Source organism: Lolium rigidum, chromosome 2, assembly GCF_022539505.1.
Source record: "Lolium rigidum isolate FL_2022 chromosome 2, APGP_CSIRO_Lrig_0.1, whole genome shotgun sequence".
NCBI lineage: Eukaryota > Viridiplantae > Streptophyta > Magnoliopsida > Poales > Poaceae > Lolium > Lolium rigidum.
In genome coordinates, this window is record NC_061509.1 from 97,869,042 (window position 1) to 97,941,130 (window position 72,089).

The following is a 72,089-nucleotide window of genomic DNA, read 5'->3' on the forward strand; positions in this document are numbered from 1 at the left end:
GCATCAAGTACATAAGGTAGAAAACAATTAGCAGCTGCAATATATTGCCCCATATAATCTCTCACCACCACCCCTGTAGCTCCTCTTCCTGAGTCGATCTGGAAAGCAACATCAATGTTGATCATTAGTCTCCGTTCATAAGGTTTTTCCCACCCATCTCTTTACCTGGCTTGTGCACTACAAGAAATGTGTTGACATGCGACCCTTCATTTTCGTCACTGGATCATCATAGTGGTTCGTATATGACGATCTTATGACGAAAATGCGATCATCAAACGTTAATTGTCAGTAATGTACTATAGGGACGTTCTGTGTGAAATCATCGTACCCAATCATGGCAAAAAAAAATACAATTTTGTAGAATAGTTCAGTTTTTAAAACCACAATATTCTTTGGATCGAAACACCTTGAGGTATTTAATACGTCAGTACTTAAAATTAAAGTAGTCTCTAAATACTTCAAAAAATACTTTGATGCCAAAGGGGGCTAAGAGCTGAAAGCCAAAACACTTGCAATCGTGGGATGCTCCACTACCAATTTTTTTTTTAATCAATCTTGGCCAGGATAAAGAATAGTTGAACCAAAATATTGGCTAGCCAAAATTTTGGTAGGGCAATCTTGGACACAAACCAACACACCCCTAATTCGGGACACAGAGGGGAGTGTGTAGCATCGTGTCCACCTTTTTCTTTATATTTTCCAAAGCATGAAACTTTATTCAGATAATATCAACAATAATTTTATTTTGGCATCAGATCAAATATAGAGGAACAAATCAATATGACAAGAAAATGGAAAATCAAAATATCTAATGACTGGACGCTCTAGAAATTAAAGTGTAACTCCCGACCACCAGAATAGCAAAAGTTGTTATTTGGTACAAAATTCTGGTGAACAAAATCTGATGCTCCCTTAGCTTTAGCTTTTTTTTTTTTTTTGAGGGAAATCCCGTTTGCTTTAGCTTAGATGCTGGCCAAGACGCCAGGCCCTCCTTTCCCACTGCTGTTTTTTGGGGGCAACTGGGTTGAATACTGCTAAATGGGCCTGGTCCAGGATCTATCGGCCTTCATCAGTCTGCCTTCAGCTTATGTGTGAACTTTTTTTTTTGTTTCTTTCTGTTTTTTCTCCACTTTTATGGGGGTTCTAGGTTCTTGCATTTCAATATTAATGTGCAGCATTTTCAGAAATTTTACAGAAAAATGATCAAACAAACTTGTTCACTTGTTAAAATAAAACATATAGTGTGAGCAAATGTGTATAAAGTTTGGTCAAAATTCAAACTATGTAAAGTTTGACTAATATTTTAGAAAAAAAACTACCAACCATTATAATACTTTACAATAAAGTATTAAATATATTTAATGATGTATCTAATAAGATCGAGTAGATATTGTAGAGATTGTAAAATTTGGTTAAATTTTGTATGTTATAACTTTTGACCAAACTTATACCCCTTATTTTACAAAACAGAGGGAGTAAGTTTTAGGCATTGCCTTGTCTCGAGGCCCACCGCTCCTACCTTCACCCATATATATTTCTGGGCTCCGATCACACCAAGAATAGAGGGGGTGGTGAGCTGCTTTGTGTTCAAGAGAAGACATACCGTTGCTTTTATGACATCTCCAGCGGGTCGACGAAAAGTGTCCATTTTGGTCTGTTTGGGCCGGGCCATGAACAGGAAAATTGCTGCCCGGCCTCGTTTGTTCGCTTGGGTCGGGGTAGCCCCAATGGCCCGACGAAAATCTGTTTTTGTAGTAATATTTCTATTGATACAGAATATATTACATAATGTGAAAAAAGAAAAATAGCTAAAAATTAAAACCCTAGGCTAACTATGGTTGCCGCCGCCATTTATCCCTACTCATCGTTGTCCTCCATGATTTCCACGGCCACAGCCAGTACAAGGTGCCTTGTGTGGGTGGAGGCATCGACGCTAGAGGGGGGTGAAAGGATCGTATGCCGCACCTAGAGGGGGGTGAATAGGTGCTACCCAATTTTTAGTTCTTTTTCAATTTAGGCTTGACACAAAGGTAAATTCTCTAGATATGCAACTAAGTGAATTTACCTATATGACAAGGTTATCAACTAAGCAAGATATAGCTACGCAATATATAGGAGATAGAATGGGATAGAGGTAACCGAGAGTGGAGCACGCGATGACACGGAGATGATTCCCGTAGTTCCCTTCCTTTGCAAGAAGGAACGTCTACGTTTGGAGGAGTGTGGTTGCTACGCAAGCCAAACCAACAGCCACGAAGGCTTCACTCGGATCTCCCGTGAGCAACGCCACGAAGGCCTAGCCCACTTCCACTAAGGGATTTCCTCGAGGCGGAAACCGGGCCTTTACAAGGTTCTTGGGGCACACATCCACAACCGAATTGGAGGCTCCCAAATCTGTAACAATACAACAATCAACAACAACACATCAACAACAAATCAACTAGGGAACCAAATAGGAACACTAGCATGAGATCCCTCAAACAAATGAGGGGGAAATGAAAAACGCTTCGGTGAGGATGTAGATCGGTGGCTTCTCCTTCGAATCTCCAAAGATCAAGAGATTTGGTTGGGGGAGGAAGGAGATCTTGCAAATCTTGTGTTTCTTGAGGTGGCTCTAATGGAGGTGAAGCTTGGTAGATTTCTTGTGCAATGATTGAGCAAAGGGGTAAGGAAGAAGAAGAGGGGTATAAATACCCCTCCCCAAAATCCAGCCGTTGTGCATTTCGGGGGGCCGGATAATGCGCCCTAAGTAAGGGCCGGATAATCCGCCCCCCTCGGATAATCCGGCCTCCAGGAACAAAACCATGACAATGTCCGGGCAAATGTCCGGCCCCTAGTCAGAGAAGCAAATCTTCAGGTCCTTAGCCATTTTCGAGGGGCCCGGATATTCTTGAAATATCCGGCCGGATAATCCGGCCCCCTCGGATAATCCGGCCTCCAGGTACAAAACCGGGACAATATCCGGGCAAATGTCCGGCCCCTATACTGAGCTGCATCTCCTCAAGTCCTTAGCCGAAATTCTGGGGGCCGGATATTTTGGAAATATCCGGCCCGGATTATCCGGCCTGGTGAGTTTTCTGCTGATGCTTTTTGACAGCACTGACCACATCCAACACACATACAAATGTATCTATGTAATCCCTGTACCACTTAAACAAACATTAGTGTATCACATACATTGACATCAAACACACACAACATAATATGAGAAATGTTCTTTCAATCTCCCCCTTTTTGGTGTTTGATGACAATATACGGATTTGCAAGAGAATTACTATAGAGGCAAGCATGATGGCAAAAACATAGAGGCACTCCCCCTACATGTGTGCATATAAGTAATTTGCATTTGAATACAAATACACAACACATAGGATTGAGGTGCCTCAACACTAGAGGTATCCATCATGGGCTCTAACAAGAGACATATACATATATGAAGTTGAGATAGGATGCTAGAAGTCATAGCCATGTGTAGATATATGATACGGAGATATAGCATCACACATGATATAATAGTCTTGATCTCAACATATAGAAATCCGAAAACCATAACAATGTCTCACACCACATAGCACATAGTTTTAAACGGAACACAACCAAAGCAAATAGTTCAAATAAGAGGGAACACAAGCAATAAAGGAATGATAAACGCATATGCTTGTGCCCAAACCATGCAAATCCCCGAGAGAGTTCCTAATAGAACGCTTCTCCCCGTTTGGCATCGAGACGCCAAAAAGGGGACAAGCGCGATGCTACTCGCCCCATGGGGATCACTCGGAGGCATCATCATCATCGGAATCTTGCGCCTCTTCTTCTTCTTCTTCTTCTTCTTCATCAGTGTCAGGTGCATCTGGAGAGCGGCGAGTGAGGCTGGACCTTTGAATGCAACTATCAAGATCACTCCACGGAACTCCGTGCGAGTAATGCCACCCACCGTAACCCGGGTGAACTGGAGGCCGAGGAGGGGGTCCTTGCTCACCACCGAGCTTGTGCGAATAACCGCCCGAGTATGCTTAATCTCGGAACGCTCCCGTTGGCCGCATAGTTCTCCTTATGGATCTCAATGTTCATGCAAAGGATGTAACGCTGAAACCAACCGAGCCTCGTTCACTTGTTTCTTCATAGCAGTGGAGGTCGAATGGCGAGCAGGAGCAAAACCACTAGAACGAGCATCACCCATGAAGGAGTCGGTGGAGGTACAACGAAGAGACAGGACTTAAGCTTGTAGGCCTTCTTGACAGAGTGCTTCAAATAAGAGTACCTGCTCAAGTCTTCACCACGCACGCCCGCAGTGTTGTTGATGAGGAGCCGGATGTAAGGCGCATAAGGTATGGTGGTCCGGAGATCATGGCATCACGAATCTCATGGAAGATGTAGTCCATGATATCAATAGTGAAGTTCCGTTCCTCATTCTCATCACGAGCACACCGAAAGCCGAGGTACATGAGGTCCACAAGAGTTCCCCGGAGAGCATCATTGTTACCACCACTAGGAGCGATGGTGGCCCGAAAGAACCTAAGCAATCGACCATAGATGGTAAGCAGCCCCTTGGACTCTCCCACTTTTCCAGCAGATGTATAGAGATCATGCAGACTGATTCTTATCTGTCCTCTCGAGGTCCATGGAGACGACGGCCACCTTCTGCAGGAATTCCAAGAATAGCAGCAAAACGGTGCAAGGGGGCACTACAGTGAGTGGAGCCAGACATCCATTCCATAGTACGGTCCTCATCTTTCTTGATGGCCAACGTAGCAAAGAACTGCTTCAACAACTCTGGACTATAGTCACATTGAATCTTCATCAAGTCCTTCAAGCCCAACCTTCCAGCCCACCCAAATGGCATCCTCAAAGTGATTGTTGACTGCCGTAACGTCCACATCGATAGCTTGCATGGGACGTACATTCCTCATGGGCTCATAGATATCTTTATAGATGAATTCCTGCTCCATGCACCAAGTATCTTTCGCCCTCTCGTCTCTTCATCCCTTGAGAGGTCTTCATACCAGTTCTTCATACGGATTGCTTGATAAGAGATAATGTCCATAGACTTGTAATTTTCCCTTGAAGCCTTGTTCTTGTGCCTAGTTGAGGTTGACTTGCGAGGAGCGTTGGACACGAACTCATCACTTGAACGATCAGCTCTTGCGCGTCTCCGAGAGGTACCCCGAGAAGAACGACCCGTGAATAGCAAAGATGGATAGCAAAGAGAAGATAATGCTCATAAGTCATGTATGATACAAGTAATGCACTCTAGAAACATACTATAAGCTGGTACAAGTCTAAAACAAGATAGATTGAATCAAAACTGCAGATGGCGATGAAGCTCCAGGCCGGATAATCCGGTGCCCCAAGGGGCCGGATAATCCGGCCGGACCGGATAATCCGGTCCTCGCGGGGGCCGGATAATCCGGCCCTGCGAAACTAGCAGATTTTGCAATCAACAACTTGTCTTGGAACAGATCGGCCTTATAGCATGCAAGAGGAGTACACTACAAGCGATTTTGAACAACTAGACACCAAATCCACCAAGAAAATAGCACATATAAAATACAACACCTAGGGTTAGGGATTGTGAATCATACCCGCATCCATTGCGAAAGCCGCTTGGAGGAGATGGTAGCTAGGAGGGAGGAGCACCCGATCCACCCAAAAACTCCGGGAGGGAGTGGACGGGGCAACTCCGGCGAGGAGGAGAGTCTCCGGCGACCTTGAGAGGAGAGAGAGGAGAGAGAGGCGCGTGGGGGGTGGAATAAACCGTTCCCCCCCCCGTGGCCTCGTCCTCAGCCCTTTCAAGATCCGCCCAGGCCGGATAATCCGGCCCTAGTTTAGGGCGGATAATCCGGCCGGGCCGGATTTTCCGGGTCGCCAGGGGGCGGATTATCCGGTGTTCTGGAGAATTTCAGAACACCGTCAATCCCGCCTATCTTTAGTTGGTTATTTGCGTACCCATATGTGGTGCAATAAACTATCACCTCACATATAAGATGCATATTTACCAATAAGATGGGGCAACCTAGATCATCCGACCGAAAAACCTCAAACTCCAAGTTTTTACCAAACATGACAAATGAGCAAGATGGAAATGGCTTATAGATGAGTGTAGGCTTGGGTTTAGAAGACTCAAACTGTTAATGGTACATGATCACTCAAGTTTGCAAGATATGAGCAAATAAGGCCAAACTAGAGTGATTTCCCATAAGAACAAGGAGTTGTCAAATAAAAAGCAATAAGATCCAAATAACTCCAACTCTTCACAAAGAAGAGTGTGGTGGCCCAGGCCACCATATATGAGTGTTCTGGCATGGCACCGTGAAGATATATCTTGGGTCCAAGCCACTACTCATCATTGATGCTCACATATCAACATATGATATAAAGAGAATGATTTCTTAATGTTGGCATTATGGGGGGAGGGATAGCTCAATAATTTAAACCACACTCCCCCTATTTCCATGCCCACATCTAAACCAAATAAAGTTTTGAGACAAAGGTGTGTTTGCAAGATGGTCAAGCTATACTCCTTGAATCAATGATATTTAGCTCATTCCTCAAGTAAGTGAACCTTGCTTCATCAAGAGGCTTCGTGAATATATCGGCAACTTGATCTTTGGTTGGAACATAGATAAGCTCAATATCACCACGGGCAACATGATCCCTAATGAAATGATTCCGGATCTCAATATGCTTCGTTCTTGAATGTTGCACCGGATTATAGGCAATCTTGATGGCACTTTCATTGTCACATAATAGAGGCACTTTGTCACAAATGACACCGTATTCCTTTAAAGTTTGCCTCATCCATAACAATTGAGTGCATCCACTTGCGGCGACAACATATTCGGCTTCGGCGGTGGAGAGAGATATACAATTTTGCTTCTTAGAAGACCAACACACTAAGGACCTACCAAGGAATTGGCAAGCCCCGGAAGTTGATTTCCTATCATCCTTGTCACCCGCCCAATCCGCATCGGTATAACCATTGAGAATAAAACCTGAGCCTTTGGGGTACCAAATACCATATCTTGGGGTATCAACCAAATATCGAAAGATTCTTTTGAGAGCCATCATGTGGTTCTCCTTAGGAGAAGCTTGATACCTTGCACACACACCAACACTCAACACTATGTCCGGTCTAGATGCACAAAGGTAAAGCAAGGATCCAATCATGGAGCGATATACCTTTTGATCCACCTCTTTACCATTGTGATCTAGTGCAAGATGACATTTGGTAACCATAGGAGTGGCCACACCCTTCATCTCGGTCATCTTGAACCTCTTGAGCATGTCTTGGAGATATTTTGCTTGGTTGATGAAGGTTCCTTCCCTCAATTGCTTGATCTCGAAACCAAGGAAGAACTTCATCTCTCCCATCATAGACATCTCAAACCTATCGGTCATAAGCTTTGAGAATTCATCATTGAAAGCTTTGTTAGTAGAGCCAAATATAATATCATCAACATATAATTGGCAAACGAAAAGCTCTCCATTGACCCTCTTAGTAAAAGAGTGGGGTCGATTAGCCCAACATCAAACCCACGGTCTACCAACAATTCCTTAAGGTGCTCGTACCAAGCTCTAGGAGCTTGTTTGAGACCATAAAGTGCTTTATCAAGCTTGTAGACATGGTTAGGAAAGTTGAGATCCTCGAACCCCGGGGGTTGCTTAACATAAACCTCTTCAACCATTAAGAAAAGCACTTTTCACATCCATTTGTTGTAACTTAAAGTTATGATGCGAAGCATAAGCATGAAGAATACAGATGGACTCAAGGCGAGCCACGGGAGCATAGGTTTCTCCAAAGTCAATTCCCTCAACTTGAGAGAACCCTTGAGCCACCAATCTTGCCTTGTTCCTCACAACATTTCCAAACTCATCTTGCTTGTTCTTGAAAATCCATTTAGTGCCTATAACATTGCGGCACTCCTTTGGCTTCTTTACTAAAGTCCACACTTTGTTGCGCTTGAAGTTGTTGAGTTCTTCATGCATAGCTTCCAACCAATCCGAATCTTCAAGGGCTTCAAATACTTTCTTGGGTTCCACTAAGGAGATATAAGCATGATGATGGCTAAAGTTCGCCAATTGCCTTCTTGTGGAAACCTTTGCCCTTACATCACCAAGAACCTTGTCATGAGTGTGTCCACGAAGTTCGAGGTTCCTTTCTCTTCTTGCTAGACGACGGGCCTCGATCTCCTCCTTGGTATTTCTAGGCCTTGGAGGTGTCACTTGATCAACTTGATCATTTGGGTCCCCGTCTTGACCTTGAACTTGAGCTTCCTCAATTGCTTGGGGTTGCTCAATCTCATGTGCTTGATCTTGAACAATATTCGGAGAAGGGCAAGGGTTGATTGGATCCTCATTGGAGCCATTATGAATTCTTGGTTGATCTTGACCTTGATCTTGTCCTTGATCTTGCACACAAGAGGGAGGGTCTTGTTCTTGTTCTTGGGTTGGTGCATCATTTGCTTCACTAGGTAGGGTTTGTTGATGTTGAGAAGATGAGGGCTCCACCGTGGTAGAGCATAGTTCTTCCCGAGACGCCACACCGTGTCCCTCAATGGGGCGGAAAAACCCACACCCATTCTTACTATGGCATCTTGAGGTATTTCATCACCTGCACAAACATCAACTTGCCCCACTTGGGAGCCATCATTTTCTTCGAACTTCACACTACAATATTCAATGATAATCCCGGAGGATACATCAAAGATTCTATAAGTGTGAGATTCGGCACCGTAACCAACAAATATACCCTCCAAAGCTTTAGGAGCAAATTTAGACAAACGAACACCTTTGATTTTGTAGAAACACTTACACCCGAACACCTTGAAGTATGAGATATTAGGCTTGTTCCCGGTGAGTATTTCATATGGAGTCTTGTTCAAGCCCTTGCGGAGATAGAGCCGGTTAGAGGAGTGGCAAGCGGTGGAGATGGCTTCCGCCCAAAAGTTATAGCGGGATTTATACTCCGCCATCATAGATCTTGCCATATCCATAAGAGTCCGGTTCTTCCTCTCTGCAACACCATTTTGTTGAGGGGTGTAAGCAGCGGAATATTGATGTCGAATCCCCTCATCACTAAGAAAATCATTGAGTGTATAGTTCTTGAACTCGGAGCCGTTGTCACTTCTTATTGCCATAATGAGGAGGTTGTGTTGGCGTTGCACCTCGGTAGCAAAGTCAATGAATATTTGTTGAGTCTCATCTTTCGTCTTGAGAAAGTAGACCCAAGTGTATCTTGAGTAATCATCAACAATCACCAAGCAATGTTTCTTCGCACCAAGACTTGCATGAGTAACGGGACCAAAGAGATCCACATGAAGGAGCTCCAAGATCCTCTTGGAAGAGATGATAGTTTTGCTTGGATGCGGAGAGTCATGCATTTTGCCTTCAACACAAGCCCTACAAACACGATCTTTGGCAAAAGAAACATTTTCCATTAGTCCCACAATATGGTTCCCCTTGTGAAGACTTTGCAAAGTTCTCATGTTGACATGGGCTAGGCGGCGATGCCACAACCAACCCACGTCCGCCTTTCCGAATAGGCACATCGCACTTGTCGTGGTGGTCCCCGAAAAGTCCACCACATACAAGTTGTGTTCGCGATACCCAACGAAAGCGACTTTTAGAGTCTTGCTCCACAAGAGGACCACAATATCATTATCAATAAATACGGCGAAACCCATCTTGCCAAGGGCGGAAACGGAAAGCAAATTGTAACCAAGGGTTTTGACAAGCATGACATCCACAAGAGTAATGTTGTGTGCAACCACAACCTTGCCAAAACCCAATACCTCGGATGTAGAATTATCGCCAAAGGAGACGGTGATATCATTTATGTTAGGCCTCAACTCCTTGACGAGGTTCTTGCCGCCGGTCATATGACTTGTACATCCACTATCAAGTACCCATTTTGAACCTCCAGCGGCATAGTCCTACATGAGATCAATTCTTGGATTTAGGTACCCATTTCGCAATGGGTCCTCTTTTGTTAGCAACAAGGGTCTTTGGGACCCAAATAGACCAAGCAACATAACCATCATATGGGCCGACATATTTAGCATAAACATCACCATAATAATCTTTAAATAAAACATAGTGAGGGTTAGCAATTCCCGCATCATCATCATTCATGGTTTTGCCCTTGGAGGTTTCACCATTAGTGACGGCTTTCTTCTTCTCTTGTGCGGGCTTGGCCTTTTGCTTGTTTGCCTTCTTTGCCTTGGCATTATAACCAAGGCCCTCCTTCCCATTGTTTGATCTTTGCTTACTCAAGAGATCATCCAACGAAAGTTTACTTTGGGGAGAGGAGGCCTTAGCAAGTTCATCCTTCAACCTAGCATTTTCCTCAATAACATTTGCATGATCACATGAAGGAGTAGAGGAACTAGGCACATCATATGTAGCAAGCCTAATTTGAAGTTTCTCATAAGACTTGGATAGGAGAGTGTATTCACTCTTCAAAGCTTTGTGAGCTTTGTCTAGTTCATCTAGATCATTCACAAGTTTCTCATGATCAACCTCAAATTGGGCCTTTTCCTTTTTAAGCACTTTAGTCTTAGCCCTAGCAAGATCTCTAGCTTTTGTGAGCTTGTTAATTTTATCTTGAGGCTCTTCAAGAGTTTCTACCCTCTCCTCAAGAGAAGCTATAGTTTCTTGACTTTCCTCAAGAGCATTTTTAAGAGCATGGATTTCAAGGGAGTCTTCTCTCTCTATTTGACCCTTTTTCTCAATAATATCACTTTGTTGAGCTATACGAACCATGAGATTTGAAACATGCTTTTTAGTGTTACCTTGTAGGTTGAGAATGAAATCATCAAAATCTAGCATTTCTTGTTTCACTTTTAGACTAGCATCATCAACCCCTAGATCACTAGATATGTTAGGCATAGAGGGGATAGGAGATGATACCTCAGAGGATTTAGCCATGAGGCAACTTTTTTCCTCCACATGAAAGACCTCATTGGGGGATTCACTTGGTGATGAAGAGTTAGTGGAGAGGGAGGCAAGAGCGACCAATCCATTAGAGGTTGCATCTTCTTCATCATCAACATCATCATCTCTGGAGGTATACTCTTCTTGAGTTGATAGCACAATAGATGTGTCCAAGGAGGACCTTGCCATGAAGCAATGTGCATTCTTGATATGAGGATTCTCATTGGGAGATTCAAAGAGAGATGAAGAGGGGATGTTGGTGGTGACGATGGCGGCCAATTCCTTTGAGCTTTCTTCATCTTCATCACCACTAGAGCTTTCAACTTCATCGGATGAATATTCTTCCCTTGTTACTAGCACAACTCTTGAGGGCCTCTTTCCCTTCTTGGTCTTGTTGTTGTAGAATTTCTTGTTGGGGACTTTTGAATACTTGCCCTTTGTGTCTTTGCTCTTGTCCTTGGGAATGAGCCTCCCATTATGAAGCTCTCTATTCTCATAGGGGCATTCGGCAATGAAGTGGCGCTTGTCATCACAATTGTAGCATGATCTTGTCTTTGGACCAAAGCTAGTGAACCCACTTTTGTTGTTTCTCTTGATGTTGTCTTCCTTGGCCTTGGCGGGATCAACCCAAAAGGACTTTGCATGGAAGGCCATGTGATCATGGTAGTGGCATTGCAAATCTTCCGGATAGGACATACTCCAAGATGCCCTATAAGATTCTTGAGGGATCACTTCTTCAACGGAGTTGACCGCCAAGGCAAGGTTGGAACCTTTTGTCATCCCAAGAGCTCGATTGCGAGAATCATGAGAGGTTTCCTCAAGCACCTTGAGAGCTTGCATCTCGTGCACGACTTGTTGAGAGGTGAGAGAGGAATAGCATTCCCTCCCCACAAGAGTCTTGACATCAATGGGTACAAATGGCATCATGCATTCAATGTACTTCTCCTTGATCCAAGAGTCATTGATGTGGGTGGCACCAATAAGCCGGAAGGCATCGGCAACGGTGAGAAGTCTTCCATACATGACTTCATGATCTTCATCCGGTAGCCTCATGAACCCTTCGGCTTTATTCTTAAGAGCATTATACTTGTTCCTCGTTGTGCTCTCACTTCCCATGCAACTAGCGGCCAAACCATCCCAAGCTTCCTTGGCGGTGGTGTAGTTCCGAACACGATGCAATTCCTTTGTCCCCACACTAGTTTGAATCATGTGCAAGGCGGTGTTGTTGAGTTGACTATCAACCGCTTCTCTTCTAGTCAACTTGTCGGGGTTGAATGGCTTGAAGCCTTCCAAGATGATTCTCCAAAGTTCATTGGAGGCACCGCAAACATGAGAGCGGAACTCAAATTGCCAAGTATCGAAATTATCAATAGAAAACTTAGGTGGGTCGCCCCGAATGTTCAAATGGGGATGGGGAACCGGTATATCGGGAGATAGAAAAGGTGGAGGTACTCGATTGTAGCTCTCACCCCCACTAGTTCCCTTAGGAGATGCAATGGGAGATATGATAGTGTTTAAGTTATCACCTTCCACGGGTTTGGTAGATGAGGGTAAGACCGAAGCATCTCCCTCATCTAACGCACCCGTGTCCTTTATCTCTACACTAGGAGCCTTGGGAAGGGCCGGAGTCAAAAGCTCGGCAATCATCTTTTTCATGCTTTCCATTTGGGCTTCCATGGAGGACTTCAACGAATTAAAGTCTTCCATGGAGACCGTCTTGGCGGCCCCTTCCGAGGGCTCCTCGTTCGGCATACTCTTAGGCGGTTAAGCCCGAAATAAGAGCCGAGGCTCTGATACCAATTGAAAGGATCGTATGCCGCACCTAGAGGGGGGTGAATAGGTGCTACCCAATTTTTAGTTCTTTTTCAATTTAGGCTTGACACAAAGGTAAATTCTCTAGATATGCAACTAAGTGAATTTACCTATATGACAAGGTTATCAACTAAGCAAGATATAGCTACGCAATATATAGGAGATAGAATGGGATAGAGGTAACCGAGAGTGGAGCACGCGATGACACGGAGATGATTCCCGTAGTTCCCTTCCTTTGCAAGAAGGTACGTCTACGTTTGGAGGAGTGTGGTTGCTACGCAAGCCAAACCAACAGCCACGAAGGCTTCACTCGGATCTCCCGTGAGCAACGCCACGAAGGCCTAGCCCACTTCCACTAAGGGATTTCCTCGAGGCGGAAACCGGGCCTTTACAAGGTTCTTGGGGCACACATCCACAACTGAATTGGAGGCTCCCAAATCTGTAACAATGCAACAATCAACAACAACACATCAACAACAAATCAACTAGGGAACCAAATAGGAACACTAGCATGAGATCCCTCAAACAAATGAGGGGGAAATGAAAAACGCTTCGGTGAGGATGTAGATCGGTGGCTTCTCCTTCGAATCTCCAAAGATCAAGAGATTTGGTTGGGGGAGGAAGGAGATCTTGCAAATCTTGTGTTTCTTGAGGTGGCTCTAATGGAGGTGAAGCTTGGTAGATTTCTTGTGCAATGATTGAGCAAAGGGGTAAGGAAGAAGAAGAGGGGTATAAATACCCCTCCCCAAAATCCAGCCGTTGTGCATTTCGGGGGGCCGGATAATGCGCCCTAAGTAAGGGCCGGATAATCCGCCCCCCGATAATCCGGCCTCCGGGAACAAAACCATGACAATGTCCGGGCAAATGTCCGGCCCCTAGTCGAGAAGCAAATCTTCAGGTCCTTAGCCATTTTCGAGGGCCCGGATATTCTTGAAATATCCGGCCCGGATAATCCGGCCCCCGGATAATCCGGCCTCCGAGTACAAAACCGGGACAATATCCGGGCAAATGTCCGGCCCCTATACTCGAGCCGCATCTCCTCAAGTCCTTAGCCGAATTCGGGGCCGGATATTTTGGAAATATCCGGCCCGGATTATCCGGCCCGGTGAGTTTTCTCGCGATGCTTTTGACAAGACTCGACCACATCCAACACACATACAAATGTATCTATGTAATCCCTGTACCACTTAAACAACCATTAGTGTATCACATACATTTACATCAAACACACAAAACATAATATGAGAGATGTTCTTTCAGGGGGCCTACTGACTGCACCGGCGTTGACGCTGTCGCGGGAGGAGGTGGTGGTGCTCGCGGATGGCTCCGCACGGGGGTCACTAGAGGGTGACATGCATGCCTTGCGCCAGCGCGGACTTGCACAACTGGACAATGAGGCCATTCCACTGAGGGAGCTCCTAAGGTCGGTCTGCACGACATCTTCAACGCCTCCTCCTCGGTGAGGTCCAGCAGATGGACCTCTGGGTTGACGAGCTGAAGAAGCCAATGTCGTCGAGGTAGCATGCGCGCCGACATGGATTGAATTTCGAGGACCCGAAGGTGTCCTAGTTCGGGGAGTTCATCCCATAGACCCGTACGCCGGATCATCCCGCAGAACCGGTGGGAGGAAGGACTGGTGCGACGGATCTCGTCACGCCGCTCGCGCCCTTCGCGCGGGACAAGATGGACCGACAACATCGTTGAATTGAGGAGCCAGCCCGACGACAGGTTGATGTTTGGCCATGGCACCAGTCGCCCCTTGTCGAACAACTAGTGTGTGTAGTCTACCTGCACGTACTGGCAGCCAGGTTGCTTCTTCCGGCCGCTCGAAGAACCCGCTTCGTGGTCATTCTTCAAACACCAGAAGTCCACCCTTTTCCCATGACGGTGACCTAGGGCCCTTAAAAGGATGGGAAGATGCTCGCCTTCAATGCCCTAGCACTGAAACCCAACGGCGGCCTCGTCGACGCTGAGCACAGAAGGCAATGTACACCATTAACGCGGCGCAGAAAGACGCATCAATACCACGTGCAGAAGGCGAAGCGGGCGCGGTAGCTAGTAGGCAGGCCCGCGGGAGAATAACGTGGACGCGTGCGCTAACCACGATGTGTCCGAGGAGACGTTCTGGATGTAAATTTAGGCGGCGAATGCAAATCTTCTCTATGATCTACTTTTGGATTTGGTTCTGAACTTTTTCTTCATGGAGCCCGACCAATCATTTGTGCGATCCAAACTGCATCTTCTAGCTAGTTCTGGTCACGAGAAGAAGTACTATGCAATCTTCTTCACCCTGAGCAGCTAATGGACCACCCATCCTGCTTGGACCAAGCACATGAAAGAAACAGCCGGAAGAAAGTTCCAAGCTACAAATATTTGTATCCAACACCCATGTCCAACTTGCCAAAATGCAGAAACAAACATCTCCCACCTTGTTCAAAAAAAAAAAAAAAAAAAAAAAAAACATCTCCCACCTAAAAATCCACGGGCGCCGCTACAAGAGAAGAGTAGAAATGACAGTAACGGGAGGCCCCAGAAAATAAGAAGGAAAAAAAAAGATGATCTGGCTGCAAGGCAGCTAGCCAGCCAGGTTCAGCTCATCTTCATCCACAGGAAAAAAGGGTAGCTCACACGAGTATATAGTATGGACACGTACGTACAGCCACACATGCCCGTCCATCCACCCGATGCGTCGCCAGTTGCATATGCCTTCCCTTTCCTTATCCCCGACGCCGCCGCTGCACACCACATGTTCTAATCTGCGGACAATCCGCCTGCCTTTGTCGCGTCTCCTTCCTCTCCTCCTGTCCATGATGGGTTCGCATGGGTGCTTGCTTGCCACTTGAGCCAGGGCGTGAACAGGGCATGAAGAGACCGTCAGCTATATACCCCTTTTGAATGATTAGGGCATCTCCCACTCATCTATTTAGGACACGAACTGTGTTTTTGTTAAAAAAAAGGACATGAACTGTGTTCGTTTAATTTATTTAGGTCGATTCGCGGACATAAATATAGCGGTATCCACCTTTGGTCCATTTGGGTCGGGGTTAAACCCAATGGACAGCCTCATTTATTTTCTTTAATAATATATGTCATATTTAATCATAATTTACATAGGGCAAAGAAATAAAAAAAAGGACATTAATTTACTCCTCGTCATCGGCGCTAGGTCGATAAAAACTGGCGGCTCCCACGAGCATGGCCACTTCGCCGCAGAAGGCGCGTGAGCACGCACTAGCGCAGGCCAAGCCTACCGTTGCTACATTTGGCACGGTGGAGTCACCAACAGCACACCAGGTCGCCCGTGCGCTATCGTGGATCCCCCTAACAGCACAACGAGGCATTCCCACCGTGTTAAGTCATTCAAAAGCTTGAATCAAATTCGGTGTCATTTCCGACTCCTAGAGTACAGAGTAAAACAATTAACTTCATATGTTTTTTAGCTCAATAATGATTCAACCTAAGAGCATATCCAGCTCTGTCCCCCCAACCAGCTCTGGCGGACGCGTTGATGGACCAATGTGGGTCATCGACCCATGTTGTGGCGTTTGGAGGACGCCTCTGCCTAACCGCGTCCCCCCCCCATTCGACCTCCCCCAATAGTTATATTTATTTTTTCAGCAAATTCAATCGTGTTTTCAAATAATATATAGTAAAGTTTTTAATATATAAAGACGTCAATTTTCTGCGATAATTAAATGTAAAAATAAAATAATTCATCCAATTATACTAAAATGAAGTTCGACTTCATCAAGCGGTCTCTTCTTTGAACCTCCATAGATAGATCTTTTTGTAGTTGCACATGAATATCTACGTCATGAATTCGTGTATGCATGGCAAGCAAATCATGAAAATACATCGTCTTCTGATGATCAACAACGCCAACAGAATCCTGGTGATCATACAGATGATCATCAAGCAATGGAGACTTGCGTTCACTCTCGATGATTGTGTTGTGCATAATCACGCAAGTATTAGTCATCTTCCACATCTCATCTTGAGACCAAGTAAGAGTAAAATACCTGACAATAACAAATCAAAATTGTAGCACACAAAATTAATGACTTCTCGACATGCTTCATGGAACTCTCCTTGCAGGAAGTAAAGTTAGAACTTTTCTAACCTACAGAATAGCTGATTGTCTTCACAAATATTGATCATTTTGAATAGATGCCTTCGACTAGGTAGTACCTGTTGATATATAGGTGGTGAAGGATCTCATAGTTGCAAGGTGGAGCATGACCTTCAACAAATCTCGCAAAGACCGGTGAGCGCTGCAACATATTGATATTATTGTGAGAACTCGTCATGCCAAAAAAAGTGCCAAATTCGTAAGTCATAATCTGAGATAGCTTCAAGCACCACGTGCACTCCATGATACCATACAAAACTTGCCAAGAAAATGAGCAATTCTTTTATGATCAATACATGCAATCGATGCTTTCGAGCACCTCAAGAGACCCTCTCGCTTTATTTAGGCCATGATATGAGTGGCCTCTTCTTCATTTGGGCCTCTCAAATAGTCTGGTCTAAACTTTTCCACCACCACCCTGCAGAATATGTACATGCATGTGCCCAAGATAAGCATAAGTATTCATATTTTGCATCTCTAGGAGCTTCATATGCAAGCATCCTCATTGCAGTAGGGCATTTTTGGATTGATGAGAAACCATCCATTCAGTGAAATCTTTCTTCACCATGAAGTAGTCATCGTACTCTCTCACACCATGCACCAACATCATGAACAACTCCTTGTTCATGCTACATCGTCGGCGAAAATCCTCTAGGGGTATATGTTGGTTCTTTGGCGTACATATATAATAGCATGATCCTCCATACTCTGCCTTTCTTTCTCCCACACTTTGAACCTCCATATTTGGGAGCGGCGGTCTTCAGCTCATCCTCTTGTAATTGTAGAAAACAAATGAGAATCAGCAAGTGATCATCTTCATCGATGGCGGCATTGGCCCCCTCTTCCAAGAATTGATAGATCATCATCTAGCCGTCGCTATCCACAATTTATAAATCAAACAACGAAGCAATCAATCAGCGGAATGGCGACGAGAGAGGCAAAACCCAAAAAATGAAACCTACATAGGAAACCGACCAAACACCTTGCATGCTAGGCGGGCGTGCGAGGTTGATGCACATTCTATGAGGAGTTGACGATGGCCGAAGTGGGACGAGAGGCGAGAGGGAGGCATGGTTGGCGTAGGCGCTACGCAGTCAGTGTGTCAAAATATTCGCGGTGGTAGCATTTTCGCAGGGTGGGAGAGGCAAGAGGGAGAAGAGAGGCGATGTGGCGGTAAAATGGATTAGGTCGCTGGCATGTGATACCCGGTTGTCGGTGCTGCAGTTTGTGTCTGGCACGTTCATAGTATATCTGGATGGCTAGTGGCATCGGACATGTTACTGGGACATATTACTGGACTGTGCCGAATAGAAATCGAGGTTGGAGCACGCGGGCTAGACCCAATTTTCTGCCCGGCACGTCTAATAGTCCTTCGAGCCACGGGTACCACTAGAAAAAGACCAACCTTCACGAAGGGAAACCGCGTCCCGTGAAACGTACGAGAAGCTGACGCGTGTCGTGACTGCCGTCCCGCGCGAAGCCGCCTGCGCGAGTACGCGCGTGAGTCCGTCCCGCGCGAAGCCGCGTGCACGAGTACGCGCTTCGTACGACGCGAGTACTAGCTCCTCATGTACGCGCACTGCCGCGCCCTATACGCGCGCTCGCTCCACACGTCCCCAGCTAGCTAGTACGTGCACTGCCACGCGAGTACGCCGCGAGCTAGCCAGCCAACTCTCACCATATCAAGTACAAAACGATGCAGCTAGCTCACTACGTGTATGTTTTTGTTTTTTTTATTATCAAAACATAGGTACAGTCGCGCAAGCATGCCGCAGTACTGGCATGCGCGCGCAGCAGATACGATCACGCACAACACACGAGTACGGTTGAACACGGAGCGAGTACAAGTACGATCCACGCACAGCGAGCAGTACGATTGCGCACACGAGCGAGTACTGATCACGCTACAACACACGAGTACTGGTTGAACACGGAGCGAGTACAAGTACGGTCACGCACACGAGCGGTACAAACGCGCACACGAGCGAGTACGATCGAGAACACGAGCAAGTACATGTACGAAGTACGGTGACGCACACGAGCGGTACTGGTCGCACGTAAGTACAGTGCGGTCCGCACACGGGCGAGTACGATTAGCGAGTAAAGGGAAAAATTGCATCAAATACACTAAAAGCGAAGTGCTTATCGGTTGAAACACAGGTACGGTTAGATACACACGCAGGTACGGTCATAATATTATTGGAAGTACGAAAAAAGTATCTCCAAACCTATCAACATGGGATCTAGTTTTGAAGAACTCGAGCGAAGATCTCAAAAGTGAAAACGGTTCGCAATTTGGACTTACGGTTCTCAAGATATTTCATTTTAAAAAACGAATCTAGAAGAAAAGGGAAAAGCGAGAGAAGCCGGTCTTCTCTCTCCTCCTCATCCCGCACTTGCTTCACTTGCGACACGTGGCGAGCAGGGAGACCACTTCCCAGAGATTTTCTGGCACCACAGCGCGCCACTTGTCACGTGCGGAGCGAGTTCTGTTCCCTTCGCGAAGGTCGGCCTTTTTCTAGAGTTTTCGTTCGAGCCACCGTTTGGGAACGCGGCCGAACATTTTATTGTTATGGGCAGTTAGTTACTATTTGTTCTGTTATGAATATAGCACATTATTAGTCAGTTTCGTTGGGATGTGATCGCACTGGTCTCCCAACAGTGGATGGACGGTGGCACTTCATATCAATATTAATTGATCATCTAATTAATTCCACAGCCTAAAAATGCCGTACACTTTGGAGGGTGGTGCACCAGCGTCGATCAATCAGTTCACCCAGCTTGGATCTGCCAACATTCCTATATCCTCACCCACGAGAATCTTTCGGTCATGTTAAATGCGCAGCTCCTCAAATTATTTTGCCGATTATTTTTTCCGTTTCATGAGTATTTTCTCCATCTATAAATAAGTGTATATCTAGTTTTCAGCCTAACTTAACTTTTTAAAAATTGACCAACATTGTAGACAAATGTAAAAGCATATATGACATCAAATCAAAAATATTATAAAACTATATTTCAAAACAGATATAGTGGTACTGATTTAGTGTCATAAACATTCCTAGATTTTTTTGATAAAGTTTTTCAAATTTTATTAACTTTCACTTAGAACAAAGACTAGATTTATACTTATTTATGGATGGAGGAAGTATGTGGGATAATTTTGAAAATTGATTTAACAGTAGCTATGCCTACTCGTCAAATTATATGTCCATGTGTGCTTGGACGCTTTTCTGTTTTTCCTCACGAAGCAACTGTAGAATGAATAAACGGGTCACCAACTGGGAGGGAGAAGGTGCCGACAGTATTGCAAGTTGGCTTATAGAAGGACTTCTAGGCGGAAAAAACTTAAGGTGAAAAAAATCACATTCCAAGGTTAAATACTCAGCTCGTCTCACGTACTCATGATACCGTGACGGAATCATGCCTCAATATCATATTTACAAGTTCAATAAAAAAATTAAGATAAATCACACACGTACATATCACCTTGATACTTACTCGTGTAGATTTTCAAGAAAGAAAATTGGAACTCGCAAAGTGAAAATCTGAGTCTTTCATGTGTTCCTTTATCACTTTGTCATTTTTTCGGTTATATAAGTTATACATACTTATGTACGCAAGTTTCAAACTTGGTACGCATATATCTGCATATATGTTCTACATGCAAATTTTATTTCACTTCTCTAATGTTTACCGTGGGATCAGGTGTACTAGGTTGCAATAATTCTTCTTTGATACCAAGCAGCTTCCAGCTCACCTCCCTTATTTCTTATCACATCAGAAAACCTACCTCTGGATATTTCCCCACCGTCTCCACCCATGCCTTATATATTTGATCCAAGTTGACTAAGTAATTACAGTAAGAATGCCACTCGTATCCTTTCCGTGGAAAATGTTTCTCTCATCTCAACCTAGAGTCTCCGACCATCCTTTCCCTGCCTATCTCGCACTCCCAGTCCCATCATTTTCCTCCCCATGAATAAGTAGGGTTCCCTACCAATTACGTTATCTAACTCTGCAGCCACCACACCTCTCCTAGTGTAGGCCTTCGTCCCAACGCTATCCTCCACTCCAGGATATATAGTTTGTTACATCAGAAAAGAAGAGGAGATCGATGTAAACTCACATGTTCGTCGACTAAAAGAGGAGACAACATACAAACACATGACAAAGAAGTGCCACCAAACGGCAGTCGAAGGGTATCACAATACCAAAATCTTGCAAATGTCAGTACTCCTGCAGATAAGCGGACATCCACGGGTTGGCGGTCCAGAGCAACGCTAGTCAACGAGTAGCACATTGTTCTATGGCATTGGTCAAATAATTTGGATTGTTGGTTGGATACATATATGTTGATGTATATGACATCACTAGAGTTCTCACCTCCACTCAAATATAATTTTCCTTGAATTTGAGATGGCGAGTGTAAAGAAAAGAGTTTTTATAGTACAGTACAAGAAAAAAAGATTTAAAATGGTAGCACCGTGGCTTGCGTTCGCCTGAATGGCGTCGCGTGTGATTGTGATACCGTCGCACCCCCATCCGCAAAGACTGGTGTCTCGTGGGATTCCATTCCCATCTTGCCCCGGGCTGATTGCCAATCACCGATTGATGATTTTCTCCTTCCTAATCTGGCAGCTTCCACCATCCCTGCCGAGACTACTACTCTACCACTACGGTCTACGGCCACCCACCTCCCTCCTCCTCTCCCTTTCTCTGCTCCTCTCTTGCTTCCTCCTCTACCCGCCTCACAATCTCCCCCCCCTCTCCTCTTCCTCTCCCACGAAGGCTACAGGCTCGTGTGCTGCTGGAGATTCCCCTCTTTTGGTGTCCGTAAGTTCCAAGGCTGCTCTTCTCCTTTCTTCCAACTCCTTTGCATACTTTGGAGTGCCGAGTTCGTAGTAGTCGTGATTGCAGAATGTTCTATCTTCAGGTACCTGGCGACAATTTTTCTTTCTTTCGAGAATAGCTCTGTTTTTCTTCTGACGATGTCTTGCTCGGACACAACGGGAACTCTGGTCTCAGGATTTTCTTTTCTTTTCTTTTCTTTTCTTTTCGATTGTAGAGTTTCTGCAGTACTACCATTTTTTTTTTGTTGGGACTATACTATGAAAGATTCTCTTCTTTGGCATGGCGATAAATATGACGTCGTGGCTGGCTGTTTCTTCCAAAGAAAAAATATATGGAGATTCTCTCAGCGTCTTTCTAGCGTACCTGAACTGCGGTAGCTTTCTTGTTAATGCCACTTTTGTCAGAATCTACTTAGATTTTGAAACGATAAATAATTTCCCAACAATACTTTTCACAATCTATTTACATTTTGTATTGGTCAAGAATTTCCCAAGATTTTTTGTTGTTCAGATTGAAGTTTTAAGAATATCAAACGAACTTGTTGTGTGCATACCACTTTTATAGCGGCACCCACAAATCTTTGGTCATTACATTGCTACCACATTAAGATTGCTGCCAGCTTTTTCTCCGAGGTGAAAATATTGACATATGCCGAGTAAAGTACATGGTGCCTTTCTTCAACAAGTGCATTGCATTCTTTGTTTGTAGCCTTGTAGGCAAACTGAAATGAGAAAATTGACATGAAAACAAACAACATTCATTATTTTCCCTTTTGAAACATTATGTACCTCATATGAGTTGGATTGATTCTGTACATGTTCCACGAATGTGCAGGAATTCATTTTTTTTTCGACAAAAAAGTGCGGAAATTCATGTACTTTTATGTTTCCAATCCTCTGTGTCAAGTTTCTACATTTTTTCTTTCCAATCCTCTTTTTATGTGTTATCTTCTTCTGGTTGTAGCTGAGAACTTCAGATGACCGCATTATTAGTAGAGCTACATTTTTTTCGATAAAGAGAACATATTAATATCGAAAGATACCAATTACACCCAATTAGTAGAGCTACATATCCTCAATTTTTGTGTAAATAGTTTCCTTCTCTAGGTGAGTATCTGATTGGCCGAATCTTTGGCTAATTCATGTTCTGGTCTCAAGATGCTTCTGCGTTTTCCAGGACTCAAGAGCTATCTGATGTTTCTGATTCTTTATCTATTTTTATTGGCCAACCAATTTTGTGTATTGTTAAATGAGGGACTAGTTTTGCAGTGCTTTCATTCGGTCCAGATCACAATTAAATTCAGTTCTTCCTTCATGTTGTGTAACATGAGTGATTGTTATCTGTTCTTCTTATACACAGAAGGAGAGCTCTTACTATTAAATAACATCTCCAAATTGTTCGCTTGTAACTTACTATGGAGCTATGACTGACTTCTCTGGTCTTGTTTTCTTAAATTTTTAGGTGTACGTATGAATATCAAGTTCCAGGTTTCTAAATGTTGGGTTGAGAATGAGCATTCTGTTTCGCAAAGAAATAAGTATCATTTACAGAGTGGTTCTCTTAAAGCTTTCAGATTCTGTGTATGTTGACAGCTTCCTCAAATTGGTCTTGTCGGTCCATGTGCATACATAATTTGTAGCTGAAACAGAGACTTCTGAGTGTCCATGTTCTTTCTGCCTCTCTGCCCTTACCAAGCTGATTCTGCATTTGATGGGCTGCTCACCTTCTAAGTGTTGTTCTTGTTCACATCTTAAGGGATGTTTGCGTTCCCACGGGTGTGTCGAACAAACAGCTGACTCTCCAAGAGAGTCAAGGGGAAAATCAAGCCGGGGAAGGGGAAAGACAGATTCTAGTGCTTCAGATGGCTCTTCGGATGATCTAGAGGGTGATGATGGATTGAACCAATTGAACATTACAAGGGAATCAAATGTTGGTATCAGTCGTCTCTCGAGGGTTTCTTCGCAGTTTCTTCCTCCAGAAGGGTCCCGCAAAGTTCGAGTCCCATTGGGGAACTATGATCTGAGATACTCCTATTTGTCTCAAAGAGGTTACTATCCAGAATCATTGGACAAACCAAACCAAGATAGCTTCTGCATACATACTCCATTTGGAGCAAGCCCCGATGATCACTTCTTTGGTGTGTTTGATGGCCATGGGGAATATGGAGCTCAATGCTCACAATTCGTGAAACGAAGACTGTGTGAAAACCTGCTCAGAGATGGCCAGTTTCGTACCAATGCTGTTCAGGCCCTTCATTCTGCTTTCTTGGCAACAAACTCTCAGCTCCATGCTGATAGCTTGGACGATTCCATGAGTGGTACTACCGCGATCACTATATTGGTGAGGGGAAGAACATTGTATATTGCAAATGCCGGTGATTCACGTGCTCTTATTGCTGAGAAAAAAGGAGAAGATATGATTGCTGTTGACCTCTCCATAGATCAAACTCCTTACAGGACTGATGAGGTTGAAAGGGTCAAGGAGTGTGGTGCCAGGGTTCTGACATTGGATCAAATAGAAGGACTAAAGAACCCAGATGTGCAGTGTTGGGGTACCGAGGAAAGTGATGATGGCGATCCTCCAAGGTTGTGGGTGGAAAATGGCATGTATCCAGGAACTGCTTTTACTCGTAGTATTGGAGATTCTGTTGCTGAATCTATTGGTGTTGTTGCAAATCCGGAGATTTTTATCCTGGAGCTCAGTGCCAGCCATCCATTCTTCGTTATTGCTAGTGATGGGGTTTTTGAATTTCTTTCTAGCCAAACGGTCGTAGACATGGTAAATTCTATGTACTGCTGCTAAGTTGTGGTTGTGTGTAATTCTTAAATTTGTTTTCTTCTTGAATATTCTGGGAGCACCAAGTGCTTCGTTGGAATAGTAGAGATACATTAGAGATCAAACCTTTTGCCGTCTGTTGCTTACCTGTTTTGAATACTCTAATATATAGTGTGACAACATATTTAACTTTATAGTCATGGATTTGCAGATTGCTAAATACAAGGATCCCCGTGATGCGTGTGCTGCAATTGTTGCTGAATCATATCGTCTCTGGCTGCAGTATGAAACTCGTACGGATGACATTACAATCATACTTGTACATATTAACGGGTTAACTGATGTATGGATTTATCTTCTTAGTTTTCTTGTTTACTTCCTTAGAAGTGGTTTATTTGATTACCTGAATATATTTCATCTTTCACCAGACGGGGTCCACCCATACCGTACTGAAGGCATCTTTACAACCATCACAGCAAGTAGTAGAACTGGTGGGCTCTGAATCACCATCCGTCATTAGTTTAAACCCCAACAATCAGCGTTCCAGGCAGGATATATCACGCGCACGATTGAGAGCCCTTGAAAATTCTCTGGAAAATGGTCAAGTATGGGTCCCGCCATCTCCGTCACATCGCAAGACATGGGAAGAGCAAGTAAGGTTTACCGATTTTTCCTCATTGTGAAATTTAGTTCAGGATTTATGGTGTCCTATGCTGACAAATCCTATTTACGAAAAATTATATGAAGGCACACATTGAGAGGATACTACACGATCATTTCCTCTTCAGAAAGCTCACTGATTCGCAGTGCAATGTTTTACTTGATTGCATGCAACGGGTTGAGGCGAAACCTGGGGATATAGTGGTTCATCAGGTTCTTACCCTTCTATATTCATTAATCATTACTTCTCTGATGACATTTTGAAGTTGCTTAGAATTGTACAATAAGGACACTGTATAATGCAGGGTGGTGAAGGTGACTGCTTCTATGTAGTTGGGAATGGTGAGTTTGAAGTTTTGGCTATTCAGGTAATCATTTCAAAATACATATAGTATGTTAGAAAATGCAAATCAAATACAGTATGCAATGAAGAATAGGCGAGAATAGCTAAATCAGGAAAAAATCACCTCTGACACGAATATGATCAAATATAAATATGTGGAGAGAGGGACAACTTACAAACTTAGACTAGCGGCGCACAGATAGGCTGCGCGCGCTGCCCGTGACCGGCGTTCGAGCCCCAGCTCCACTGGCTGTGTCCCGAGTTTCTTCTTATAAAATGCAGCAGGGTTCCTCCTATGTTGGTCTCGTTTATTTTACAAGCCCTTAGGATTTCACAATGAGGCATTAACTAATCCCATGTATATAAGACGACTTACATATTGTTGCAAAACAACTTCCAAGGTTGGAAGAATGAACGAATCTGAATGTATACTACTTCATACTATGGGGGCTCTACCCCCACCTCCCAGATCGCTATAGAAGCCACAAATGCAGCAGTACTCTGAAGTTTGGCCGAGTAGGGCATGCAGTGCGCTGTTTTTGTACTGAAGTAGCTGGTGGTAGCAATCTGACCAGCTTCCTTGCCAAACAGCACAACATCGTGCCCCTCTATGCACCTGTTCCTTGTGCTGTATGAGATATCTAATTCTATTATTTTTGCTTGACGTCATTCATTATGCTTCCCTTGTTCAAGCATAAAGAGGGAAAAGCAATATGTTCCTTTCTTTATGTCAATTCTTCAAGCTCACAGCCAGCCACAAGTAAGGCTACCCCCTGTATATACAAATACACATGAGTAGATCGGGCACAGTTTAACATGCAGGCTACCTAGCTTAGTAGCTTTTCGATCTTACAATAAGACAAAATTAACAATGAAATAATATTAATGCTATTTTATGTGAGGCTTACAGCAACAGGACGTGCTCACAAGTTTCTACATTTCTTTTTATTTAAGGAAAATGACTCATCTGTAGACACATGCATGCATTTCTTCAAATGATTTGCTAGCCAAACGTTTTTCTATAACTATATTTAAATATTGATCACAAAAAAGCACCATATCTGATGTGAAACGTCAATTCCAATTTGCTAGTTTTCCTTTGGTAAGGACCAACATGCATAAACCATCTGAGTCGGACCATATTGAATGCAATAATTTTTGTAAGATAATTAACATCTTAGTGGTTAAAATGCATTTGGAATTCTGTGTATACTTCGATATAAAGAGGGAAAATAGAATCTATAGATAGTTATTTGCCTGATATTTATGTGCAGAGCATTGCTCACTGCACAATCTACGTCCATATATGTTTGCTTATATCAGATTTGATTTAACACTGTTGTTTGAAAACTAAATGAGTTCATAGAGTTTTTTTTTACATTACTCTCCGTGCTATGATTTTCAAGACTAAGCTGATGAAATGTATATATACAGGAAGAAGATGGGAAGGAAGTGAGTAAGGTTCTGCATCGGTATACTGCTGACAAACTATCTTCCTTTGGAGAGTTAGCACTAATGTGAGTTAGTTTTACTCATATGTGATTTATTATACTGTTTGTTTGATTATAAGAGAAGTTTTGTAAAAAAAATACTACCTCTGTCTATAAAAGGATGTCGCAAGTTGATCTAAATATGAATGTATCTAGACACTCTTTAGTGTATAGATACATCCGAATTTAGACAAATGTCCGACATCCTTTTATGGATGGAGGGAGTACTTGTTAAGACCTCTCATGACTCATGTGTCAACAAAAGTGGTGTCTGCTAGTTGTACTGTTCAAGAAGCACACTCGTGCGAGCTGGTCAATAATAATAGTCAGCTCTCAGTATTTTTCTCGCAAATACGTAAAAACTTTGTGTATCATTCCATTGGAGTACAAAGCAATTACAGTGAACCGCCACACTCGAAAAGTTCAACGTGAATACGCAAAAGCTCAGCTCTAAGTACCACATTGTATTTATCAGTCAGAACAAAATAAAGGGTTTCCTCTCTGCACCTAAAAAGTGGAGCTTAGACCGCTCTACTTTGGCTCTTGTAACCAATCACTCAAATCATTTCCAAAACCATACTACATGTAGTGTGAAAACTGAAAGCTAATGCATTACCACATGAAGAGTGTTCTACCATATAAGTAAGACCAAATCACCAGGATGCTTGTGCTCCATGCTATCTCTTTCCAATAATAGCTGAAAAGGCTTGAAGTTAACCTCACCTTGCATAGTCGCATATGTATCTCACTATGTTAGCTTAAACCTTGGCTGCACCATGTAGAGTCCATAGATATTTTCCTTAAAAAAATAGATGAAGTAGCAACACCTGCAAACTAATACACATAACGTAGTATTGTTTTCTATATCTGAGATGTACCATGCCATGACCTCGAAAGACTCAACCAGATAATATATGAATCTCTCCACTGCCCTTCAGGCATGGAGATGAAGCAGATGCAATAAGCCTATCAAGTTCAGATTGATATAGGTAGCACTCACTATTTAGCACATCTAATCACCATCTATTTTTGAAGCAAACAGGTATAACAAGCCACTTCAGTCTTCGGTTCGTGCTGTGACTAGTGGAACATTATGGGCTCTAAAGCGGGAGGATTTCCGAGGAATTCTCATGTCAGAGTTTTCAAATATACCATCGTTGAAGTTGCTACGGTCTGTAGAGCTGTTTACAAGATTGACAGTACTTCAGTTAAGTCAACTTGCCGAATCACTTGCTGAGGTATCCTTTGCAGACGGACAAGTAATAGTAGACAAGGTATATGGGGTGAAAATGGTTTGATTTTTTATGGAAATGGAAGCTTTTATTGATTCTTTGCACAATATCAAAGAGTTCACTCCCGGACTCTGCATCTACAATGCACAGCCAAAAGATTTATTGACATGTTCTTCTGCAAACTTATGGTATTCTTGTGTAGTTATTTTCTTTTGTGAATCCTTTTTCAGGATGACAACATCTCTTGTCTATATATTATTCAAAGGGGTCATGTGAGACTTACATTAGCAGCTGATAAGTTAAATTCAGATTCTTGGGATCTTCTTAGTGCTCACACAAAGAAGGTCCAACAAAGTCAAGAAAATGGCAATTATGTGGTTGAGATTGATGAGGGAGGACACTTTGGAGAGTGGGCTCTCATTGGAGAGAGTATCACGTTTACTGCTATCTCAGTTGGTGATGTGATCTGTTCTACAATCACAAAAGAGAAATTTGATTTAATTGTCGGGTCTTTGCCTAAACTTCCACAGGCTGATTCCAAGTACTGTACATGTAGCATCTTTTTCATAGTTAGCCTATCAGATATTTGTCAATCGGGAGCTCATCCTGTCACGATATCTATGCAGGCTTAAAGATTCTCTTATCCCAAAGGAACATAGTACAGATGAGGATTTTTCCTTTAGGAGGGTTCAGCTATCTGATTTGGTAGGGGTTAGTACTTCATTTCCTTTTCTCTAGCATGACATTTCTTTTTCTATCTGGAGAAGATTTATTGAGATTATATGCTGATACATGGTTCTATATATGTTCTCAGGAATGGAAGACGTGCATATATGCCGCTGATTGCAGTGAGATCGGACTTGTCCAAATCAGAGGCTCTGGTGCGAAAGCAATTCAGCTTGACCGTCCTTTGTTATCAGATGTATCAATTTTGTAATGGCCTTACATGTATTTTTAAGTTTTATATAATCTTGTTTTGTTTCCTCGACCAGACAAGATCAAAAGCTTCAAAAGGTTTTATATCAAGAGGGTAAAAGACCTCCGTAAGGAAGGACAGGTGTTTCAGGAGAAAGACATCATGAAAAGTTTGAGTCAATCAGTTTGTGTGCCAGAAGTTTTATGTACCTGTGCTGATCAATCGTACCTTGGAATACTGCTGAATTGTTGCCTATGTTGCTCACTGGCTTCAATACTTAATACACCACTAAGTGAGTCATCTGCGCGATTCTATGCAGCTTCAGTTGTTGTTGCTCTAGAAGAACTTCATCTGGTAAGATCTTGCTTTTCTGTATTAAGAGATTGACATGCAGTTTTTTGTGTATTATGTTTTGTATTATGTTCTTATCTACAATATGCATCTAACTCTGTAAAATATTTCAGAGGTCTATTCTTTACAGAGGTGTTTCAGCAGATATCCTAATGCTCGACCGATCAGGACATCTGCAGGTGATTATCTGACCTTAAGGCATATGATGTTAGAACTGCCGTTTACTTTTTACCTCGATGTTCATGCTACTAATAATCGCTAAACATGTCCATGTATCACTGAAACGATAGCGTACAAATACACAATCCTCCTTCGACCAGAACAAATATCGATTATTATGTAGCATTTTTTCTGATTTACTGAGTTGACATTTCACATGATACAAGTGCAGATAGCAATGTTGTTCTAACAATACATATGTTTTTATGTGTGACAGATAGTTGACTTCAGGTTTGCGAAGAAGTTGGAAGGTGAAAGGACTTACACAATATGTGGCATCGCTGACTCTCTAGCTCCAGAGATCGTTCTAGGCAAGGGGCATGGTTTTACTGCTGACTGGTAAGGGTTATAGACCCCTTTCTTGTATAAGATTCAAAGTTATGCATGCTTTCTGAATTATTACTAGTATAATAATAATTGTTATTATTAAGCAATAAGCATGCACCATTTTCCTTAATATAATGTTTTTCAATGCTGAAACACAGCAGGAGTAGACGTACATTAATTTAATCTCCCCCAAAAAGGCCATCCATCTATCTGCCTTGTCCATGATACTATTCATCACTAGCGTGGCAGACTTCACTCGTTATTCCTTATGGATATATTACTTTTCTAATTAAATATCATGAAGAAAAATCTGATGCAGATAGAAAATTACAAATTCTCTTAGGATAATAGTGCACATTAATATTACTGGCACTACAATCTTCACATATCTGTAATCCTGTAAAGATTAACATCTTATTCCCTTGCTTTTGCATGATCAGGTGGGCGCTTGGAGTATTGATTTATTTCATGCTGCAATCGGACATGCCATTTGGGTCCTGGAGGGAAAGCGAGCTGGAACCTTTCGCTAAGATTGCGAAGGGGAACCTAACTATGCCGTCGACGTTCAGCGTGGAAGTTGTTGACCTTATAACCAAGGTTGAATCCCTCATTCAATGAATGTACTTTTCATTATTTACTTATCTTTGACCTTATTTGGTCTATGTGCAACAAGGCAACTCAATTTCACATTTTTGCGGCCAGCTACTTGTGGTAGATGAGAATGCACGCCTTGGAACCACAGGCGCGGACGCAGTAAAGAAACACCCTTGGTTTGATGGCATTGACTGGAAACAAACAGCAAATGGCACTTCAGCAGTACCTCAGGAGATCTCTGACCGCATCGACACCTATGTAGAAACTCTTCAGGAGGATTTAACGGTGCCCTCTTCCATGCCAGGTGAAGATCCCGCTGATTTGACTGCTCCAGAATGGATCCAAGATTGGTGATCTCAGTAGGTGGATGAACGTTGACAGGTTAAGAAAGCTTCTTTGATTTTCGCGAGGCAGTTTCAGATCTTATGGAAACAAGATATTCATCCAGATGGTTCAACCTAGTGAAGTTTTGTCGAAATGATGAATTCCCAAGGTGCAATCATTTCTTTAGTGCCATTGGAACGAAAAATGACAAATTAGCTCCCCAGCCACTAGCATTGGATTCTTGCGGTACATATGTATTGATCCTTCTTTCATTTGTCTATTAGTTTGTAACTTTTATCTTTAAGCTATCCACCCATGTGATTTTGTGTAAAATTTTGAAGAGGAAAAACAAGAGCCATGTGCCTAAAGGTGATTTGCCCGAACTTGTGGGCATCAAAAGCTTCTTTTAGGGGTGAAGCATTGCTTTATTGGGAACTGCGAACGCGGCTGGAAAGGAACTCCATGAAGTTCTATCAACTGGTGAAGACTAGCGGACATAGCTCTTTAGAATAAAAGCAACCTTTTGAAGAAATGTTTACAAAAACCTGCATGGCCTTTGACTTTCTGCATGGCCTTTGAGTTTCTGGTTCATGGTTGTAGCTAGTGCATAAGACACCTCTTTCCTATAATGAACTTGTTGAGTACGCTCGTACTCATCCCTCTTCAAATCCCATGCTTAGATTTCCAGAACAGCATTGAGGGGAACCCGAGGAGGCAAACTACGTGGATGACGTCTACTACGAGGAACCAGATCTCTCTGCAGGCGTCAAAGGAGTGGACTACCTGATCGAGTTCGGCACCAACGAGACTGAGGAGGAGGCATAAACTAGTAGGGTCCGGTGATCGCAGTCGGGTAGCACCGAACAATATAGAATAAGCTGCTCGGGTAGTCATGGTTCTTAGTATAGTCCTACCCATAGTGCGTAGGCTTAGAGAAGTTCGACTGGAACTTCCGAGTTATCCTCTGCGGACTCAAGAGGAGCTCCCTTATGATGTTCACTTTTGGCTTGTAATAATATTAAGTGAGTAAGTTTGGACCAGCTATGTTTCTGTTGTACCACTCTGAAGGATGTGATATTTGTGGATTGGTACTTCGCATATGTTATATCCACGGCCAGCATACTACAACATGCAGTGATATGCAGGGTCACTACACTCCGTTAGCGAGCACGTGCTCAAAATGTCTAGGCACGCGAAGAAGCTCAGTGACTTGGGAATTGTGATTCGTAACCAGCTGGGTATTCATCGTGTCCTTCAATCACTGCCACCTAGTTATAAGAACTTCGTGATGAACTACAACATGCAGAACATGAACAAAGAGTTACCTGAACGCTTCTCCATGCTGAAACCTGCTGAGGTGGAGATACAGAAAGAGCACCAAGTGTTGATGGTCAAGAAGACCACTAGTTTCAAGAAGCAGGGCAAACCAAACAAGAATGACAACTTCAAGAAGGGCGACAAGAAAGCTGCTGCGCCTCCTAAGAAGCCCAAGGCTGGCCCTAAGCCTGATACTCTGTGCTATTACTGCAAGGAAGAAGGGCACTGGAAGCGTAATTTCCCCAAGTACCTGTCCGCTCTGAAGAGCGGACAAGGTATATATGATGTACATGTTATTGATGTTTATCTTACTAGTAATCATAGTAGTGTCTGGGTATTTGATACTAGTTCGGTTGCTCACATTTGTAACTCGAAACATGAGCTGCAGAATAAACGAAGACTAGCAAGGGACGAGGTGACTATGCGCGTTGGAAATGGATCCAAGGTTGATGTGATCGCTATCGGTACACTCCCTCTACATCTACCTTCGGGATTAGTTTTAAATCTAAATAATTGTTATTTGGTGCATACGTTAAGCATGAACATTATATCTGGATCTTATTTATTGCAACACGGTTACTCGTTTAAATCAGAGAATAATGGTTGTTCGATTTATATGAGTAATATCTTTTATGGTCATGCACCTGAGATGAATGGTTTATTCCTGTTAAATCTCGATAGTAGTGATACACATGTTCATAACATTGATGCTAAACGAATTAAATTGAATGATAATTCTACTTACACGTGGCACTGTCGTCTTGGTCATATTGGAGTGAAGCGCGTGAAGAAACTCCATTCCGATGGACTTCTTGAATCACTTGATTTTGAATCACTTGATAGATGCGAAGCATGTCTAATGGGTAAAATGACTAAGACTCCATTCTCTGGTATAATAGAGCGAGCTACAGACTTATTGGAAATCATACATACCGATGTGTGCGGACCAATGAGTGTAGCATCACGCGGTGGTTATCGTTATGTTCTAACCTTCACGGATGATCTGAGTAGATAGGGGTATATTTACTTTATGAAACATAAGTCCGAAACTTTCGAGAAGTTTAAGGAATTCCAAAGTGAAGTAGAGAACCACCGTAACAAGAAGATTAAATTTCTGCGTTCTGATCGCGGAGGTGAATATCTGAGTTATGAGTTTGGCATGCATTTAAAGAAATGCGGAATACTTTCGTAGTTGACACTGTCGGGAACACCACAACGCAATGGTGTATCCGAACGTCGTAATCGAACTCTCTTAGATATGGTTCGGTCTATGATGTCTCTTACCGATTTGTCGTTATCATTTTGGGGTTATGCTTTAGAGACAGCCGCATTCACTTTAAATAGGGCACCATCTAAATCCGTTGAAACGACATCGTATGAATTATGGTTTGGTAAGAAACCTAAGCTGTCGTTCCTTAAAATTTTGGGTTGTGAGGCTCATGTAAAGAAGTTACAACCTGACAAGCTTGAACCCAAAGCGGAGAAATGCATCTTCATAGGATACCCTAAGGAAACTATTGGGTATACCTTCTATCACAGATCCGAAGGCAAAGTTATCGTTGCCAAGAACGGATCCTTTCTTGAGAAGGAGTTTCTCTCGAAAGAAGTGACTGGAAGGAAAGTAGAACTCGACAAGGTTATTGAACCTTCTCTCGGAGATCAGAGTAGCGCAACGCCGGAAGATGTTCCTGTGTAGCCTGCAACGATAAGAGAGGAAGCAAATGATGATGATCATGAAACTTCGAACGAAGAAGCTACTGAACCTCGCAGATCAACGAGGGCTCGTACCACTCCTGATTGGTATGACCCCTGTCTAAATGTCATGATTGTGGATAACAATGATGAAGACCCTGCGACGTATGAGGAAGCAATGATGAGCCCAGATTCCAACAAATGGAAAGAGGCCATGAAATCCGAAATGGGATCCATGTATGATAACCAAGTATGGACTTTGGTAGACTTACCTGATAGCCGCAATGCTGTCGAGAATAAATGGATCTTCAGAATAAAAATAGATGCTGATGGTAATATTACTGTCTATAAAGCTCGGCTTGTCGCGAAGGGGTTTCGACAAATTCAAGGAGTTGACTACAATGAGACCTTCTCACCTGTAGCGAAGCTAAAGTCTGTGAGGATTTTGTTAGCAATCGCTGCATTTTTCGATTATGAGATTTGGCAGATGGATGTCAAAACATTGTTCCTTAATGTTGACATTGAGGAAGAGTTGTATATGGTACAACCCAAAGGTTTTGTCGATCCTAAAAATGCTGACAAGGTATGCAAACTTTAGCGTTCCATTTATGGACTGAAGCAAGCATCCCGGAATTGGAACCGACGCTTTGATAAGGTGATCAAAGACTTCGGATTTATACAGACTCATGGTGAGGCGTGTATTTACAAGAAAGTGAGTGGGAGCTCTGTAGCATTCCTAATACTATATGTAGATGACATATTGTTGATTGGGAATGATATAGAACTTCTAAGCAGTGTTAAAGGTTATTTTGAATAAGTGTTTTTCAATGAAAGACCTTGGAGAAGCAGCATATATTTTAGGTATCAAGATTTATAGAGATAGATCAAGACGCCTAATAGGGCTTTCACAGAGTACATACCTGGACAAGATTATAAAGAAGTTTAGAATGGATGAAAGCAAGAAAGGGTTCTTGCCCATGTTGCCAGGTAAGGTCTTGAGTAAAACTCAAGGTCCGGCTACGGCAGAAGAAAGAGAAAGGATGAACAAGATCCCCTATGCTTCGGCAGTAGGCTCTATCATGTATGCCATGTTGTGTACTAGACCGGATATCACACACGTTGTTAGTTTGACCAGCAGATATCAAAGTGATCCAGGAATGGAACACTGGACAGTGGTCAAGAATATCCTGAAGTACTTGTAAAGGACTAAGGATATGTTTCTTTGTTATGGAGGTGACCAAGAGCTCGCTGTAACCAGTTACACCGATGCTAGTTGGAACACTGATCCAGAAGACTCTAAGTCTCAATCTGGGTACGTGTTTATTTTGAATGGTGCTGCAGTAAGCTGGATGAGTGCTAAGCAGAGCGTGGTGGCGAAGTCTTCAACTGAATCTGAATACATAGCGGCTTCGGAGGCTTCATCAGAAGCGATATGGATGAAGAGGTTTTTTACTGAGCTTGGTGCGGTTCCTAGTGCATTGGACCCATTAACCATATATTGTGATAACATGGGTGCCATAGCCAATGCACAAGAGCCAAGGTCACACAAGAAGCTGAAGCATATCAAGTTGCGCTTTCATGTGATTCGCGAGTATGTCGAAGATGGTGACATAAAGATTTGCAAAGTACACACAGATCTAAATGTGGCGGATCCGTTGACTAAAGCTCTCCCTAGAGGAAAACATGACCTACACCAGAACGCCATGGGTGTTAGGTACATTACCATGTAATCTAGATTATTGACTCTAGTGTTGTCGGGGGGAAGACCCCGGGTAGGGCAAAAGACTGAGAACAGCTAGCTCAAGGCCGGCTGGCCCGCGGCAAAGGCCGGCTGGAGCCGTGGCCGGCTGCCTTGGGAGCCGGCTTATTCAAAGTCCACGCTGGTCTAGCCATAGCCGTCTGCGCTGTGGCTGGGCCGGCTTCAACTTGCCATATCCGACTTGGGTTGTCTCTCCCTGACCGGCTCGAAGCTGGCGAGCCTTGCAGGAGAAGGAACTGGAAAGGTGATCCGGCTGCTAAAGTCCACGATGATCTCACCCTCCGTAAAGTACGGGGCACTGTAGAGCAACAGTGCCTCAGCCGGACACGCCATTATGGCTCACGCCGCGCCGTACGGCTACATGCCATCGATGGCGATAGGGACACCTCCTCTCCATATCGCTGACTTCGGAAGGAGACAAGACAAGGCTTCCACGCCTAACGGCTCCTGACAGCGGCGCCTCGGGAAGGAGCGGGAAGCCGGAGCCGGCCAGCCGGCCAGTAGGTCATAGGGACTTCTTTGTATAATGCCAGCGTCTATATAAGCTGCGCTACCCCTCTCGTGCGGGGGACGATCGATCCTTTCATTCATTCTAGTCTTAGCGCTGCCCTGTGAGAGAGACCTTCGTCTACCTTAGCCTCCCAGGAGCAGCCGGATACAGCTCAAGGAGCACCATTGTACTGTGATATCACTTATACACTCATAGCAGGAGTAGAGGTGTTACCTCCACATGAGGGCCTCGAACCTGGGTACGTCGCCGTGTCGCTCGTTCCCATACCCGCATCCGGATACCACCGTAGACCATACTAGGAACCACTCTCATTAGCCACCCTATGGCATATGTCGTGACGATACCACGTCATTTGGCGCCCACCGTGGGGCCTTCAGCGTCTGCGGCCGGTGTCTTCATCCAGACGGGCCTCACCATCACCACCGGCGAGCGAGTCGCTTCAGGCTTGATTTGGAGATTCGGCTCCCTCGACTACGTCAGCGACAACGCTGGCTGCTTCGCCGACATGCCTTTCCCTGCCGGCGGCAGCGTCATCTCCTTCGGCGGACACGACGTTTACGTCGCAACCGTCGCACCGCCGCGCTACCCGCGGCAGGTGCTGCGCTGTGCAAGCCCTCCACCAGGAGCCGGCGCCAGCAACACTCTCGCCAGCCCCTGCATCGTGCAGGTCATGGCAGCCGGTGACGAGCAGGTCACCAAGTCCACGCGCGTCCGCGGCCCGGACCTGGAGCGCAACGTCGACGGCCACGCCTCCGGCTCCGGCCCCAAAGCGCCACCACCACCATCCCGGTTGGACGAAGTCCGGGCAAAGTTGAGCTCCCCGCTCACCGCAGGCGGCGACCCCACCACCATCGAGGCGGATCTAGAGGCGCACCGCCAGCTCCTCCTCAGGCAGGCTGAAGAGATAGCTGCCGCCAAGCGCCAGCTGGAAATCACCCGGCGCGAGTATGACCGCGCTCACGGCTTCACGCCAGGCGGCGACAACCCAAGCCGAGCCGGCCAGATTCGCCGGAGAGGAGGCGGCCTAGCCGCCGAAATCGACCGCGATGGTGCGGAAGCGCCGGCTCCGTCCGCGGAGCTGCCGATCTACAACACCCCGACAAGAACATGCGCGCTGCCGAAGCCGCCGCAGAAGAGCTGAGCCTCCTCGAAGGAGAGGAGCTACGCCGCCAGACGAGGCGGGTGGCTGAGTTGTGCCACGCCGCAGCCGAACAGGCGAAGAACCCCAGGTACGCCAACGCTCCCAGAGCTTCTCAAGCTCGTGGTGCCGCAGGCAACGACAGGGACGGCCCCAGAGATACGGCCGAGTCCTCCTCACCAGTGCCAAGGTGGCGTCGGGACTCCCGCGCCACACACGCAAGCTCCAGCCGGACAAGCCGGCCGGGAAGCGGCAACAGCGGCCGCAGCCGGCCACCACCAAGCCGGAACCAGGAGCAAGACTCCGAGCAGCCGGCGCCAAGACGCCAGCACCGGCCGACTCCAGAAGCAAGCGGCGCTCGCCAGCCGGCACGCTCCCGGCTGGGTCCGTGCGTCGAGCCGGTTGACGCCCGAGACCGCCTCGACCGGCTCGTGGAATCCCGCATCGCGGAAGAAGAAGGGCCAACCGGCCCAAAGTGCTTCGGGCCCCGCATCGCCAACGAGCCCATGATCGACGGCTTCGTGCTCCCCCGCGACACCCCCAAGTACGACGGCACTGCCAAGCCGGAGGACTGGCTGCTGGACTACTCCACCGCAGTCGGCATCGCCAGGGGCAACAAGCGCTGGGCGGTATGCTACTCCCCCTGATGCTGGTCGGCTCCGCCCGCACCTGGCTCAACAACCTGCCAGCCGGCAGCATCAACGGCTGGCTTGATTTCGAGGAAGCCTTCGTCAGCAACTTCACCGGCCGGGTCGCCCTCAGCAGCTGGAGATGTGCAAGCAGGGCCCGGACGAGACGGATCGCGCGTACCTAACGCGCTGGTGCGAGATGCGCAACTCTTGCGAGGGTGTGCACGAGATCCAAGCCATCAGCTTCTTCATGGGCGGCTGCCGGCCCAACACCATGCTGTGGCACAAGCTGCGCCGCAGCGAGCCCAAGACCATGGCCTCCCTCATGGCCATCGCGGACAAGTATGCGCTGGCTGAGAAAGCCGGCAAGGCTCCGGCTGAAGCTTCGCCGGCTCCGTCCAGGCGGGACAACCACAGGCCGACCGAGAACAAGCCGCCCGAGGGCGCCTCTCATGGTAGTCGGCGGGACAACTACCGCGGCAAGCAGCACAGCGACCAGCCGGACCGACGTTACGGTTCCGCCCATGTGGCAGCCGTGTCGGACCATGCGGCCGCTGGCGGCATCCGGCGCCAGAAGCAGGACCGGCCCTGGAAGCCGAAGTTCACCTTTGAGCAAATGCTTGATGTGCCGTGCAAGTACCACAGCGGCAAGAACCCCTCCAACCACACCACCCGCGAGTGCCACTTCATGAAGCGGCTGACAAGCGGAGAACCGCTACCCCCTCCACCCCCGCCTCCACCAGCCGGCGGGCCGGGTGGCCAAGCCGGCGCAGAGAACGCCAACCTCGAGAACCACAAGGCTAACCAAGTGCAGCATGGCCGATACCTGGCCGAGGATGCCACCTACATCATCTTCACCCCCGAGCCCGAGGACAAGATGAGCCAGCAGTGCCGTTCCCTCGAGGTCAACGCGGTCATACCGCCGGTCCCCCAGTACCTAAACTGGTCAGAGCAGGCCATCACTTTTTATCGCCGCGACACACCGGCTGTCCTGCCGAAGCCGGGCAGCTACGCCATGGTCCTCAACCCCACCATCGGCACGAACCGGCGCAGCGTGTGCTTCTCGCGCGTCTTCATCGACGGGGCAGCAGCATCAACATCCTCTACCGCGACACAGCCCGCAAGCTGGGCATTCAGGAGGCCGAGTTGCGCCCCACCCCTACAATCTTCCATGGCATCGTGCCAGGCCACTGCTGCCAGCCGATCGGCCGGATCACGCTCGAGGTCATGTTCGGGAAGCCGGACCACTTCCGCACCGAGAAGATTGAGTTCGAGGTGGTGGACCTCGTCAGCCCCTACCACGCGCCCCTGGGCCGGCCGGCCCTGACCAAGTTCATGGCGGTGCCCCACTACGGGTAGCTGAGGATGAAGCTGCCTGGCCCAAAGGGGGTCATCACCGTAGCCGGCGACTATCGCCGCTCCATGGAGTGCGCCACGAAGAGCTCCAAGATGGCCCAGACGCTGGTCATCGCCACCGAGAAGCAGCTCATCCACGACGCTGTCGCCCTGGCCAAGGCCGCGCAGTCGGACATGCCGGCTGTAGACAACCCGGCTGGGACGACTCACTTCCAGCCGGCCAACAACACCAAAAAGATCCTGCTGGACCCGGCGCAGCCGGACAAGTACGTCACCATCGGTGCCGGCTTGAACAGCAAATAGGAAAGCGAGCTCACCAGCTTCCTCCCTGAGAATCGGGACATCTTTGCATGGTCTCCAAGGGACATGCCGGGTGTGCCGAGGGAGTTGGCTGAGCACCACCTCCACGTCAGGCCTGAAGCCAAGCCGGTGAAGCAACCCCTCCATCGCTTCGCCGAAGAAAGAAGGAAGGCCATCGGTGAAGAAATCGCCCGGCTGCTCGCAGCCGACTTCATCATGGAAGTACTGCACCCGGACTGGTTGGCGAACCCGGTCCTGGTCCTGAAGAAGAACGGCTCCTGGCGCATGTGTATCGACTACACCAGCCTGAACAAGGCGTGCCCGAAGGACCCCTTCCCCCTGCCGCGCATAGATCAAGTCATAGATTCGACCGCCGGCTGTGAACTGTTGTCTTTTTTAGACGCCTATTCAGGCTACCACCAGATTCCTTTGAATCCGGATGATCAAATAAAGACTTCGTTCATTACCCTGTACGGGGCTTATTGCTATACGACTATGCCATTCGGCTTGAAAAATGCAGGCGCCACCTACCAAAGGTGCATGCAGAAATGCTTACAAGAGCAAATCGGCAGAAATGTTCACGCATACGTGGACGATGTCGTCGTGAAAACCAAGGAGACGCGTACCCTCCTTGACGATCTGATGAGAGACCTTCACCAATCTGAGAAGATTCCGGATGAAGCTCAACCCGGCCAAATGCACTTTCGGCGTGCCAGCCAGCCAACTCCTTTGCTACCTCGTCTCTCAGCGAGGGATCGAAGCCAACCCGGAGAAGATCAGTGCCCTAGAGAAGATGGAACTGCCGCAGTGCCTCAAGGACGTCCAGAAGTTCACCGGTTGCCTAGCCTCCTTGAGCCGCTTCGTCAGCCGGCTGGGAGAGAAGGCACTGCCCCTGTACCAGTTGCTCAAGAAGTCGGACAAATTTGTCTGGTCACCGCAGGCGGATGAAGCCTTCCGTGATTTAAAGTGTGTGCTCTCAACCGCACCCATCCTCGCATCGCCAGCTTCAATGGAGCCGATGCTGTTGTACATCGCTGCCACCAATTGTGTGGTTAGCGTTGTCCTGGTGGTGGAGCGCAAGGAAGCCAGCAAGGAGCAACCGGTTCAGCGCCCAGTCTACTACCTCAGCGAGGTGTTTTCCCAGTCGAAGCAAAACTACCCCCACTACCAGAAAGTCACCTACAGCGTGTACATGGCGGCCAAGAAGCTCAGGCACTACTTCCAAGAGCACCCCATCAAGGTGGTGGCCACAGCACCTTTGGCGGAAATCAGTGGCAGAAAAGACGCCAATGGTCGGGTTGCCAAGTGGGCCCTGGAGCTGGCCGCCCACACCATCCTCTACGAAGCACGCACGGCCATCAAGTCGCAGATCCTCGCGGACTTCTTCGTCGACTGGGCCGAGATGCAATACCTGCCGCCTGTGCCTGACTCCACACACTGGAAGTTGCACTTCGACGGCTCGAAGATGCGCAACGGCTTGGGAGCCGGCATCGTCGTCACCTCTCCCAAGGGAGACCGACTGGACTATGTCCTGCAGATTCACTTCGCCGCATCCAACAATGTGGCGGAGTACGAAGCGCTCATTCATGGGCTGAAGCTGGCCAAGGAGATTGGCGTGTGTCGCATTCTTTGCTTCGGCGACTCCGACTTGGTTATACAGCAAGCGTCTGGCGACTGGGACGCGAAGGACGCCAACATGGCCTCATACCGCTTCCACGTCCAGCAGCTATCCGGCTTGTTTGATGGTTGTGAATTCCATCATGTGCCGCAAGCAAACAACGAGGCGGCTGACGCCCTATCCAAGATAGGCTCAACTCGGCAAGCAATCCCACCAGGCGTCGCCCTCGCGCATTTGCGGAAGCCGTCCATCATACCATCACCGGACTCGGATTCCATATTCGTGCCGGCTGACCCGGGGGCTCCTCAGTCAAACCCGGGGGCTTCATCGCCCAAGTCGGGAGCTTCTCAGCCAAACCCGGAGGCTCCACAGCCGAACCCGGGGTCTTCTCAGTCCAACCCAGGGGCTTCTCAGCCAAACTCGGGGGCTTCTCAGCCGAACTCGCCGGCTTCACAGCCGAACCCGGCGACCATGCAGTCGAATCCGGAAGCTCCCACGCAGGAGGCCCTGTTGGTTAGCGTATTCGAGATAAGATGCGTACCATCATGGGCACAAGAATTCCTCTCCTACCTCGCCGATGGTGTGCTGCCCAATGACAGGGTCCAAGCCAGGCAGATTGAGAGAAGGGCCAAGGCCTATACCATCATCAACCACCAGCTGTACAAACACAGCGTAAGTGGGGTGTTCCAGCGGTGTGTCGAGCCGGCTGAAGGGATTGAACTCCTACGGAAAATCCATCAGGGAGAGTGCGGCCACCACGCCTCCTCCAGAGCCATAGTAGGCAAAGCCTTCTGGCACGGTTTTTACTGGCCGACTGCGCTCAGAGACGCAGAAGAATTGGTGAAGAAATGCAACGGCTGCCAGCGCTTCGCCAAGAAAAGGCACTCGCCGGCTTCCGCCTTGAAAACCATCCCCATCACTTGGCCATTCGCCGTATGGGGCTTGGATATGGTGGGCCCGTTCAGAACTGCCCGAGGCGGCATGACGCACCTCTTAGTAATGATTGACAAATTCACCAAGTGGATTGAGGCCAAGCCGATCAAGAAGCTGGACGGCTCCACAGCCGTAACATTCCTCAAGGAAATCATCGTGAGATATGGCTACCCCCATAGCATCATCACCGACAACGGCAGCAACTTCGCCCAAGGCATCTTCTCTCGCTATTGCGAGGAAATGGGGGTCCGAATGGACCTAGCGTCCGTAGCACATCCGGAGTCCAATGGACAAGTGGAGAAAGCCAACGGCTTGATCCTAGCCGGCATCCGGCCCCGACTAGTGGAGCCACTCGAGCGAGCAGCCGGCTGCTGGATTGAAGAGCTGCCCAATGTACTCTGGAGCCTGCGCTCCACGCCAAACCGCTCTGTCGGCTACACACCATTCTTCCTCGTATATGGGACCGAAGCCGTCCTGCCGACTGATATCGAGCACGACGCGCCAAGAATCAAGCTGTACACAGAAGCTGAAGCTAAAGAAGCTCGTGAAGATGGAGTCGACCTGGTCGAAGAGGCCCGACTGCTGGCCGTGTCCAGATCTACCATTTACCAGCAAAGCCTCCGATGCTATCACAGCCGGAAGGTCCAGCCCTTAGCATTCCGAGAAGGAGACCTAGTGCTCCGGCTGATCCAACAAACAGCCGGACAACATAAACTGTCATCCCCATGGGAGGGTCCCTTTATCGCGAGCAAGGCGGTAGGCAACGATTCCTACTATCTCATAGATGCCCAAGAGGCTAAGAAAAACAAGTCAAACAAGACTGACGAGGAGACTAAGCGTCCCTGGAATGTCAACTTGCTTCGCCCATTTTATACTTGAGAGAAGGAATGTATGTATCCCTTGTACTCCTTTTGTAAGCTATGAAAAAGCAAACGCCAAGAGCGTCGATTTCAACAAGTTTTTCGCGTACTCTATTGCTATCGCCGATTGGCTTGCACCCTCTCACGCGGCCGGCTCAGTACCGTGATTCGGTTTCCCGACAGCCGGCTCCCGATCCGGCTACAGACCGCAACCTGGCTGTCCGGCTGGCGGGGGCAGAGGTTTAAGGAACCGGCACGCGAAAGACGGCTAAGGGAAAGAGTGAAGGCGAATTGACCCTTGTACAACTTTTCATAAAAGTACCGAATTGCTGAACTCGGCTCGTTCGACTGAAATACTATCGGCCTCACCCAGCGGCACGCTCTTGATCCGGCGACGGATCGCAAGTCGGACGTACGATCGGCAAGAGCAAAGCCAAAGAGTGGGGCGGATGGGAAAAAGCGAACGAACTAAGGGAAAGCAGCCGGCACACAAATGATTAACAAAACACATTAAAGTGTGACTTAATAAAAAGATATTAATATTGTCTTACATATGCACGCGGCATTCCGGGGATTTAATAAATTGTCTTGCAAAAGCGAAAACATAAACAGGTAAAAGCTAAGCGCCGACTGGCGGAGGACCAGCCGGAGGAGCATCTGACGAGCCGGCCGCCGGATCCGTCTCGGGCGCATCTGGCGCGTCCTCCATCTCTTCATTTTCGGACTCCTCCTCCTCGCCCTCTGAAGGCGGATTCGGGTCCTCGATGAAGGTGCCCTTGTTGACGAAGTCGGCGATGGCGCAGGCACGGGCAAGCCGGGCGGTCTTAGTCTCCGCACTGAGCTTTTCCTCCAGGTCGGCCCGCCGGTTCTCCAACTGGTCAAGGCTGACTTCATCATACCAAGACATCACGAAGGACACGCCATGTCGGCCCCAGCACGCGCAGCCGAGTCCTTCCAGTCGAGGAAGCGATCGGGCGTGGTCTCGAGCCACTTGATGAGTTTGGACAGTGATACGTCTCCGACGTATCGATAATTTCTTATGTTCCATGCCACATTATTGATGATATCTACATGTTTTATGCATACTTTATGTCATATTTATGCATTTTCCGGCACTAACCTATTAGCGAGATGCCGAAGAGCCGATTCTTGTTTTCTGCTGTTTTTGGTTTCGAAATCCTAGTAAGGAAATATTCTCGGAATTGGACGAAATCAACGCCCGGGGTCCTATTTTGCCACGAAGCTTCCGGAAGACCGGAGGACTTACGAAGTGGGGCCACGAGGTGGCGACACAACAGGGCGGCGCGGCACGGGCCCCGGCCGCGCGGCCCTGGTGTGTGGGCCCTCGTGACGCCCCTTTACCTCGCCCTTCCGCCTACATATAGTCTTCGTCGCGAAACCCCCGGTATCGAGAGCCACGATACGGAAAACCTTCCGGAGACGCCGCCGCCGCCAATCCCATCTCGGGGGATTCGGGAGATCGCCTCCGGCACCCCGCCGGAGAGGGGAATCATCTCCCGGAGGATCTGTTCACCGCCATGGTCGCCTCCGGAGTGATGAGTGAGTAGTTCACCCCTGGACTATGGGTCCATAGCAGTAGCTAGATGGTCGTCTTCTCCTTATGTGCTTCATTGTCGGATCTTGTGAGCTGCCTAACATGATCAAGATCATCTATCCGTAATGCTATATGTTGTGTTTGTTGGGATCCGATGGATAGAGAATACTATGTTATGTTGATTATCAATCTATTACCTATGTGTTGTTTATGATCTTGCATGCTCTCTCGTTATTAGTAGAGGCTACGGCCAAGTTTTTACTCTTAACTCCAAGAGGGAGTATTTATGCTCGATAGTGGGTTCATGCCTCCATTAAATCCGGGACGGTGACGAGAAAGTTCTAACGTTATGGATGTGTTGTTGCCACTAGGGATAAAACATTGATGCTATGTCCGAGGATGTAGTTATTGATTACATTACGCACCATACTTAATGCAATTGTCTTTTGTTTGCAACTTAATACTCGGAAGGGGTTCGGATGATAACCTGAAGGTGGACTTTTTAGGCATAGATGCATGCTGGATAGCGGTCTATGTACTTTGTCGTAATGCCCAATTAAATCTCACAATGCTCATCATATCATGTATGTGCATGGTCATGCCCTCTCTATTTGTCAATTGCCCAACTGTAATTTGTTCACCCAACATGCTTTTTATCTTATGGGAGAGACACCTCTAGTGAACTTTGGACCCCGGTCCATTCTTTTACATCGAATACAATCTACTGCAATACTTGTTCTACTGTTTTCTGGAAACAATCATCATCCACACTATACATCTAATCCTTTGTTACAGCAAGCCGGTGAGATTGACAACCTCACTGTTTCGTTGGGGCAAAGTACTTTGGTTGTGTTGTGCAGGTTCCACGTTGGCGCCGGAATCCCTGGTGTTGCGCCGCACTACATCCCGCCGCCATCAACCTTCAACGTGCTTATTGGCTCCTACTGGTTCGATAACCTTGGTTTCTTACTGAGGGAAAACTTGCTGCTGTGCGCATCATACCTTCCTCTTGGGGTTCCCAACGGACGTGTTAATTACGCGTAATCAAGCTCTTTTTCTGGCGCCGTTGCCGGTGAGATCAAGACACGCTGCAAGGGGAGTCTCCACAATCCAATCTCTTTACTTTGTTTTTGTCTTGCTTTATTTTATTTACTTTCTTGTTTGCTGCACTTATATCAAAACACAAAAAAATTAGTTGCTAGCTTTACTTTATTTACTGTCTTGTTCTCTATATCAAAAACACAAAAAAATTAGTTACTTGCATTTACTTATTTAGTTTGCTTTATTTACTACTGCTAAAATGGGTACTGTTGAGAATACTAAGTTGTGTGATTTCACTAGTTAGGCTTAATGGAGAACAACAAAAATATGAGAGATCTTTATGAACTTTATCTTGAATTAGGACATGATGTGTTTGAAGAGAGAATTAAAAAACCCATGGAACTTTATATGCATGCTAATGGGAATGTTATTACTATGAATGCTTTGAACACCATTGTTGCTAATGCCATGGAAAATTCTAAGCTTGGGGAAGCTGGTTTTGATGAGTGTGATATTTTTAGTCCCCCAAGCATTGAGGAGAAAATTTACTTTGATGATACTTTGCCTCCTATTTATGATGATTATAATGATAGTAGTCTTTTAGTACCGCCTGTTATGGAGGATAAATTTGATTATGATTACAATATGCCTCCTATATTTGATGATGAGAATAATAATGATAGCTACTTTGTTGAATTTGCTCCCACTATTACCAATAAAATTGACTATGCTTATGTGGAGGGTAATGATACTTTTATGCATGTGAATAAAGATGTTTTATGTGATACTTATATTGTTGAGTTTGCTCATGATACTACTGGATATTATTATGAGAGAGGAAAATATGGTTGTAGAAATTTTCATGTTACTAAAACACCTCTCTATATGCTGAAATTTTTGAAGTTGCACTTGTTTTATCTTTCTATGCTTGTTGCATCATGCTTCATGAATTTGTTTATTTACAAGATTCCTTTTCATAGGAAGCATGTTAGGCTTAAATTTGTTTTGAATTTGCCTCTTGATGCTCTCTTTTGCTTCAAATACTATCTCTTGCGAGTGCATCATTAAAACTGTTGAGCCCATCTTAATGGCTATAAAGAAAGCACTTCTTGGGAGATAACCCATGTGTTTATTTTACTACAGTAATTTTGTTTTGAGTCTTGGAAGTTGTTACTACTGTAGCAACCTCTCCTTATCTTAGTTTTATTGCATTGTTGTGCCAAGTAAAGTCTTTGATAGTAAGGTTCATACTAGATTTGGATTACTGCGCAGAAACAGATTTCTTGCCGTCACGAATCTGGGCCTAATTCTCTGTAGGTAACTCAGAAAATTATGCCAATTTACGTGAGTGATCCTCAGATATGTACGCAACTTTCATTCAATTTGAGAATTTTCATTTGAGCAAGTATGGTGCCTCAATAAAATTCGTCTTTACGAACTGCTCTGTTTTGACAGATTCTGCCTTTTATTTCGCATTGCCTGTTTTGATATGCTTGATGGATTTTTCTATTCCATTGACTTTTAGTAGCTTTTTGCAATATCCAGAAGTGTTAAGAATGATTATGTCACCTCTGAACATGTAAATTTTGATTGTGCACTAACCCTCTAATGAGTTGTTTTGAGTTTGGTGTGGAGGAAGTTTTCAAGGATCAAGAGAGGGAGATGATACAATATGATCAAGGAGAGTGAAAGCTCTAAGCTTGGGGATGCCCCGGTGGTTCACCCCTGCATATTTCAAGAAGACTCAAGCGTCTAAGCTTGGGGATGCCCAAGGCATCCCCTTCTTCATCGACAACATTATCAGGTTCCTCCCCTGAAACTATATTTTTATTCCATCACATCTTATGCGCTTTACTTGGAGCGTCGGTTTGTTTTTGTTTTTGTTTTTGTTTGAATAAAATGGATCCTAGCATTGATTGTGTGGGAGAGAGACACGCTCCGCTGTTGCATATGGACAAATATGTCCTTAGGCTTTACTCATAGTATTCATGGCGAAGGTTGAATCTTCTTCGTTAAATTGTTATATGGTTGGAATCGGGAAATGCTTCATGTAGTAATTCTAAAATGTCTTGAATAATTTGATACTTGGCAATTGTTGTGCTCATGTTTAAGCTCTTTCATCATATACTTTGCACCTATTAATGAAGAAATACATAGAGCTTGCTAAAATTTGGTTTGCATAATTGGTCTCTCTAAAGTCTAGATAATTTCTAGTATTGAGTTTGAACAACAAGGAAGACGGTGTAGAGTCTTATAATGTTTACAATATGTCTTTTATGTGAGTTTTGCTGCACCGGTTCATCCTTGTGTTTGTTTCAAATAACCTTGCTAGCCTAAAACTTGTATCGAGAGGGAATACTTCTCATGCATCCAAAATCCTTGAGCCAACCACTATGCCATTTGTGTCCACCATACCTACCTACTACATGGTATTTCTCCGCCATTCCAAAGTAAATTGCTTGAGTGCTACCTTTAAAATTTCCATCCTTTACCTTTGCAATATATAGCTCATGGGACAAATAGCTTAAAAACTATTGTGGTATTGAATATGTACTTATGCACTTTATCTCTTATTAAGTTGCTTGTTGTGCGATAACCATGTTCCCGGGGACGCCATCAACTACTCTTTGTTGAATATCATGTGAGTTGCTATGCATGTTCGTCTTGTCTGAAGTAAGGGAGATTTACCACTCATTTAATGGTTAGAGCATGCATAATGTTAGAGAAGAACATTGGGCCGCTAACTAAAGCCATGATCCATGGTGGAAGTTTCAGCTTTGGACATATATCCTCAATCTCATATGAGAACATTAATTGTTGCTACATGCTTATGCATTAAAGAGGAGTCCATTATCTGTTGTCTATGTTGTCCCGGTATGGATGTCTAAGTTGAGAATAATCAAAAGCGAGAAATCCAATGCGAGCTTTCTCCTTAGACATTTGTACAGGCGGCATAGAGGTACCCCTTTGTGACACTTGGTTAAATCATATGTATTGCGATGATAATCCCGGTAATCCGAGCTAATTAGGACAAGGTGCGGGCACTATTAGTATACTATGCATGAGGCTTGCAACTTGTAGGATATAATTTACATGATACATATGCTTTATTACTACCGTTGACAAAATTGTTTCTTGTTTTCAAAACCAAAGCTCTAGCAAAAATATAGCAATCAATGCTTCCCTCTCGCGAAGGGCCTTTCTTTTACTTTTATGTTGAGTCAGTTCACCTATCTCTCTCCACCTCAAGAACCAAACACTTGTGTGAACTCGTGCATTGATTCCTACATACTTGCATATTGCACTTGTTATATTACTTTACATTGACAATATCCATGAGATATACATGTTATAAGTTGAAAGCAACCGCTGAAACTTAATCTTCCTTTGTGTTGCTTCAATACCTTTACTTTGATTTATTGCTTTATGAGTTAACTCTTATGCAAGACTTATTGATGCTTGTCTTGAAAGTACTATTCATGAAAAGTCTTTGCTTTATGATTCATTTGTTTACTCATGTCATTACCATTGTTTTGATCGCTGCATTCATTACATATGCTTACAATAGTATGATCAAGGTTATGATGGCATGTCACTCCGGAAATTATCTTTGTTATCGTTTACTCCGCTCGGGACGAGCAGAACTAAGCTTGGGGATGCTGATACGTCTCCGACGTATCGATAATTTCTTATGTTCCATGCCACATTATTGATGATATCTACATGTTTTATGCATACTTTATGTCATATTTATGCATTTTCCGGCACTAACCTATTAACGAGATGCCGAAGAGCCGCTTGTTGTTTTCTCGCTGTTTTTGGTTTCAGAAATCCTAGTAAGGAAATATTCTCGGAATTGGACGAAATTAACGCCCGTGGTCCTATTTTGCCACGAAGCTTCCGGAAGACCGGAGGACTTACGAAGTGGGGCCACGAGGTGGCGACACAACAAGGCGGCGCGGCTCGGGCCCCGGCCGCGCGGCCCCGGTGTGTGGGCCCCTCGTGATGCCCCTTTACCCGCCCTTCCGCCTACATATAGTCTTCGTCGCGAAACCCCCAGCACCGAGAGCCACGATACGGAAAACCTTCCGGAGACGCCGCCGCCGCCAATCCCATCTCGGGGATTCGAGAGATCGCCTCCGCACCCTGCCGGAGAGGGGAATCATCTCCCGGAGGACTCTTCACCGCCATGGTCGCCTCCGGAGTGATGAGTGAGTAGTTCACCCCTGGACTATGGGTCCATAGCAGTAGCTAGATGGTCGTCTTCTCCTTATGTGCTTCATTGTCGGATCTTGTGAGCTGCCTAACATGATCAAGATCATCTATCCGTAATGCTATATGTTGTGTTTGTTGGGATCCGATGGATAGAGAATACTATGTTATGTTGATTATCAATCTATTACCTATGTGTTGTTTATGATCTTGCATGCTCTCCGTTATTAGTAGAGGCTCTGGCCAAGTTTTTACTCTTAACTCCAAGAGGGAGTATTTATGCTCGATAGTGGGTTCATGCCTCCATTAAATCTAGGACAGTGACATAAAGTTCTAAGGTTGTGGATGTGCTGTTGCCACTAGGGATAAAACATTGATGCTATGTCCGAGGATGTAGTTATTGATTACATTACGCACCATACTTAATGCAATTGTCTCGTTGTTTGCAACTTAATACTGAAAGGGGTTCGGATGATAACCTGAAGGTGGACTTTTTAGGCATAGATGCATGCTGGATAGCGGTCTATGTACTTTGTCGTAATGCCCAATTAAATCTCACAATGCTCATCATATCATGTATGTGCATGGTCATGCCCTCTCTATTTGTCAATTGCCCAACTGTAATTTGTTCACCCAACATGCTATTTATCTTATGGGAGAGACACCTCTAGTGAACCGTGGACCCCGGTCCATTCTTTTACATCGAATACAATCTACTGCAATACTTGTTCTACTGTTTTCTGCAAACAATCATCATCCACACTATACATCTAATCCTTTGTTACAGCAAGCCGGTGAGATTGACAACCTCACTGTTTTCTGCAAACAATCATCATCCACACTATACATCTAATCATACCTTCCTCTTGGGGTTCTCAACGGACGTGTTAATTACGCGCAATCAGACAGCTCGCCGGGCTGCGTCTCAGTCGGCCAGAGTAGCCGGAACAATTCCTCCGCCGCCTTCCTGAGCTCGTAGCCCAGCATGGTTATCGGCACGACGCGGGCGGCCATGGACGCCAAGTAGTTGTCCATGGAGAAGTGATCAGAGCTTTCCTCGCCGGTGGCCTGCCAGCGGGCCTCCCGCGCCTTGCCGGCTGCTTCTAGCGCCGCCGCCTGCGCCTCAGGGAAGGCCGCTGCAAAGATAAAACATGTTAAAAATTTGAAGATCCGGCTGATCATAGCCGGCAGATCCTTGCCGACTATAATCAGCCGCAAGCCGGGGAAAGGACGGAAAAATAAAAAAATTCGAAGTTAAAAAAGTAGACTGGCGGCAGCCGACGAAAAATGCCGCCAGCCCCCAGCCTGAAGATGGAGATCATCGAAGTTAAAAAAGTAGACTGGCCGCAGCCGGCGAAAAACGCCGCCTGCCCCCAGCCTGAAGATGGAGATATCGAAAGCTGAAGTGGTTTCAGCCGCCGGTTGCCAACCTAAGCCGGCAGCCGACAGCCGAAAGCCGGCAAGGGGAAGGAAAAGAAATGCAAGGACTCACCCGTCAAGCCGCGGTCGAGCGCGGTAATCTCCATGACCCACCGCTTGGCGGTGGCCGACAGCTCGTTGGACTTCGAATTCACCTCGTCCCGAAGTTGCAGGCGCTGCCGGTCCACCTCATCCAGCCGCTTGCTGAGGTCCTCCACCTTCGCCTGCTCAACCCGGTTGATGGAGGCAAGCTCAGTGAGGTGGTTAGCCTCAAGCCGGCGCAGCCGCGCTAGCTCCCCCTCGGTCTTCTTCGCCTTGGCAGCTGCAGTCCGGACCGCCTGCTCGCTTTCAGCTGCGGGATCCGGGCGGCAACAGCTGCAAGCCGGCACAAGAAGCCGTCAGCCGGATGAAATCAAAGACAAAGAAACAGTAAAAAAGGAAAAAGTCTCACCCTTGGCGGCCTCCAGCTCGCGGGCCATGTCGGCTCGCTCGACCTTGGCTTTGTGGTAGCTGGCCACAAGCCGGTTGTACAGGGCGGTCCGCCTCTCCGTAACCGTCTGAGGAGAAGACGAAGATCGTTTAAGCGAAACCCGGACCGGCTCCAAGCAGCCGGCCCACGCCTCGGAGGGCTACCAGGATAATAGCAAAATTGCAAAAAATAGCACAGATATGAACTAACCTTGTCGGCCGCCTCCAGCCGCGCCAGGCGGACCTCGGTCTCGGCGGCTTTGGCCTTGGTGTAGGCGCGAAAGCCGGAGAAGAACATCTCCACGGGCGCCACGCCCGGGCGTCCATCCCGGCTGGTCACCTAGCATGCGTCCGCCTGGTGCCAGTCCTTCTCCATGGTGCCGGCTGAGCCAAGGCTGGAGTCGGAGGCGGACACCACATTCAGTAGCGAGGCGGCCTTGGAGACATGAAGACCTTGAGGCGGCTCCACTGGGCCCTTCATCGTCACCAACGCCCTGGCATCGGAGTCAGCTGAGCGCGCCGGCTCCTCCCTCGTCGGCTCCGAAGATGGAGGCGGCGCGGTCGAACCTGTTGGCCCGGTGGGGATAGCAGACCCCGGCGCAGGCGGCGCTTCATCCGAACTTGCGTCTAGGACAACAACGTCAGGTGCGGCCCCGCCGGCTCCAGCCCCGCCGGGTGCACCTTTACCAGCTCCGGCCGCAGGCTCTATAACCCGTGTGCGGCGCGAGAAGAGATCATCGAGGGTCGGCTGGCCGACGCGGCGAGCCGGCTCACTCCGAGGGCCGGAGCCGGGCGCATCCGAAGAAGGTGCAGCTGAAGAACCTGCCCCCGCGGCAGGCGGCGTGATCACAGGCGGCACAACGACGGGAGGCGTGCGCGCACGCGGCGCAGGATGCGGAGTCGGCTCCCTCTCGGCCACTGGATCGGTGATATGACGCTGGGAGTCGGGCGAGAGCCGCCGCCCTTGGAAAACTTTATAGCAGCCCTAGACGGTCGAACAAGAAAAAGATAAGCAAAAAGAAGGAAAGAAAAGGAATCAAACAACAAGAGAAAGAAACTCACCCGGCCGCTTCTGGAATCTTCTTGGGCCCCATCCGGCGCTGCTTCTTGACCTTCGCCTCCAGCGCGGCGGTGGTCCGGTCGCTGGCCCGCTTCTTCCCTTGGGCGCGGACGAAGAAGTCGCCGAGGTCGTGGGCAGCCTCATCGACACAGGCACTGCCCGGATCGGCACTGAGGCGGACGGCGCCTGCTCCTCCTCCTGTTGTTGCGGAGAAGGTGGCGGGTTGTGCTCCCCCTGGGCGGCTTGCTCAGCCGCCTCCGGACTCTCGTCGTCGCCGGCTTGGTCGGCCGGATCGATGTAATCCGGCATCCACTTCTTGTGCTCCAGGTCGCCGTCCTCAGCCGCCTGACGGGCGAAGAGCTGCAAACAAACAAGAAAACAATGAGATAAAAGCCGGCCACGCAGCCGCAAGCCGATATCCGGCCAGAAAATAAACAAAACTCACCATAGGCGCCGGCTCGTCCCGGCAGTAGGGCTCCATCCCCCAGAACCAGTTATCAGGCAGCTTCGCCTGGGAGATGAAGTTCACCCGCTTGGCGATTTGAGCCCTATTGAGCTCCATCTTGGACGTCCGGGTCGGATCGAACCGGCCGGACATGTGACATATCTTGTGGACGCGTGCCTGCAAAGGCAGCACCCGGCGAGCAGCATAGCTGCAAAGGAGGTCGGTTGCGCACAGCCGGCCTTCGGTTACACACTGCTGGAGATAATCCCAAAGCAGGTTCACCTCCGCCTCCGGGTCCGCCGACTTGGCGTTGACGCCCCAGTTGAGCCGGTCGATTGGCGGGTCCGGGTTGTACTCCGGCAAGTTGATCCGGTTGAACACCGGGTTGTCGTTCTTCACGTAGAAGAATTACATTTGCCACTTCTTCATCGAATCCACAGTCGGGATCTTCGGGAAGGGCGTGCCCGTGCGGGAGTAGATCGAGGCGGCGCCGCAGGCTCGCATCTGGCCGTCTGTGGTCTGCGTCTTCAAATAGAAGAGCCGGCTCCAGAACTCCACATCCGGCCACAAGCCGGCGTAGCCCTCCATGAAGGCCACGTAGCAGCTCAGCGCGACGAAGGCGTTGGCCGGCAGGTGGTGCGGCTGCAGGCCGAAGTAATCAAGAAAATGTCGAAGAAAGGGCGAAGCCGGCAGGCCCAACCCCCGGTCGAAGTGCGCCCCGAAGACGACGCGCTCGCCGGGCTGCGGGTCCGGCTCCGTCTCGGCCACCGGCGCTCGCGTGGTCACCTCCGAAGGGATCCGGCGGAGGCGCACGAGACGGGCGATGTCATCGTCCCTCATTTAGGAGCCCTCCCACGATCCGCTGGGAGGGTTCATGGCCGTGGAAGAAGAAGAGGAGGAAGACCAAGAGAGAGCGAACGGCAATGAAGAGCCACCAGACGGCGGCGAGCGCGGCGGCGGAAGGCGTACCGTGGATACGCGGGGACCCGTGGCGCCGGAACGGTGAAGAAACGACTGCGGACCGGCGGAGGAGCTTGGCCGCAGCGGGTCGCCGGAGTTCGCCAGGAAGATCGCCGGTGAGATCGCTTGGGCGCGAGAAGTTGGCTTGAGCAGAGAAGAGAGAGCGTGGGCGCGAGGAAGAAGTGTGCGAAGTGGCCGCCTCGGTACCGCCCCACATGCATTTATAGCCGCCCGCCACGCGTCGGTCGCGGCCAAGTGGACGGCGTGGGCCACGATCCCGGATTTACTGCGCCTTCACTCCCCCCACGACCGCTGCGGTACCGGAAATGGCCACACCACGTCGCCCACGACCACATAAGATCCGGAGGAGACAGCGATGTGACCAGACAAAACGGCAGCGGCAGTACCATCAGAAGCCATCAAGTCGGGCGCAGGGCCCGAGGCGGCGGAGACTCCGACGCGCCCAAGCCGCAGCCGGACGTCTCCCCAGTCCGGCCCAAACTCTCCGAGCAAGGCGGAACGGCCTCCAACACTTGAGAAATATAAAAATCCGCATAACAAAGCGGCGTCCGGCTCGCGAACAGCCGGATGAAGCAAGCCGAATGAGGGCGCAGCCGGCTGAACGGAAATCCTCAGCCGGCCCCTCGAGTGCTTTTCAAATACAATCTACGGGATCAAAGACTAACGGTCAGGAAAACCTGCCCAGGTCCTTCTTTACGCAGGACCTTGCCAGCTTCAGGGGCTAATGTCGGGGGGAAGACCCCGGGTAGGGAAAAAGACTGAGAACAGCTGGCTCAAGGCCGGCTGGCCCGCGGCAAAGGCCGGCTGAGGAGCAGCCGGCTAGAGCCGTGGCCGGCTGCCTTGGGAGCCAGCTGGTTCAAAGTCCACGCTGGTCTAGCCATAGCCGTCTGCGCTGTGGCTGGGCCGGCTTCAACTTGCCATATCCGACTTGGGTTGTCTCTCCCTGACCGGCTCGAAGCTGGTGAGCCTTGCAGGAGAAGGAACTGGAAAGGTGATCCGGCTGCTAAAGTCCACGATGATCTCACCCTCCCTAAAGTACGGGGCACTGTAGAGCAACAGTGCCTCCGCCGGACACGCCATCATGGCTCACGCTGCGCCGTACGGCTACAGGCCATCGATGGCAACAGGGACACCTCCTCTCCATACCGCTGACTTCGGCAGGAGACAAGACAAGGCTTCCACGCCTAACGGCTCCTGACAGCGGCGCCTCGGGAAAGAGCGGGAAGCCGGAGCCGGCCAGCCGGCCAGTAGGTCATAGGGACTTCTTTGTATAATGCCAGCGTCTATATAAGCTGCGCTACCCCTCTCGTGCGGGGGACAATCGATCCTTTCATTCATTCTAGTCTTAGCGCTGCCCTGTGAGAGAGACCTTCGTCCACCTTAGCCTCCCAGGAGCAGCCGGATACAGCTCAAGGAGCACCATTGTACTATGATATCACTTATACACTCATAGCAGGAGTAGAGGTGTTACCTCCACAGGAGGGCCTCGAACCTGGGTACGTCGCCGTGTCGCTCGTGCCCATACCCGCATCCGGATACCACCGTAGACCATACTAGGAACCACTCTCATTAGCTACCCTATGGCATATGCCGTGACGATACCACGACAAGTGCAAGTGGGATATTGTTGGAGATATGCCAAAGAGGCAATAATAAAGTGGTTATTATTAGATCTTTGTGTTTATGATAAATGTTTGCATCCCATGCTATAATTGTATTAACCGGAAACATTAATACTTGTGTTTTATGTAAACAGAAAAGAGTCCCTAGTAAGCGTCTTGTAAAACTAGCTTGTTGATTAACAGAAGACCATGGTTTCCTGATCATGAACATTGGATGTTGTTAATAACAAGGTTATGTCATTGGGTGAATGATATAATGGACACAGACCCAAATACGTGTAGCATAAGATCAATTCATTAAGTTCATCTTGCTATAAGCTTTCGATACATAGTAACCTAGTCCTTCGACCATGAGATCATGTAAATCACTTACATCAGAAGGGTACTTTGATTACATCAAATGCCACTGCGTAAATGGGTGGTTATAAAGATGGGATTGAGTATTCGGAAACTATGAGTTGAGGCATATGGATCAAGAGTGGGATTTGTCCATCCCGATGACGGATAGATATACTCTGGGCCCTCTCGGTGGAATGTCGTCTAATTAGCTTGCAAGCATGTGACAAGGTCACAAGAGATGACATACCACGGTACGAGTAAAGAGTGCTTGTCGATAACGAGGTTGAACAAAGTATGGGGATACCGATGATCGAATCTCGGACAAGTAAAGTATCGTGTGACAAAGGGAATCGGTATCGTATGTAAATGGTTCAATCGATCACTACGTTATCGCTGAATGTGTGGGAGCCATTATGTATCTCCTGGTCCCGCTATTGGTTATTGATCGGAGAGGAGTCTCGATCATGTCCGCATAGTTCACGAACCATAGGGTGACGCGCTTAAGGTTCGATGTCGTATAAATAGATTCGGAATATGAGATGGATACCGAATGTTGTTCGGAGTCTCGGATGGATCCAGGACATCACGAGGAGGTCCGGAATGGTCCGGAGAATAAGATTCATATAAGGGAAGTTAATTTCTGGGTTCGGAAAAAGTTCGGGATTTTTCGGTGAGAGACCGAGAAGTTCTATAAGGTTCCGGAAGGGACCCCTAGTAGGCCCATGTAACATCCCAAATTTAAAAACAAAGAAGAAATGCAAATTCCCTTATTCCAAATTTTGGAGCCAACCAAAACTTTAATTGATTTACTTGTGTGCATAGTGCTCATGCATGAATCTCTTGATGTTGCCATGAATGTTGGTTTGAAGTTTTGGACAATGTTTCTACACCCTAACCATGCCTATTCAGATCCAAGAGAAACAAACAAAAAGAATAGAAAAGAAAAATGGAACCACATATGAGCCTATGGCCATATTTGCAAATCTTAAACTAGGCCATGATTACTTTGTGTAAATGGTTTGAAAACATTAATGAACCCAAAACAATACCATTTGAGTCAAAGAAAAGCAAAACAAATAAAAAAATCAAAAATCAACTCACATAAGATAATGGTCACTTGTGACAATTATATCAGGGTACCTACTTTGAGCCCCTGTAGTTAACCTTTTCTAAACTAAATTTTCCCATTTCTTTGCTCCTCATCCGAGAACACATCAAGGTGATCACATTGGTGTTGACCAACCTTGCAAATTCATTTTCAATTTCTTATAATAAGCATCCAAAGTAGCAACATTGAAACAGATTTAAGATCAACCCTATTTTGGATTTCTTCAAACCAACACCATTTTGCAAACCAACACCATCAATAGGTGCCAAACATTATTTAAATCACACCCATAAAGTATTTTGGCAAAATTTGAATTTGAATTTCTTGCGGCCATTAACACAAACACCTTGTGTGCACAAATCTGACAAGTACATACACTCTTATAACCAGAGGATCTTAGCCTAAACCCTCAATCCCCTGGTCAACCTCAGCTCCCTCTTGCACCCCTTGGACCAAGCCATGCATTTGCAGCCACTGTACCTTGATGATCATGACCAAGACATGGGCATGTCACTCCCATGTCAACCACCATGCCAACCCCTCTCTCCACTCCTCTCTAGCTCACCTCAACATGTCCTGGAGGTTGACATTACTCTACTAATCACGCTCGTGCACGCCGTTGGCCGAGGAGAGACGCACACAGCCCAGAACAGGACACGCCCACGTCACCCAGAGCATGGCAGGATCGGCATGGCCATGTCCACGGGCACGCAAGTACACGGCATTGCCCCGTCGCCTCAGCGCTCGCCTTGCCTTCAGCGTCTGCACACGCCATCACCATGACCCCAGCAACCGCCCAGACATCCCCATTGGCCCTCTCGATGACTGTATCCCTCGCCATCGTCGACGACCTCCGCCGGACCCGTGACAGACCTTGACATCGCCCGCACGCTCCCGTCCACCTCCTGCTATGCAATGACGTCCACAAGGACCGCCAGGCCACGCTGAACCGTCCTAGCACCTCGCCCAAGCCTCTCCGCCATTGTAGCACCGTCGACACCATCCACCTGCCGGTGACCTCCGCTCCTCTCGCCCGCCTATAAAATGAGCCCTCCCCTGCTCGATCTCTGCACACCATCTCACTCCCCTCTCCTCCCTGAGAAAGCTAGCCAATCCCCTCCTCCCAATTTGAGCTCTATCGCCGGAATTTCGCCGGAGTTCGTCGCGGCAGTAGCCAGACGGAGGCGACGCTCCCGTCTTCCTCAACCTCTCCCCCGACCCTCGTTCACCTCGCCGTCGTCTTCCACGCTGATCGCCCGCCTCGCCGAGCCTCGCCGGAGCCCCAGGTACCCCCTAGCGACCCCCTCGCCGCCGGTAGGGTTAGCTCCTCGCCGTCCTCCTGTCGTGGATGGAGACGACCGTGCGTCGTCCAATCGTCTTTTAATCCAACGGCGCAGGTAGCGTACTGTTTCGGTGTGGGTTAACTCTCGCTGACAAGTAGGACCCGCTGTCAGGCGGTCCGCGTGCATCGTGAGCACAGTTGGGCTGGCCCAGTTAGTTTCCCGCGCGCCCATTTAATTCAAACACGATTTAATTCATTTATCTTAATTTCAAATAATGTTGCCTGTTCAAAATTCAATAGAACAAAATCTTCTTAACCAAATTTGATGATTCAAAATTCTATGGAGAGCCTGTGGCTTTATCTATCCAACCCAATTAGTCTCAACCCTTGATTCATTACAGAGCAATTGCAATAAAAATAACAAGGCAGTACTTTTTCAAACTTCAAACTTTTTTATAAAATCAACCATAATTCATTTTGAGTTGATTCCAACTCTCATAATTCACATTTCAAAAACTCCATTTGATTATGCAAAAATATGACATGGTTGCTTCATATGATCATGGGCTAGCTTCACATAATGGCTATGTGGATATTTCTAGCCCATTTAAATTATTTCAAAAATGGTATTTAAAACCTATGAGGTATAACCTCCCTTTTAAATCACTTTTCTGAGTAATTAAATGTGAGGTGATGACATTAGTCTTCATGACCCCATATGATATTACTTGAGAATATTAAATCATTTTCCAAAAGTAGTATTTAAATTGTATGAGATGTAGTATCTCATTTAAATCATTTTCCCAAATGGATAAATATGAAGTGGTGACTTTGGTAAACATGATCTCATACTTTATTATTTGAGGAAATTAAATCTTAGTAATGTTCAATGAGAATAAATTACTTTCAAAGGAAATAAATGGAAACCCTAGTAGGTATTAAATCCTTGTATCTGTTTTTTAATGAGAGCAAACTATTTTACTAACACTAAATAAGAAAACCCTAGTATGATGTTGAGTGATGATTGGGATGATGATAGATCATCATATGTGAGCCATTATGGCTAAATAGTCTCCTTAAGTATTGTTTGGTGATTGTTACCTCGTATCCGTTTATAGACGCTAGTACCGAAGGCTACGAGGAGGAGGAGGTCTTCTACGAAGAAGAAGAACACTTTGACAATTGTACCACTCAAGGCAAGCTATTACCAATACAAGACATTAATATGAGCAAGCTCTACTAATGCCATGCTACTAGTGCAAGATACCATGGCACTAGTATTGTTGTTTAAGTTTTATTCTTCCAAGTCCAAGTCTTTATTTTTGCAAACTTTTACTTTTGTTGTCAAGGCTTACTTGTTGGAGTTAATTCTTATCTAAGTATAGAGAACCGCAAGAGAGTCAAACTTAGCCTAGAAGAGCTAGAATGTAGTTAGCACCCATCATGACTAGTTGCTAGTGCTAAAACTAAAATTGCCTACTCTAGATGGGAACTTGTGAAACAAATGACTTTGAAAACCTTAGGATGATGAATCATTCTATTGAAAGTTTTGAAAGTGAATATGACCTCTGAATGACAATGTGAATTTTACAAAAACTGATGGTTGGGTTCGGATGCGATACCATTCCAATTTTAGAGTACCCCCACAATACCTGATTATGGGTAAGGCTTTAGCTGGAAATTTATGTATCTTAGTATGGGTTCCCTCTGAACAAGCGTCATAGAGGTTATGCTGAGGCTGCCTCTGTTGAAAGTGAAATGACGTGAAAAAGAGTTGAATGTCCTACCCAAGCCCTGTGCAGTTCCTAGGATGGCAGATTGCCATCACTAGGAGGCCAAGCTCATAGGGGAGGTGCCTATACTAGAGTATGTAAGTGAAAGGTTAATGGTTGATGATCCGCATACTGAGTTATGATGATTCAGGGCTATCCCTGACGGATGTAATCAAAAGTTGTGGCACAAGAGTACGACCTCTGCAGAGTGTTAAAATATTCGAATAGCCGCATCCGCGGTCATGGACAGTTGGATGGCCATACTGTTCCGTTGTCAGATGTTTTCTAAAAATGAATGGTGACTTGAAGGTGAATTTGACTTGAATCACAACAGAGTTGTGGGAATGACAATAATGTTCCCACTTGAGTAAGTCTAGGTAAATAAAGAGTCTTGACTAGTAAGTGTTTATGAAATAAAACTGGCTTTCTGCAAATGAACCTAGAGCTTAGAATCCATTAGAGAGATTAGTACTTCTATTAGTATAGTTTGCGAGTACTTTAAAAGTACTCATGGCTTTGTCCGTGGCTATTCAAATGGCCAGATCATGAAGAGGAGCACCAGTACCAGGAAGATGGACAGCAGGACGTCTATGATAACTAGGACTACCTCCCGACGTCAAGCGTAGCCTGTGGAACAGATGGACCGCTACTACGTTTCTTCCACTGTGTGTTTTGTAATTGATCCTTAGATCAAGTGTTGTGGTAAGACTTGGATCATGAGAACCTTTGTTGTAAGATTATTATGGTTTGTAATGAATGATGTTCTGTGATATCGACTGTTATGTCTCGAAAAAACAATCTTCCTTGGATTGCGATGTATGGCATAACAGGCATCTGGACTTAAAAATCCGGGTGTTGACAAGTTCGTATCAGAGCCATTGTTTGACCTTAGGAGGCCCTAGTTAGAATGGACGTCTGAAAAACTTAGTTTCAAAACAAAGGAAGTGAATATTTATGAAAACTTATTCTCACTCTTATCCTTGAGATCTTTTCAAAAAGGGAAATCAATGCTCTACTTTTCCTTGTAATTATACATAAAATTTGGCACACTTGATCACTTCATTAAATTACGCATCCTAATTGCTCACAGATGGAGTACCACTATGAGTTCTATCATCTTGGCCACGGAGGAGACCAAATGTTCGAGAAGGATTTGGAGAAACTAGTTGAATACCTAGGACGCCCGTATCCCGAGTTCTTTGGAGTGCCACTCAATAATCAGTCAGGAAGACAACCTCAGTGGGAAGTTACTGCAGATCTGAGAGGAAAGCTGGGAGCCCCAATTTGGGAAACCATGTGGTTTTCGGTAAGGAGAAACACTTGGAAGGAAGGGATAGCAAAAGCCATGCAAGAAGCACTTGCTCGTCTGTGTGGACAGAATGTGAACAAGATCAAGAACACTCACTTCTTTTACTACCCAAGACATGACCCCATGGAAAGGTCAATAACCATGCCACCGCACTCGGAGATGAACCACTATGTTGCATACCTGGACTTCATGTTGTACAAGACCCGCAAGGAGTTGGACAACGCTCGCGCATTTCGCCAAGCACATTTGCCATGAAGACGAAGAACCCACCATGAAGAGTAGTATCCCTAGATCACTTTAGTAGAACTTACACATACACAAGAAAGCACTAGTGTGAGTTTGTATCCGTCCCCTTTGTATCGTAGAACGAGGAAATGGTTCTTAAAACCATTTGTGTGTTAGTTGTAATGTGTGTTGTTTGGAATGAATGAAAAAGTGTTGTTGGTTTTTACCACCTCAACACTACTCAAGTTTTAAACTTTTTGAACTTTACCCATACAAAGCATAGAAAATTCCCTCTTATCTTGTGATCTACCTCAATGTTCAGATGGCCCCTCCAACCCGCAGCAACAACCAAGATGCAATGCTGCAGATGCTACAAATGATGATGGCAGATAGGGAAGTTGAAAGGGATGAGCGACAAGCCAACCTTGCCATACTGCAGCAGATAGCCCAGAACAACCAAGGCCATGGACCTCATGATCATCCTGGATCTAAGTTGAAGAATTTCCAGAATACTAATCCCCCAATGTTTAGCAAGACTGAAGAAACATTAGATGCAGATGACTGGCTCCAATCAATGGAGAACAACCTGGAAGTTGCAGGAGTTGAAGCTGCTGAGAAGGTGCTAATTGCCACCCATTATCTGTCAGGACCTGCCAGAGCCTGGTGGAACAGTGCCCGTGCAATGAATGTCGGACATATGATGACTTCGGAGGACTTCAAGCTCAAGTTCAGCAGATACCATGTGCCCCCGGGTTTGATCAAGAAGATGAGGGATGAGTTCAGAGAGCTCAAGCAAGGAAGGATGTCCGTGGTGGAATACCGTGACAGATTCCTTACTCTGTCTAGGTACGCCCCAGATGAGACCGACACCAATGAGAAGAAGAAAGAAAGATTTCTGAATGGACTGCATGATGAGATGCAGACAGTGCTGGTGAACATCCAGTTTACTGACCTGGAAGCCCTAGTTGACTCAGTCATTCAAATGGAAGGAAAGCTTAACCAGGCCAATGAGAACCGCAAGCGCAGAATGATGAATCAGAGTGGACCCAGCAATACGCCAAGGTATCGCCCCAACTTAAGTGGAGGATTTGCCTCAAGACCCAACAAGCCACATGTTCCGACGTTCCGTCCAAACTTCACCAACCACAATGGAGGACACCCGAAGCCCGGAGGCAACAACAACAACAACACCAACAACAACAACACCAACACTGCCCCAAGGACTGGAAGCAATGTTGTCCCCATTACCCCAAAGGACAAGTGAACAGTGACCTACTATGAATGTGGAGTTACTGGTCATTACTCCAATGAGTGCCCCAAGAAACTGGCGAAAACAGCCCCCAATACCAATGCCCCTGCCCAGCAACAGCGCCGTGTCTCAACTGGAAGGAACCCGAGCAATCTCAACGGTTGTTTCTACCGTATGAGTGCAACAGAAGCCCAGGAAGCACACAATGCCATGCGGGGTATGTTTTCCTGATAACTCAGAGCATCGCACCCGTTTATTAAGACTAAATTGCCCAATCTCTCTTATGTTCCTAACGTTTCTTAAACCTCGGGACGAGATTTTGTTTAAGGGGGGAAGGTTTGTAACATCCCAAATTTAAAAACAAAGAAGAAATGCAAATTCCCTTATTCCAAATTTTGGAGCCAACAAAAACTTTAGTTGAATTACTTGTGTGCATAGTGCTCATGCATGAATCTATTGATGCTGCCATGAATGTTGGTTTGAAGTTTTGGACAATGTTTCTAAACCCTAACCATGGCTATTTAGATCCAAGATAAACAAACAAAAAGAAAATAAAATAAAAATGGAACCACATATGAGCCTATGGCCATATTTGCAAATCTTAAACTAGGCCATGATTACTTTGTGTAAATGGTTTGAAAACATTAATGAACCCAAAACAATACCATTTGAGTCAAAGAAAAGCAAAACAAATAAAAATAAAATCAAAAATCAACTCACATAAGATAATGGTCACTTGTGATAATTATATCAGGGTACCTACTTTGAGCCCCTGTAGTTAACCTTTTCTAAACTAAATTTTCCCATTTCTTTGCTCCTCATCCAAGAACACATCAAGGTGATCACATTGGTGTTGACCAACCTTGCAAATTCATTTTCAATTGCTTATAATAAGCATCCAAAGTAGCAACATTGAAACAGATTTAAGATCAACCCTATTTTGAATTTCTTCAAACTAACTCCATTTTGCAAACCAACACCATCAATAGGTGCCAAATATTATTTGAATCACACCCATAAAGTATTTTGGCAAAATTTGAATTTGAATTTCTTGCGGCCATTAACACAAACACCTTGTGTGCACAAATCTGACAAGTACATACACTCTTATAACCAGAGGATCTTAGCCTAAACCCTCACTCCCCTGGTCAACCTCAGCTCCCTCTTGCACCCCTTGGACCAAGCCATGCATTTGCAGCCACTGTACCTTGATGATCATGACCAAGACATGGGCATGTCACTCCCATGTCAACCACCATGCCAACCCCTCTCTCCACTCCTCTCTAGCTCACCTCAGCATGTCCTGGAGGTTGACATTACTCTACTAATCACGCTCGTGCACGCCGTTGGCCGAGGAGAGACGCACACAACCCAGAACAGGACACACCCACGTCACCCAGAGCATGCCAGGATCGGCATGGCCATGTCCACGGGCACGCCAGTACACGGCATCGCCCCGTCGCCTCATCGCTCGCCTTGCCTTCTGCGCCTGCTGTTATCACCAGAATTTGACCGGATCAGAGGTGGGCCGCGATTGAAGATGGGCTTGAAGATTATACATGGGAGGAATACATGAATCGGCCTTGTATACAAAGTTTGGGCTAGTTTGCCCGTGTATCTGTACCATAGTAGGAAACGTGTCGGTTAGATGGAGTTTGGGCTCGTGCCCGGTTGGGATTATTCCCACATTAGAAAGTCTACGGACTATAAATATGTATCTAGGGTTTATGAAATAAACAACAATCACGTTCACCACAAACCAATCTAGGCGCATCGCCAACTCCCTTGTCTCGAGGGTTTCTTCCGGGTAAGCATCATGCTGCCTAGATCGCATCTTGCGATCTAGGCGATGACACGTTTATTCGTTGTTCATGCGTTGCTCGTGCTGAAGCCTTTTTGATGGCGAGCAACGTAGTTATCATAGGTGTTTTAGGGTTAGCATTGTTCATCGTATCACATGCTATCGTCGTGCGACCCTTAGACATCTAGCCGCCCTTACACCTATCTTGGGTGTAAGGGCGGCACCCGCTTGATCATTATTTAGTAGATCCGATCCGTTATGATTGCTCCTTGTTCTTCAAGGATTAGTTTAATATCTGCATAGTTAGGCCTTACAAACGGGTTGAAGGATCCAGTGGCGCGTAGGGTGTAGTTTGCTAGCCCTAGACAGGATGTTCCGAGGATCAACTTCGTGTTGGTTTTTAGGCCTTGTCTAGGGTCGGTTTACGATCACCGTACGTGGCCGCCAGGCTCAATCACGAGTAGGATGTTCCGATTATGCGGTGAAAACCCTAAATTGTAGTAGGTCGTTTTAGCTTTGTTTTGATCAAGCAGGACCACCATCTGATCGCACCTCGTACGCATCATGGGTGGATCGGCTCCTTGAGCCGATTCACAGGATAACCTAAGAGCCGATCGAGGCTCGTATTTAATGTTTACGTGTATGCCATGCAGGAAACTAAGCGAGGCACATCCAACACCTTCCTGACCAGGTATAGGTCAGGTGGCACGCCCTTGCATCAGCATCGGACGTGCGTGCCGAGGCTTTGCGGGCCGTCGCTCGGAGGGACCAGGGCCAGCCGCAGTCCCGGGAGCCTCCCGGCTCTACGATGTTGCCCGTCGCCGCTCGCCGGTGGGTTTCCGACCGCAACACATTCCGGCACGCCCGGTGGGACAATCTTTGACATCAACCGCATCGCCATCTACATCCGAGATGGCGGAAGGCACTCCGATCAAGTACGAGGATCCGACCGACGAGCTCAAGAAGAAGCATGACGAGATCAAAGCGGTCCTCGAAGCCGACCTCATCGGCTCTTTTCACGGAACCCGCTCACATGGCATCGGGTGGAAAGGGTTCTCACCTGAAGCGCGCTCGATGGAGTGGACCTGTCCACCCCGTCGGAAGAACGCACCGGGTCGCTGCGTCGGGAGATTAACTTCATGGTGGCTCATTCGCTGCACCGCCATTCTGAGAGCCTGGTGAACACTTTGGAGCGTGTCGCTCTGCGCGTGATCCAGGAAATCATGAGCCATCAGTACTCTCCGTCGGGACCAGCTCTCGGGACTCACCAAGGAGAGATGCCACTCCAGTCCCGTCCACCGCTGCCGTTTGCATTGGCAGCACCAGAAGTGCCGAGTTCATCGGCATACGTCGTCTACAAGATCGGTGGTGACCCTAGTGACTACCAGTTCTTGCATGAGGCGCCTAAGGAGATCCCTCACGGATACACATGCACATACGTGCCGAGCCGCAATGAATCGGGCACTCTCGAACCGAGGCTGCAACAGCGGGGACTTCCGGAACAGCGAGGAGGAACTTCGGGAACGGATCTTGAGAAGCGGACGTGGCTAGCTAAGTATGCCACTCCGACAAACCTCCGGAGCTCAGCTCCCGCAGCTTGGCTCGAGCTGGAAAAGCAAGCATGGCTGGCTAAGTATGCCACCCAGCGAATCTTCGAGTTCGACGCCTGCAGCCCATCACCGCGGATCAGATCTGTACAATCCTGAAAGACCGGTTCGGCATGATGCCGAAAAGGAGGACAATCGGCTATTCCAAGCCGTACCCCAACGAGTACGAGTTGATCCCGCTACCACCCAAATATCGGCTCCCCGATTTCACCAAGTTTAACGGATCAGATGGTTCCAGCTCCATCGAGCATGTGAGCCGATATTTGGCACAGCTGGGCACGATCTCAGCATCAGACGAGCTGCGCGTGAGGTTCTTCGCACAATCCCTCACAGGATCGGCTTTCGGGTGGTACACATCGCTGCCACCAGACTCAATCCGGACTTGGAAGCAGTTGGAAGAGCAGTTCCACGTGCAGTATCACTCAGAGGCTTCCGAGGCTGGCATTGCCGATCTAGCACAAGTACGACAGAAGCGCGGGGAAACAGTGTCAGAATACGTCCAGCGCTTCAGGACCGTTAGGAACCGATGCTATTCGGTTCATGTGACTGAAAAAGAAGCAAGTCGAGTTGGCGGTGGTGGGTCTCTCATCATCGATCAAGGACGTGGCCTCCCAAGCGGACTACCCTTCACCGGCGCACATGGTGCGAAGGCCGTCAGCATATGAACAGCGCCACCCGGATGTTTACCGAGGATAAATTCAAGCGTGCGGTGGTCCCGGTTGAGGCGGATGAAGATGAAGGTGCTGCGGGAGATCAAGAGGTAGCAAGTGGCTGAATGGACTCGGGGGCAAGCCCCGTGTCCCGTAAATGGGTTAAGCCACAAGGTCCTCCAAAAGGGTTTGACTTCGACGTGACCAAAGCTGAGCAGATTTTCGACCTCTTACTCAAGGAGAAGCGGCTAAAGTTACCCGAAGGCCACAAGATCCCCACGGTGCGGAGAGCTGAACGGAAAGCCATACCGCAAGTGGCATAACACGTTCACCCACGCCACCAACGACCGCAGGGTGTGGCGTCGGCAGGTCCAAATGGCGATAGAACAAGGGCGTCTAATTTTCAGCCGATACGCCATGAAGGTCGACACACACCCCTTCCCCGCCGTTAACATGGTGGAGTGCACTTACCATGGAGGGTGCCAGCCAGGATTCCCGTGCAATATCAACATGGTAGGACCTGGGCACCACTCTGGTAAGGACGGAGATGAGGGCAGCTGCTCTCATAGCAAGGACACGGAGGAAGCCGCTCCACGCGATCGGCTCCGTCACGATGGCAAGCGCTACATCACAGAGGGAGAAGTGAGGAACGTAAGATATCAGCGACCTCTCTCTGATCACCTCCTCAACAAGTATGTGGGTCAATATGACCAACGCCGACGATACAACGACGATGATGAAAGAGATCGTCTGGCTAGGGACGCCAGGAGACATCGTCGGCATGATCGCGACGAGGAGAGATATGAGCGCCACGTCAAGGAAAAGTCGAGAGAGCAAGACGACGTGGATAGGCACTGGGACAGCCCCTTCTTCAGACACTGCTGGGATTCAGGAATGAGCCGATTACCTACAATCGGCAACTGTCCAGAATGTAGACAAAAGAAGAAGGACGCAGCTAATGTGTCCGTGTTCAAACGTCTAGGGCCTCTCCCGCTTCGGAACAAGCACGCTGAGTCCGCTCGGGTAGAAGATCTCGAGGAACTAGAGGACGATGATGAAGAAGACAAGTATCATCGGCCAAGGTGGTGCCCCGATGGGCTCGGCCGTTCCCAAAAGCGTAGGGTTCAGCGACTACGTGGTTTGGAGGAAGCCGAAAGGTTATACCTGCACACGTTGAGGAAGGCGCGGCCTGATCCGGCCGCTAAAATTCAGCGAACCACTGGACGAAGAAGGTCGGCCACAAAGGAAAGAGTGGCGCCCCGGACAAAAGAAAGCCGATGATGAGACATCGGCCGGCACAAACATGGTGTTCATCCTTCCAACGGAGTTTAGTGCTCCGAGATTAGACGAAGCACCCGTGGCACAACTTGATTGCGGCCCACGGCCGGTTATCTTTGAGAAGCCACGAGAAAGAAGCTACGAGGCATCCGAAGGCCCCGTACTTGCGAGGCTACATCAATGGGCTGCTTCGTCAACAAGATGCTGGTGGACACCGGAGCGGCGATCAACATTATGCCATACTCCATGCTACGTCGGTTGGGACGCTCTAGCTCGGATCCGATCAAGACCAATGTGACACCGAGCGATTTCAACGGCCAAGCATCCGACGCACAAGGTGTTCCGAACGTGGATCCGACCGTAGGAAGGAAAACCGTCCCTACGACGTTCTTTATTGTCGACGAGCAAGAGCACTTATGCTTGTCCTACTAGGGAGAGATTGGATCCACGCCAACTGTTGCATTCCATCCACGATGCACCAATGCCTAATACGAGTGGGATGAAGATGAAGTAGAAGTCGTCCACGCAGATGATTCAGCCGAGATTTCAACGGCTGGCATGAACGTTTGGGAGACATCAGGCCAAGAGCCACTCTCAGGCATCAATTTGGACGACTCGCGAGCGCATCGACGTGACAAAGGACGGGGTTAGGCTGGTTTTATCCACCGGCCTAACCGTGTAACAAAAGCAACATCTATGGACAAACGTGGCGATGCCGATCCATGTGATCGGCCCCAAGGATCTATGGAGGAACATTGCAAAACCTTCGTTGAGCAATTCAATCAATATGGAGGCCGATTCCAGCAATCGGCCAAAATTATCCTCACCATACATTCTGCCTGGGTTCAACGTCGATCTGATGGGCAATGGGTTTGCGTCGGCTGATGAGCTGGAAGAAGTCCACACTGGTCCTAATAGAGCCGAAGTTCACATATAGTGCCTTGGCTAACCACAGAGCCGATATCAGCAGTTACCTGGAAGAATCGGCTCGGGGGGCACCTAATCAGATGAACATGTGCGATACATGTGCAGTGAAACATTGGGGGCCGATAGAAAAATCGGCCCGTAAAAAAAATTCTCATGATATACAGCCGATGCACGGACATCGACTTTAGAGCTAAGGAACAAAGCCGATGCACAGCCACCGGTCAAATTTTGGTTTCTAAGCCGTTGGTGGTCATCTGCAATATCGGCTTTCAACAGAAGATCGGCTCTGGCTGGCTCTGCATGGTAGCTTTCTCAGATTTGATCGAGCTCAGGTCCATTTGTCTGAATTGCGTGTCCTCATCACTGTTTTCGCCTTGACTGAGGCTCGGGGAGCAGCTGACCTGGTAGATGCTCTGTTTCTAGAAGCCGATTGGAGTGTCATCGGCTGGTCCTGCGTCGCAACCTTCTTCAAAGATGGTGAGTTCTTGCAGAAGAGGATCACCGGAGCTGGTGGGAGGAATTTAAGGACTCTCGTGAAGGCAAGGGTCTTCCATGTTATCCACTAGGTCTCAAAGTCATCAGTCGAAGAGTTGAAGGATAGATTGTGAAGGACCGATGCGTTGCCATCGGCTCATTGAGCATTGGCTAAGTGGACAATCGGCTAAATTAGCTTAAAGGAAATCGACAAAATCAAATTGGGGGAAATTCTTCATTGATAAACAGGATTTCTTACAAAGAAAGAGCCGATTGCTCAAGGAAGGAAGAACAAAAGAAGGGTATGTTGACAATCTACTACTACTAGGCCTATACTAGTAGATCCTAGTCTACGGGCCGTCGCTGCCCTCATCGTCGTCCTCGGAGCTCTCATCGGCACTACTGCCGGTGGGCTCCTCGTCGCTGCTCCCGTAGCCCTCTACGGGAGCTTCATCCTCCTCGTCATCATCGCTGTCGTCGTCATCCCACCAGGTGCGGAGGCGTTTCGCCGGCGGGTAACCCTCGAGGGAGTCGTCGTCGTCGTCTTCCTCCTCCTCTTCCTCAGAGGAGGTGTAACCATCCCAGGGGAACAAGTCATCCTCGCTTTCCGATTCCGGTTCCCCATCGGCAAGGAGCTGGAGATCTTCATCTCCGCTGGTCAAAGACTTGTCGTCCTCGGACCAGACGGAGGAGGCGTGGTCCTCCTGGTCCCATTCCTCTGGTGCGCGTATGTCCTCCGGCGTCGGCTCGCGGGAGGAGGAAGACCGGTAGGAAAGACCGGAGGAGGAAGAGGAGGAAGAGTCCATGGTGGGAGGAGGGTTTTCGAGTACTACGGAGGAACGAGAGAATGAGGAGGGGATAGAAAAGCGAATTGCTCGATGCGGTTAAATAAAAGGGATATAGTGGAGATTCAATGCCACAGCAGTTTCCAAGGAAGTGGTGCCCAAAGGAGAATTGCCAGGTCACGCGGAGAAGTGGAGGAGGCAAGGCATCATGATGAAGGATACTGCGGCGGTTCTGCTCTGCCACGACATGACCCGACGAAGAAAAAACAGAGTGATTTTGGAATTGTCATTTCCAAAACCAGGGGGCATGTGTTATCACCAGAATTTGACCGGATTAGAGGTGGGCCGCGATTGAAGATGGGCTTGAAGATTATACATGGGAGGAATACATGAATCGGCCTTGTATACAAAGTTTGGGCTAGTTTGCCCGTGTATCTGTACCATAGTAGGAAACGTGTCGGTTAGATGGAGTTTGGGCTCGTGCCCGGTTGGGATTATTCCCACATTAGAAAGTCTACGGACTATAAATATGTATCTAGGGTTTATGAAATAAACAACAATCACGTTCACCACAAACCAATCTAGGCGCATCGCCAACTCCCTTGTCTCGAGGGTTTCTTCCGGGTAAGCATCATGCTGCCTAGATCGCATCTTGCGATCTAGGCGATACACGTTTATTCGTTGTTCATGCGTTGCTCGTGCTTGAAGCCTTTTTGATGGCGAGCAACGTAGTTATCATAGGTGTTTTAGGGTTAGCATTGTTCATCGTATCACATGCTATCGTCGTGCGACCCTTAGACATCTAGCCGCCCTTACACCTATCTTGGGTGTAAGGGCGGCACCCCGCTTGATCATTATTTAGTAGATCCGATCCGTTATGATTGCTCCTTGTTCTTCAAGGATTAGTTTAATATCTGCATAGTTAGGCCTTACAAACGGGTTGAAGGATCCGGTGGCGCGTAGGGTGTAGTTTGCTAGCCCTAGACGGGATGTTCCGAGGATCAACTTCGTGTTGGTTTTTAGGCCTTGTCTAGGGTCGGTTTACGATCACCGTACGTGGCCGCCGAGCTCAATCACGAGTAGGATGTTCCGATTATGCGGTGAAAACCCTAAATCGTAGTAGGTCGTTTTAGCTTTGTTTTAATCAAGCGGGACCACCATACGATCGTACACCTCGTACGCATCATGGGTGGATCGGCTCCTTGAGCCGATTCACGGGATAACTCGAGAGCCGATCGAGGCTCGTATTTAATGTTTACGTGTATGCCATGCAGGAAACTAAGCGAGGCACATCCAACACCTTCTCGACCGGGTATAGGTCGGGTGGCACGCCCTGCATCAGCATCGGACGTGCGTGCCGAGGCTTTGCGGGCCGTCGCTCGGAGGGACCAGGGCCAGCCGCAGTCCTG

At 47.2% G+C, this 72,089-nt stretch overlaps 1 protein-coding gene across 7 annotated transcripts; it reads left to right on the top strand.

The window, feature by feature from the left end:
* Positions 1-21,540: 21,540 nt before the first annotated feature.
* Positions 21,541-31,351, top strand: LOC124692115 (protein phosphatase 2C and cyclic nucleotide-binding/kinase domain-containing protein-like). 7 transcript variants are annotated; one of them, XM_047225416.1, is made up of 16 exons: positions 21,541-21,709; positions 23,189-24,505; positions 24,714-24,845; positions 24,931-25,155; positions 25,250-25,375; positions 25,468-25,530; positions 26,940-27,022; positions 28,038-28,269; positions 28,458-28,768; positions 28,854-28,932; positions 29,042-29,108; positions 29,220-29,497; positions 29,608-29,673; positions 29,931-30,052; positions 30,481-30,637; positions 30,743-31,351. In XM_047225416.1, the coding sequence occupies exons 2-16, from the start codon at positions 23,438-23,440 to the stop codon at positions 30,986-30,988; spliced, it is 3,255 nt and encodes a 1,084-aa protein (XP_047081372.1). In that variant the 5' UTR covers positions 21,541-21,709; positions 23,189-23,437; the 3' UTR covers positions 30,989-31,351. The 7 variants fall into 7 exon arrangements, 5 of the variants coding, with proteins under 5 accessions (XP_047081372.1, XP_047081373.1, XP_047081376.1 ...); XM_047225417.1 differs by having other exon boundaries at positions 30,718-30,881; XM_047225419.1 differs by lacking the exon at positions 21,541-21,709 and having other exon boundaries at positions 24,389-24,505; positions 24,714-24,795.
* The last annotated feature ends 40,738 nt before the right edge of the window (positions 31,352-72,089 follow it).

Bases quoted from the DNA above. Each gene is read 5' to 3' on its own strand.
- LOC124692115 (XM_047225416.1), top strand. From the start codon at position 23,438: ATGGGCTGCTCACCTTCTAAGTGTTGTTCTTGTTCACATCTTAAGGGA. The intron at 27,023-28,037 runs GTGAGTTAGTTT...TGAAGCAAACAG, and splicing joins TTTGGAGAGTTAGCACTAAT to GTATAACAAGCCACTTCAGT. The intron at 28,769-28,853 runs GTACTGTACATG...ATATCTATGCAG, and splicing joins CTTCCACAGGCTGATTCCAA to GCTTAAAGATTCTCTTATCC.